This window comes from Ambystoma mexicanum, chromosome 10, assembly GCF_040938575.1.
Source record: "Ambystoma mexicanum isolate Mex_15411 chromosome 10, UKY_AmexF1_1, whole genome shotgun sequence".
Lineage (NCBI taxonomy): Eukaryota > Metazoa > Chordata > Amphibia > Caudata > Ambystomatidae > Ambystoma > Ambystoma mexicanum.
Genome location: NC_090932.1, coordinates 375,068,978 through 375,141,066, shown reverse-complemented (window position 1 = coordinate 375,141,066; position 72,089 = coordinate 375,068,978).

The following is a 72,089-nucleotide window of genomic DNA, read 5'->3' as shown; positions in this document are numbered from 1 at the left end:
GTCTATGGAGCTGAGTCACTTCTTAGATCAAAAAACTCTTGCACAAAGTTAGAGTTTTGTAAAAATCACTTGTAGGGTAACAAGCTGTTAAGCCTGTGAAAAGACGAATCAACTCTAAGGTAAGCCACTGCAAGTATCAACTGATAAAATCACAGCTTAAAACGACACTGCGGTAAGTACCCCAAGTCTAAACAGTACCTCTAGTTTGAAGAGTGTGGTCCAGCTGGATTCTGTCCTGTTGCAGTGGTGCAGACCCTGGGTTCCTGAGCCTCAGTCCTGGGAACAAGAGGGAGGACATCTGGAGGGCTTCTGAGGCAGAAATTTGGAGGTCGTCAGCACCTACGGGCTCTTTTTGAATCAGCAGCACTTCGCGGTTTCAGCGCTCGGTAAACAGCACCACCGTGGATCTCGGATACCGATTGGGCTTCCTCCACTTCTTGAGTCCTGCACTCTGGTGAGGGGACTTGAGCTCTAGTCGTCCTGCTTCTGGAGGGTCCTTAGGAGACTCCCAGAGCTTCTGGCCAGATTTCAGACGTTTCACTTGACTATGGATTTTTCAACCCCTAGGACTCGGTTCTTGCAGCAGCGAAGAAGTACAGCCAATCAGGGAAGATGGTCCAGCAGAGTTCGTCTCGGGGTTAGTTGGTCTCACTAACCCAAGGGAAAAAGAAGTTTTAGCACAGGCAGCAGGGCTTCACTGGGCAATTCAAAGGTCCAGGAGGATGCAGCAAGCTTTGTTCACATTTTCTTTGTAGGGTGTTTCTCTCAGTGGTCGACTCTGACTCTAGTCCCAAAACCCTTGCCTTTTAAGCAAGTTTCTCCCATTCATGCACAGCCTAGGCTGTTGATCACACAGCAGGGTGGCTGGGTGGCTAGACTGCCAGCCCGCCAATCAGGACTTGTTGCATTCAGGCATTCCTATAGACAAAGGACAGGGGAGTTTTGGGAACCTCCCTCACATCCTGCCTTTCCAGACACACTGGAGCCGGAGGCAGGATTCAGGACTGAAGCCCGCCAAAGGCAAAACGAACAAAGGGTTCAAACCTGGCTTGGCACGCAGAGTAAAACCCAAAAAAGACCCCGCACACAGAAAATGGCAAAAAGAGAAGACCAGGGCCATTTTGACAAAATGGTCACCCATGGGTGCTATACTGCAGCTGAGGGTTCAGCCTGCGGTAGAAAAGCACAATGGTAGGAAAATTTAACCATTGCCACCAATCATTTAAAGTAGTGAGGGTACTGTAAATAATGTTACATGAGAACGTAGGATAAGGGGCTACTAGGTAACACCCCCCAGCACTCCACATAAGATGGTGTGTGTTGGACCCACAAAGAGAAAAGGTAAGTAAAGTAAATTTCACTTTACTATTCTTGGGAACAGTAGTTCACACAAGAAAAGATATTTAAACCTTGTGAGAAATCTAAAGGATTTCTCAGTGACACTGCACGGAAGGTGCTGTATGTCACCACACAAAAAGTAGATGCCTAGGAAGTTTGTCAGACTCCAAAAACAGAGAGAACACCAAATCCAAATCAGGTACAAACACATGAGTGAGTGGGAAAAGGGTCTCACTCACTCCAGGGTTAAAATTAAAAAGTCCCAAGTCCAGCAAAAGAGGGTGTCCGGTCAAATGAATGGTCGAAAATAAAAGATCGAATGACCATTTGATCGAATGACAAATGGTCGAAAAAAAAATTAATATAGAAAAAGGGGGGTTGGCGGAGGAACCCCTCCGCAAAAAAATAAATAAATAAATAAATAAATCAAAATAAAAATAAATCGACCATTTTTTCGACCATTTGACTCTCGATCAAATGGCATTCGATCATTTGGTTTTCGACCAAATGACCGACAACCGCAAAAGAGCTGGGGATCGCTAAGGTGGGAGATTAAACACTAAAATGAACATTCTGCCTAACAGCTGTTAATAGGTTGCACTGAGCAGTCTGGCATCAGTATTGGGAGGGCAGCCATGAAAACGTGTGCCTCTCTCAATTTGACAAGGTGAATCATTGGGTTGTGAATCTGTGCTTCCTTATATGACACAGCCATTTGCACTAGCCTTAAACACGTGTGTTCCTGGACACATTTGTAAATGGGACTCTAGAAATGATAGCCACAAATGCAGGAGCATAGGAGACACAGATATTCTGGGGGTGGTGAGTACAAATGAGAGCTTGGGGAATTACTGCATCCTATCTTAACCCAAACCAAATTACTCTATTTCTGTGTGCCTTCAAGGCCTTGTGTGCTGTGTTATATGTATTGGGGTAAAAGACGGTCTGGCAAATATTGCACACATTATTGCTATTGAAATTCTCATTAAGTTATACATTGCAAAATAAACAATCACAAATGTAAACAAATATTTGTTTATAGCTGGTATTTTACCTTTTATGCATGACACCACAGTCACCACTTTAGGCCATTAATACATCATTGGGATATTAATGCCATCCTCACTGGTGCAGGAAATTAGCAGCATGCAAATGACTGCAGAGAAATTCTTACCTGCTCAATTTGAGTACAGGAATGTAACAGGAAATTGAAAGCAGGTCAATTTGCAAACTCCAAAGACCCCTTCTGTTCTCTTCTCAGTGATACCTGGACATCTGCTAGTTGGCAGTACAGCAGATGGATCACATTTTCACTGCAATGGCTGTGGGGACCGATTTCAAATCATGTGGTTTACCAGGGAAGCAGATAAGTAAAGAGAACCATGTGAGCCCTTTTGCTCTGAATCCTTTGTTCGGGAAAGTGAGGGGATAAGCCACCTTGTAGCCACCCATTCAGAAAGGTGGAGGTGATAAGTCCCCCCATCCGCTCTGGTTCCTATGCCTCTACCTCAATGTCATTTGAGAATGTCAGGAAGAAAATATAGGAACTTAAAATAGAGGGAATCTTGTTACAGATATGATCCATGCTGTATTCGGATCAAACTCTCAAAAGTGGGGGGATGTTACTTTCTGATCTATTCTCAAATGCCCTAAGCTGGAAGGAGTCCTTGAAGTCATTGTTGGGCAGTATTGCTGTGCTGATTTTTAAAAGCAATCATTATCAAAGCCAATTTGCGAATCCAGACCTATCGTCTTTGCCAATGCTTGCTTCTTTGTTGTTGAAAACCACTGAAAAGGATTTGGCTTGTGGCACCCATGAGAGCAATAGTGTGCAATAAGAACATGTGAAAAGGGATGGGTGCTGAAGAGCACTGCGGACTGGGGTCTTACCCATCGGTGCACGCTCCACCCAAGCTTGGACCCTCTATAGTGGGATCACCCTGTGGTGAGAGGCACGTTAACACTCCATGCCCTTGAACTTATTGGCCTTCTTCGGTGGGGGTAACGGTTGGGTGAAAAAGGAAATCAGATGCCATGCCATTTCAGATAATGGCCTCTTTCTGCAGGGAGGTTCCCTGCTTCTGGCCCAACCTCGGTTTCCCTGATAGAGCCTACAATGTATAATATTTTATGAAATAAAATATATGTGTGCTAGGTGTAGTTTAAGGAAGTAGTGAACTTTGGATTCGAATAGGTATACAATTAAAGTATGTGTCTCTGGCCAAACACTTCTTGCAAAGTTGGCTAACCAAATCCCTTGTTTTCCTATTCAAACTGAGTACAACAGATCTAATCAAAGAGGGAGTCTGCAATAGGGGAGGCGAATAGACGTTGGCTGCCTGCATTCTTGATTGAATACCAGTCTGGCAAGTGGGGGTGTGGTGGAGAGGTGAGGAGTGAGGAGGAGGAGAGTATAGGCTGCTCTGTTCTTGTGGTATAGGCCTTTGCAGACAATGAAAGAGTTCATAACAGGTTAGTGGAGGCAGGTAGAACTGGGGTAGAGTCATTCATATATCGGAACGAGAAGGGTGTGACTGAATCTGGCCCACCAATCCACCCTCTCATGGCAACCCAATACTGGGAAATCTCTTCAATTCACCAACATACCCGTCTACCAAGAGGCACTGATCAAGAGGAGAAAGGCCTCAATTTGTATAGGGCGTAGTCAAAGAAACCTGCTCTGTTACTGACAGTTAAAGGAGGAAGGATAAGCATTGGTGGACTGGCATATTAGAACATGCTTCATATACATCACATGAGCTGGGGAGGAGTCAATTGCATGATATGTGAGTGACATGCAGCTCAATTTACTTACCCAAAATGGCCTTGGATGGAAACTTGTCTGTGGGAATCTGTCCATATACCTTTATGTAAATCTGGTGGAAAGGTGTGTAAGATTAGAGGACACGGCCCGGTTTAGATATAGAGAGCTAGAGAGCCATGTATCTGCTGCTGCATGAAGAGTAAGCGATATAGAAAGAGCCCTAGAGCCCTGCCTAGTCATGTGTGGTAAAGAGGAGGAGTGATAAGTGAATGTGAAAATGTCTATTTGAACTATCACAGGGTTGCTTGGACATGCCAAGTTCATACATTAGGGTTCAGCACCTTTGTTTGGGCATTTTATTAAACAAGGGCAAAATTAAATATAAACAGGATCTTCCCAAGCAACAAAAATGGTCCCCACAATGTCCTCTCCAGGATTCCAGGTTATATGGCTTTTCTGGCCTTAGGATTGTTCGTACCAGTACTCGCAGTTCCAAATGGGGGTTGTCACCACTTAATTGGGCATTGTAGGCTTTAGGATGACCTGAATCCTTCTTCTGTTATAGATTAGATACATGTGTTCCAAGGTCTTGTACGACAAGCCTCACCCGGGTGCAAAGTCTTGCTAGCAGTCATGTCAGTGAGAGTAGTTGGCAGGGAGAGCTGGAGAAAAGTCCCTCAGGTTCTGGCTTGCCTGCGGTTCCTCCTTGTTCTTCTTCCCTCACTTCTCTGATCTCTAGATATCCTTCCTCACCCAGTCATGTTCCTCCTACCACCATCTGCTCCTGTCTAGGGCCAACCTGACCCACTGGAACTTTCCTTGTCTGTCTAAGGGACTATTCTCCACCTTCCCCTCTATCACTCCCTCTCTTTCTGATGGTCCCACCCTCCTCTTCTGTATCTCGTTCACCTCATACTATGGCCCCATATTTCTCTTCTCTCATTATCACCAACTTGGCTACATCACCTGAATAACCTGCTGTTACTACCAGTAAGCAATCTTCTCATATGGGTGCTAGCCCCTCCAGGCTACTACTTGTTCCCCTCCATTTTACAACTTCCACCTCCTCTGTACCACCTTCACCACCACCATTGTTAGTTGTTGTTGTCTTTGTTACTCTTGCTACCTGATGTTGCTAACATCTCTGTGTCACTTCCAGTCTCTGATGTTATTGCCTCATCCTCTCCCTGTTGTCTCACCACTTCCTCCTGCCCCCTTGATGTTACTACCTGTTCCTCACTTTCATCCCCTCATCTGTTGTTACCTCCTACTCTTTCACCCTTGGGGTTACCATCTGCTCCTGCTGTCTTCATCATACCACATACTCTTGCACTCTTGGTTTTGCCATCTACTTCAGCACCCTTTATCTCAGAACATACTTCCTAAATCAATTAGCTTTCCTCCTTACCCAGCTCTCCACTGCTGTCACCCATACAACCACCTTAATCTCTCCAGCCTCTTCTCTCTCCAACTCTCTCCAGTCTGCAGCCACCTCCAATCACAAACTTCCTCTTCCTCCAACCCAAACTGGCTGACTGGGGTCCCTGGGTTGCATAGTGCTCTTCCAGGGTTGGGCTCATTGTGAGTGGCTGCACCGGAGCTTGATAATTAGGGCACAGTTGGTATTGACTGCAGTTGATGGGTGCACATGGCCTCCTTTTGAGCCTAGCGGGCTAGACAAAACATGTGTTTGGCATTCCCTCATCTTGGATTTGTTTCTGCCCTCCAAGCCCTTTTCTTGTGATGCCTTTACAGGACCCAGGTCTTCTGTTTCACCAGCATGAGGACTACAAGCTGGGGAAACTCTTGGTAAGCTTTCTACACTCTTTACATCTACAGATGGTGTTGGCTCATGGTTGAAATGCAGCATTGCATTCTTTGCAATTCAGTGCTCATCCGAGAGACAACAGTTTGGAAACTTTCTAACATGAGCAGTTAACTCCATGGTCGGGTAACCATAAACTTGCAAAATTGGATGCGATGTAGACCTTGGAAAACTACAAACTAGCAATATTACATCTATCTCTGGTCTCCGTAGCTCGCAAAGTGTATCTTCAGAGCTCTGAAATGACTAACCCGACACAGCCTGACACTTGTGATGAATTCAATGGAGTCATCACTGATTCCGTGGTGGTGACCTCCTCCCATGGGGCCAGGGGATGGCAGCCCCTACCTAATCTTGACACCGAGGGTGGTTTTTTGAGAGAGGGTCACATGGTAGAAGACAAATAGTAGGGAGATGTTTTGGCTCCTTTGGCCAAAACGTTGTATGTCTCCCTTTCCCCTGTGGATGCGCCTCTGATACTCAACATTTTAATGGTCTATTGACATTCCCGTCAGGCCTCCACCTTCAACCCAAACACCCATACCTCACACATATCATCTTCTGCTTCTAATATGCCTTATTGTAAAAGTCTTGAGGAAAACCATTTGAGAGTTAAAAGCCCAATGACATTTATGGATTCCAACTCCCATAATTACTCAGGCACTGAGACGAGTAGGAGGATGAAAGAGTTTGTGCAGAATGACAGGTGCTTGTAATACAACATCCAGGCTTGTTGCTTTCCAAAGCCTACTTTGCGGGGGACATTTGAAGATGGTGACCACACTAACAAGGCGAGCAGTGCAGGAGAGGATGGTAAACTCCAGGCGGAGGCTCAGGAATGCTAGACACACAGAGAAGGTTACCGAGACAGAAGGAGGGATACCGCATATGAGCAGGAAAAGCTGTGGAGGCATGAGGAGCGGGGCATAAACTCCTGGGTATCGGGACCCTTGTGGAAGCAGTGTTCATCAGACCAGACACACAAAGGAGGCCAGCGTTTGACCGCAGAGCCACAGGAAATGCTGGAGAGACCTCTGCTGACTCCGGGGTTGAAAGCGAAGGAAGCAGCTGCTCCACAAAGGCACAGGCAGAGTGAGAGACGCTGGAAGAGACCAGTGAGTCTACCCATAGCAGCTTGTGACCCCAGGGCATTCCAACAAGCGCACCAGCCTGCATTTGATAAATATGAGATAACCCATGGCCTACCTTCCTGCATTCCCACACGTGTCCCGACGAAAACGGTACCTCACGTGTGTGGGTGCACCTACACGGGCTCCAAGGGGAAAGCCTAAAACACGGCTAATCCCAAGTGTTTTCCAACAACTGAATTTCATGATTTTTTCAGAAGGGCACACCATACAGATATGGGCCTAGGGTGTCCAAGCCACCAAGGAAAACAGGGTGCCACCTGCATTTCTGAAAAGAGGACACCTGTGGGAATCCACAGAGGCCTGACTTGCACAAATCGGCCCAGAATTGATTACCCAGAAAGCCCGGCAAAGTCCGAAATGTGATGAAAAAAAACCAATTTCCACACATTTCACTCGGCTCACCCACCGAAACACGCCGCCAACAACACATGGCCTACCTTCCCGTGTTCCCACACGTGTCCCGACTAAAACGGTACCTCACATGTTTGGGTGCGCCTACCTGGGCACCAAGGGGAAAGCCTAAAACATGGCTAACCCTAAGTCATTTCCGACAGCTGAATTTCACGATTTTTTCAGAAGGGCACAGCATACAGATATGGGCTTAGGGTGTCCAAGCCACCAAGGAAAACAGGGAACCCCATGCATTTCCGAAAAGAGGACACCGGTGGGAATCCGCAGATGTCTGACTTGTGCAAATCGGACCAGATTTTATTACCCATAAAGTCCGGCAAAGTCCGAATTGTGGCAAAAAAACTCAAATTTCTGCACATTTCACTCGGCTCGCCCACCGAAACACGCCGCCAACAACACATGGCCTATGTTCCCACGTTCCCACACATGTCCCACTGAAAACAGTACCTCATATGTATGGGAGCACCTACCCGGGCACCAAGGGGAAAGCCTAAAACACGGCTAACCCCAAGTCTTTTCCGACAGCTGAATTTCACAATTTTTTCAGAAGGGCACACCAAACAGATATGGGCCTAGGGTGTCCAAGCAACCAAGGAAAACAGGGAACCCCATGCATTTCCGAAAAGAGGACACCCGTGGGAATCCTCAGAGATCTGACTTGCGCAAATCGGCCCGAATGTATTACTCAGAAAGCCCGGCAAAGTACGAATTGTGTCAAAAAAACCCCAATTTCCGCACATTTCACTCGGCTCGCCCACCGAAACACACCGCCAACAACACATGGTCTACCTTCCTGCATTCCCACACGTGTCCCAACAAAAACGGTACCTCACGTGTGTGGGTGCACCTACCCGGGCTCCAAGGGGAAATCCTAAAACACGGCTAACCCCAATCTTTTCCAACAGCTGAATTTCATGATTTTTTTAGAAAGGCACACCATGAAGATATGGGCCTAGGGTGTCGAAGCCACCAAGGAAAACAGGGAGCCCTATCCATTTCAGAAAAGAGGACACCTGTGGGAATCCGCAGAGGTCTGACTTACACAAATCGGCCCAGAATGTATTACCCAGAAAGCCCAGCAAAGTCTGAAATGTGGCAAAGAAAAACCAATGTCCACACATTTCACTCGGCTCACCCACTGAAACACGCCGACAACAACACATTGCCTACCTTCTCACATTCCCACACGTGTCCTGACGAAAACAGTACCTCATATGTGTGGGTGCACCTACCTGGGAGCCAAGGGGAAAGCCTAAAACACGGCTAACCCCAAGTCTTTTCTGACAGCTGAATTTCACGTTTTCTTCAGACGGGCACACCAAACAGATATGGGCTTAGGGTGCCCAAGCTACCAAGGAAAACAGAGTACCACATGCATTTCTGAAAAGAGAACACCTTTGGGAATCCGCAGAGGTCTGACTTGCGCAAATCGGTCCAGAATTGATTACCCAGAAAGCCTGGCAAATTCCGAAAAGTGATGAAAAAACCCAATTTCCGCACATTTCACTCGGCTCACCCACCGAAACACGCCGCCAACAACACATGGCCTACCTTCCCGCGTTCCCACACATGGCCGACGAAAACGGTACCTCACATGTGTGGGTGCATCTACCTGGGTGTCAAGGAGAAAGCCTAAAACACGGCTAACCCCAAGTCTTTTCCAACAGCTGAATTTCATGATTTTTTCAGAAGGGCACACCATACAGATATGGGCCTAGGGTGTCCAAGCCACCAAGGAAAACAGGGAACCCCATGCATTTCCGAAAGGAGGACAACTGTGGGAAACCACAGAGGTCTGGCTTGCGCAAATCGACCCAGAATTTATTACCCTGAAAGCCCGGCAAAGTCCAAAATGTGGGGAGAAAACACCAATTTCTGCACATTTAACTCGGCTCACCTACTGAAACATGCTGCCAACAACACTTGGCCTACCTTCTCACGTTCCCACATGAGTCCCGACGAAAGCGGTACCTCAAATGTGTGGGAGCACCTACCCGGACGCCAAGGGGAAAGCCTAAAACACGGCTAACCCCAAGTGTTTTCCAACAGCTGAATTTCATGATTTTTTCAGAAGGGCACACCATACAGATATGGGCCTAGGGTGTCCAAGCCACCAAGGAAAACAGGGTGCCACCTGCATTTCTGAAAAGAGGACACCTGTGGGAATCCGCAGAGGCCTGACTTGCACAAATCGGCCCAGAATTGATTACCCAGAAAGCCCGGCAAAGTCCGAAATGTGATGAAAAAAAACCAATTTCCACACATTTCACTCGGCTCACCCACCGAAACACGCCGCCAACAACACATGGCCTACCTTCCCGTGTTCCCACACGTGTCCCGACTAAAACGGTACCTCACATGTTTGGGTGCGCCTACCTGGGCACCAAGGGGAAAGCCTAAAACATGGCTAACCCTAAGTCATTTCCGACAGCTGAATTTCACGATTTTTTCAGAAGGGCACAGCATACAGATATGGGCTTAGGGTGTCCAAGCCACCAAGGAAAACAGGGAACCCCATGCATTTCCGAAAAGAGGACACCGGTGGGAATCCGCAGATGTCTGACTTGTGCAAATCGGACCAGATTTTATTACCCATAAAGTCCGGCAAAGTCCGAATTGTGGCAAAAAAACTCAAATTTCTGCACATTTCACTCGGCTCGCCCACCGAAACACGCCGCCAACAACACATGGCCTATGTTCCCACGTTCCCACACATGTCCCACTGAAAACAGTACCTCATATGTATGGGAGCACCTACCCGGGCACCAAGGGGAAAGCCTAAAACACGGCTAACCCCAAGTCTTTTCCGACAGCTGAATTTCACAATTTTTTCAGAAGGGCACACCAAACAGATATGGGCCTAGGGTGTCCAAGCAACCAAGGAAAACAGGGAACCCCATGCATTTCCGAAAAGAGGACACCCGTGGGAATCCTCAGAGATCTGACTTGCGCAAATCGGCCCGAATGTATTACTCAGAAAGCCCGGCAAAGTACGAATTGTGTCAAAAAAACCCCAATTTCCGCACATTTCACTCGGCTCGCCCACCGAAACACACCGCCAACAACACATGGTCTACCTTCCTGCATTCCCACACGTGTCCCAACAAAAACGGTACCTCACGTGTGTGGGTGCACCTACCCGGGCTCCAAGGGGAAATCCTAAAACACGGCTAACCCCAATCTTTTCCAACAGCTGAATTTCATGATTTTTTTAGAAAGGCACACCATGAAGATATGGGCCTAGGGTGTCGAAGCCACCAAGGAAAACAGGGAGCCCTATCCATTTCAGAAAAGAGGACACCTGTGGGAATCCGCAGAGGTCTGACTTACACAAATCGGCCCAGAATGTATTACCCAGAAAGCCCAGCAAAGTCTGAAATGTGGCAAAGAAAAACCAATGTCCACACATTTCACTCGGCTCACCCACTGAAACACGCCGACAACAACACATTGCCTACCTTCTCACATTCCCACACGTGTCCTGACGAAAACAGTACCTCATATGTGTGGGTGCACCTACCTGGGAGCCAAGGGGAAAGCCTAAAACACGGCTAACCCCAAGTCTTTTCTGACAGCTGAATTTCACGTTTTCTTCAGACGGGCACACCAAACAGATATGGGCTTAGGGTGCCCAAGCTACCAAGGAAAACAGAGTACCACATGCATTTCTGAAAAGAGAACACCTTTGGGAATCCGCAGAGGTCTGACTTGCGCAAATCGGTCCAGAATTGATTACCCAGAAAGCCTGGCAAATTCCGAAAAGTGATGAAAAAACCCAATTTCCGCACATTTCACTCGGCTCACCCACCGAAACACGCCGCCAACAACACATGGCCTACCTTCCCGCGTTCCCACACATGGCCGACGAAAACGGTACCTCACATGTGTGGGTGCATCTACCTGGGTGTCAAGGAGAAAGCCTAAAACACGGCTAACCCCAAGTCTTTTCCAACAGCTGAATTTCATGATTTTTTCAGAAGGGCACACCATACAGATATGGGCCTAGGGTGTCCAAGCCACCAAGGAAAACAGGGAACCCCATGCATTTCCGAAAGGAGGACAACTGTGGGAAACCACAGAGGTCTGGCTTGCGCAAATCGACCCAGAATTTATTACCCTGAAAGCCCGGCAAAGTCCAAAATGTGGGGAGAAAACACCAATTTCTGCACATTTAACTCGGCTCACCTACTGAAACATGCTGCCAACAACACTTGGCCTACCTTCTCACGTTCCCACATGAGTCCCGACGAAAGCGGTACCTCAAATGTGTGGGAGCACCTACCCGGACGCCAAGGGGAAAGCCTAAAACACGGCTAACCCCAAGTGTTTTCCAACAGCTGAATTTCATGATTTTTTCAGAAGGGCACACCATACAGATATGGGCATAGGGTGTCCAAGCCACCAAGGAAAACAGAGTGCCACATGCATTTCTGAAAAGAGGACACCTGTGGGAATCCGCAGAGGTCTGACTTGTGCAAATCGGCCCAGAATTGATTACCCAGAAAGCCCGGCAAATTCCAAAATGTGATGAAAAAAAACCAATTTCCGCACATTTCACTCGGCTCACCCACCGAAACACGCCGCCAACAACACATGGCCTACCTTCCCGCGTTCCCACACGTGTCCCGACTAAAACGGTACCTCACATGTTTGGGTGCGCCTACCTGGGCGCCAAGGGGAAAGCCTAAAACATGGGTAACCCTAAGTCATTTCCGACAGCTGAATTTCACGACTTTTTCAGAAGGGCACACCATACAGATATGGGCTTAGGGTGTCCAAGCCACCAAGGAAAACAGGGAACCCCATGCATTTCCGAAAAGAGGACACCCGTGGGAATCCGCAGATGTCTGACTTGTGCAAATTGGACCAGAATTTATTACCCAGAAAGCCTGGCAAAGTCCGAATTGTGGCAAAGAAACTCCAATTTCCGCACATTTGACTCGGCTCGCCCACCGAAACACGCCGCCAACAACACATGGCCTACGTACCCACATTCCCACACATGTCCCGCCAAAAACAGTACCTCATATGTGTGGGAGCACCTACCCGGGCACCAAGGGGAAAGCCTAAAACATGGCAAACCCCAAGTCTTTTCCGACAGCTGAATTTCACAATTTTTACAGAAGGGCACACCAAACAGATATGGGCCTAGGGTGTCCAAGCCACCAAGGAAAACAGGGAACCCCATGCATTTCCGAAAAGAAGACACCCGTGGGAATCCGTAGAGGTCTGACTTGTGCAAATCGGCCCAGAATTTATTACCCAGAAAGCCCGGCAAAGTCTGAAATGTGAAGTGCAGACATGCATTGGAGAAGCCATCCGGAATACCCACTAGGGGTGTACACACAAGTAGGACTGCAGGCTGGCCACAGATATGACGAAAGCCCAATGCCCCTGTGTGAGATGCTGTCACACCGAGCCATCCTTGCGAGCCCATGGAAAGGGGAAGCAGGAGTAGCATATGTGTCAGGACCCAAACAAAACACATACACGAGACAAGCCTGAATGGGCCCTGCTGGAACACACCTTGGATGCCTTCAAATGCCACAAAGCACCACACTGACACATGAATGCACAATATAAAAAAAATAAAATTACTTCCAGGAAACAGAAAAAAGAAAAAATAATCAAAAATGGCCACATATGACCCAGAGGTTTGGGGGGGCACCCAGGAGGGGGGGGGCTACAGGGTGCACCTCAACACCCACATGTGTAGATGTTGAGATAAAAAAAAACTCACTGGGCTCAGCACCTGCACGGCCCGACCTATGTGCGAGATAGTTTGTCGTCCTCACCCTCTGGATGGAAATCAGAAGGTGGACGCGGCACAGTTGCCTCACCACGCCTATTCGCGCCTTGACCCTCCGCGTCAGCAAGCATATGGGTCTGGTAAGCCAGGTCCTGCATTGCAATGACACGTAGGTCTGCATGCATTACCTCACGTGTCACACGTGCTTCCTCCTGCAAGGACTCACGTGTAAGACGGAGTTCAGCCTGTTTGACCTCACATGACATGCGGAGTACCTCCCGGCTTGCATGGAGTTCAGCTGAGATAGTTCTTTCAAGCTGCTCCATCCTGTCTTCTGCCCGCCTACTGTCGTCCATCATGAGAGCACCCAGAGTAGATCGGAGGGTTTGGTGTTCGACCCTCAGGGCCTCACGGTGTGCCTCTGCCTGAGCAGAAATAGCTTGACGTAGAGCCACTATTTCAACCCCGCACGCCCTGTCAGAGGCCACCATACCCAGACTGAGTGAGCGGCACTTGGACCACATAGCCTGCTGCTGGAGCTGCACTTGCCTTTCAGGGGGGAGGATGGAACGGGCCACATTTTCCATACCTTGAGCCATCATTTCAACTGCTCCCACCTGTTCATGTGCTATGGCAATAACGGCATGCTCCCACTCAGTTGACACTGGTAGCGCACGGCCACCGCGTTGCCAGGCACGACACCTGCCGGGCCCAAGGAGCCGTGGTCCTTGCTGGGTTGGTGCCGCCCACGGCTGCAGGACTGCATCCCTCCGTCGACCTGATACCCCAGGAACATGGCCAACTGGTGTGGAGTGTGACCCTGCAACCCGTAACCATCAGAGGGGGACATTCCAACCCTGTCTGGCCCTTTACTGCAGGTGTCATGTACAGAAGTTCATCCAACACAGGATCACTAACCGGCGACGACACGTCATGATGCAGATCCGGCTCAACATAGTGGTCAGAGGATACATCAGAGCCTGACTCTGAGTCTGCTCTGGACATGATGGCCTGGAGAACCAGTGGGTTCTTGTGGGCTACCACCCCACGACCACCACTGGTGCCTGGATGCTCATGTGAACTGACCACCGTGTCTGGGATGACATCTTCATCCTCTGCCTCCAGTGCTTCATCACCTGCAATATAAACAAAAGAAACAAGAACACGCATGTCAGTAGCACATATCACACACATACAGATCACAACATTGACAGCCAACACATGAAGCAGACATGTCACACGCAACTCAAAGCCCAACATGCATCCAGTGGCATTGCAATGAAAGGGTATCCCGAAAGTAGAAAAGGATGTGTGCAAAATGTGAAGCCAACACATGTTTTGCATGTTGCCCCTCACATGCATCACACACAACCTCTAGCAGGCACATATCCAAGGCAGAAATAAGAGATGGCAACAAAGAGATGGCACATAGCATAAGCATGTGGGAACACACAAATAGCCAATGCTGGCAATCACACCAAACACACCATGACACATTTAACATGCATGTTCACGTGCAGAACTCAACAACCATTGACTATGCAGAGTACATGTGTCACAGGAGGCACCTATGTTACTGCTATTTGATACAGTGCAAGGAGGGACATGGGTACATACATGGCAGGTCACTATCACACAGCAGCATTGTGTTGGCATGTTGAAGGGCTGAACTTGGCACAGGAGTGGATGTGTGCGGTGCAGTGCATGTGTACCCTTCAACATCCAATATCAACACGTACGTAGTGATGTCAATCTCCAAACGTGACGGCAGTGTAAGGGCAATTGCAGCCATCATGTGCAAATGGCATGCACCATGTAGCATGGATACCGTGAAACACCCATCCTCTGGGCAATAGCAGGGAGGCACTGCATGGCAATGAAAGGTTCACCACAGAACTGTGCATTGGCAGACAGTGTTGGTATGTGTCTATTGCATGTTGTCAGTCAAATGTCACTACAGCCAATGAGAAGTGGACATGATGCAGGACAGATGAGGAACCATCAGTAGTACACCCATGCATGCAGAAGACACAACGGCCCTCATTCCGAGTTAGGACTACACCATGGAGTAAATAGCTCCATGGTTGGCAACCATGGAGCTATTTACTCCATGGAATACCGGCATGGTGAATGGAGTAATTTCCGGTCCATTCCAAGGTTGGATGGACCGGTAATTCCCCATTCACCATAGCCCTTCCCCATCCCCATTTCTGCCCCCATAGGGCTCAATGGGAATGGGGAAGGAGGTAATTACGGCACCGTAAATTACGGTGCCGTAATTTACTCCAAGGTCACTTTGCGGGTCCCGTAATTTACTCCTGCTAAAAGCAGGAGGTAAAGAGGGACCCGCAAAGGGAACTCGGAATACGGAGGTAAGGGATTACCGCCATCGGTGCCCTTACAGGCGCCGGTAATCCCTTACCTCCAACCTCGGAATGACCCCCAACACCAGTTGAAAAGAGGCAGTGGGCCTGTAACAAGGGGAGCCATGTGCATGACACAGATGTGGACACCCTAAAGTCGTCCGTGATGACACAGTGAGCATGAAATGGCTGTCCAAATAACATGACTCTTGGATCATCCTGGAGACATACTACAATGAGCAGGCAGTCAAGGACACCTAGGGGCATACATGGAATGCACATGGAACATGAATGTGCACACATGTGCATGGGGAGCCACTGCCATCAGCACGGTCAGAGTGAGACACACTGCACCAAGGACAAAGGATGTATATGACATGATATGACATCTCATCAAGATTGACCTCGTACAAAAGTGGCTCAGAGCGCAACCAAGAAAAGTGAGGGGAACAAGGGAGAAAAGGAAATGAAAACAACGATCATACTGGGCACAGTGACATTGAGAATACGCAAGTGCATGAAGAAGGGATAAAGGACTGAAGACCCTGGAAGGGGATGAAGTGGAACGTGCCAACCAGAGGAGACAAAAGAATGAAAATGAAGTCCAATGATAAAATAGGCATTCAAAAGGTGGTAGTGAAGCCAGCAAGTGCAAGATCATTTGGATAGGGCAAATCTGATGAGTGCAGAAGAAGTGTGGGGGACTGTATGGGTACACGTACAGGACCCATTGCAATGGGAGGCTTGGTGGCAGTGCAGCAGGTAGGCAGGGTGAGCAGGTACCTGGGCCTGAAGGACAGAGGGTGTCCAGTTGCACAGTGCCAAGAGAGGAAACTGTTCAGCTGAGGAGAAGAGGGGCTAATGCAGGAGCAAATAGGAAGGTCTTGAGGTGCTTCCAGAAGCAGAGATGTTTCTCCTTAAGTTTCAACATGGCAGGTAGGCTGTTCCAAAGGGAGGTCCCAGCCGTAGACACAGATCTGCCCCCAGCTTGTTTATTCGATAAACGACTGACCCGGAGGGAGTGTGAGCTAGAGGAGCAAAGGACTCCAGAGGGGGGGTATTGGCAGAGGGATAGTTGAAAGTGTTTTGGACCCAGGCCCCAGAAATCCTTGTGCACAATGCAGAGGGTCTAAAGTTTCAACCTTGCATCCACTGGTAGCCAATGAAGGGATTTCAGAGCTGGAAAGATACGATCCCAGGGCTTGAGGCCAAGGACAAGTTTTGCAGTCCTGTACTGGATTAGTGGTAGAGGGCGGAGTGTGGAGGCAGGTAGAATTTTGAAAGAGCCTGTCACAGTAGTCCAACCTTGAGACAACCAGAGCTTGAGAGACTGTGAGCTTGTATGTGAACGAGAGGAAAGGCACAGTACCCCTGAGGAGGTTAAGCAAGAAGTTAATATATCTCAAGAAACGTCAGAAATGTGTGGAGTCAAAGGTGACCCCGAGGTTGTTGGGCTTGCAGGTGGGGGTAGGAGGAGGCCCAAGGGGGGCCGGCCAGAGAGTGAGGGGAAAGGATGGTGAAGGTGTACTGATGAGGAGGATGTCAGTCTTGCTGGCATTTAGACAGAGATCGTAGGCAGTAAACCAATTTCAAATGTCAATGTGGCAATCATAAATGAGGGAGGGAGAAGAGGTGGCCAATGGCAGCCTGGAAATGAGTTGAGTGTCATCAGCATAGCACTGGAAGTTGTAGCAGAAAATGAAAATGCAGTAGGTGAGAGCTGGTCTGGAAGGTCTGGCTTGGGTCTGACTCACTGCCGGGGTGGTGTTGGCTGCATCTGCCCTTGCCGTTACCACCACCAGGCTGCTTGGGGCAGCAGATGTCATAACTGCCCCAGATACGTGTGCCCCAGTCACAGCTACACTGGACACACATGACCCGCACCTCCGGACAAGATGGAAACCATCCAGGGAGTCCTCATCACGCAATGCAACATGCGCTGCCCGACCCCGAGCCCGGGTGGTGGTCCCCACAGCTGCACCTGCAGCTACCACCACCGGTGGGCCTGTGACAGCAGATGAAAGTTGCTGTTGGGTCATATGGGCCACAGGTTGTGATGCAACAGCTGCATCACCAGGAGCCACAGGGGGTGGTGGCATGTCTGCACCAGGAGCCCCAGTGGGGCAACCCTGCCTCTTCCCCCTCTGTAGCCACCCTGGCCACCCTGGCCACCCTGGACTCCCTGCACCCCCTGGTCCCCACGCCCACGTGCCCGACCATGCACACCCCTGGGAGGATGCCCAGCTTTGGCCCCCTTACGCTTTGGTGGCCTCCCAACCATGGCACAGATGGTAAATAGCCGATGGGAGGTGTACTCAACAATTATCCTGGGCAATTGGGTTGAAGGCGGCAGGGTACTGGATGGAATAGGTACCCCTGTGCTCCTGCAAGGCTGTCCGCGACCCCTGGGGAAAAATGACGGGTCATGCAATGCTCAGGCCCCCTCCCCCCAAAAAGAAAATGTAAAAAAAATTTGAAAACAAAAATTATTATTGAAAAATAGTACAATTTCAAAAGAAAAACGTGCACGCCACCCCAGTAGCCCACATGCATGGATATTACCTCCAGCAGAACAGTGTGGCACACAGGGACACAAAAAACACATACGCATGGAACACACGAGCTACTATGACCTCGAAAATGGTACGCGATGCACAGGGGGAACCACAGTGGGAAAAATAGTGTGCGCGACTCCCGCCTGCCTTGCGTGGAAAGGAAAAAGAAAAACACACGCGCTTGTGTGCATAGGCAACACCCCACCAAAAGAAGAGGTACGAACTTCAAATGCTGTGAAATTATCGTGTGTGAATCCAGAAGAGTAAGCAGACGCGTCGGTCTCCACGAACAGCACGTACAGTGGACTGCTTCCCCGCTGGACCTTTAACCCGTGCTGAAGGCAAGGCCGGTGCACATAACGTCACTGGCGCGCTTAAGTGCTAAGGCCCTTTCCTCGAATTACACGCATTCCCACGGATGTGCTGTTTTTGCAAGTGCAGATTCACTATGCACCTGTATGAGGGAAACGCCTGCGTGCATCACGTCACTTACGCACTTACATGCTAAGGCCCTTTCCTCTAATTACACGCTGGCATGCTGTTTTTTCACGTGCCAGTTCACTCTGCATCAAGCTGGTCACGCGACAACACAGGAAAGACCAGGTTCCTGCCCAGAAGGCCATTTTCCTGCACCCCAAAGCCCCCAGGAGCCTCCTACGAGCCATCTGCTGCTGCCTGCCTGCCTGCCTGCTGTCAACAATGTCCTGCCATTTGGTGCCTGCACATCATCCATCTGCAGGGGTCCAGTTGCTGTGACCCCTGCTGGAACAGAAGACTCCTGACTAGTGTTCCATCGCTCCACAGCCCAGCCCTAGGACGCAGTTGCCCATCCACACCTGCCTCGAGGGTGGCCATGTCCGACGCAACACCATCCGGCACCAGTGGCAACCCCCCAGCAGAGAGGCAGAGGGCTTCCAGCTTCACTGCCAATGAAGTTGGCATCCTGATGGAGCAAGTCCTGGGGCATTATGATGCCCTCTTCTCATCTTCGGCAAGGAAGGACAGAAGAGGATCTGGATGGACATAGTGGGTGCCATCAACGCGGAGGCGGTGGCACCCCATGACATCAAACACGTCCAGAAGCGCTGGGAGGACTACAAGTCCAGGACCATCAAGAAGGCCCGGTGCCTCTTAGACGCAGCGGATGCAGTGGGGCACCGGGGCCACCTTATCACCCAGCAGATGAGGGTCCTGGAGCACAATCGGCCAGTGCTTCATCACCAGATCCTCAGGATGCAGGCTCGTCTGGAGTCGTGCAGTATGTGCCCATACATTCCTGTTTAAAACAGTGCATGTTGCAGTGTGGTGGTAGTTAGCTACTTGGCTGTATGTGTGACATGGGTCATGTATGGATGTGTGTGTGCAGGGACATGATGGTGCTGCATGTGAGTCCAGTCAGGCATGACCCACATGGATGGTGTGTTACAATGCATCATGTGGAGCAGCATGCGGAATGCACACATGTATGCATGCATGTGTCTGTACTTGGACATGTTTGGGGTGTGAGAGATGGGTGCTGCTGTCATGGTGTACATGCCCGTGTGTCTGAGTAGTGTGTGAGTGACTGCTAAATGCAATGGATGCATGACACATGTCCGTGACGATGTGTTGATTCACTGATACAGCCTAGTCATCCTTGTATCCACTGTGTTTGGGGGTATACAGGGCCAGATGTATGACCCTCCGGTGATGTGTGTGCATGTGATTAGCATGTCCCATGATGCATGTGAGTTTCAGCCCACCATTGGATGTTTCTACTGTGCCTTGGACATGGATGCAAATGTTTGTTGCATGTGCCATGCCTGTTCCTGCATGAGTGTTGCCTGCACTGACCCATGTGTTGTGGAGGGACATGATGGAAATGACATTTGACAATGCCACTCATGTGCTATTGCTTTGTGTCTAGGGGACTATTGAACAGTACCCTGATGCTTGTGTTCAATGTCTCCTTTTACACAGTGGCGAGTAAAGAAGAGGGCGTAGACGGCGCTGTGGAGGAAAGCGGCAGGGATGCCTCCACCGGCCGGCCACGTAAGGCCCAGTCACCCTCCCAGGTAATTCTATCATCCGGGAGCAAGGGGAGTGGTGCCGCGTCTGCCACTATGCAGGTGATCCCCCACAGGGGCTGGCGATGGCAGAAGATGGTGTGTAGCCATCCAGGTTGGTGGTGTGTACGGAGGAGGAGGAGGCTGCTTCAGAGCCGCACATGGGGCCTGGCGGGGGTGGTTCCACTGGTGCAAGTGGTGCAGTCCAGGGGCAGGAGGCAGCACCGGTCGCCACGGAGGGGCCTGTGCATGTCACTGTCCCTGACACTGTGACTGCATCACAATGCTCCAGCAGGGATGCCCCGTCCCAGGCCCATCCACAGGTAGGGGGAGGTCCACGTCATCTGGCACTCCTCTACCTGCGGATGTGGGGACCTGTGACAGGATTGAGTCCGTCCTGATTGGTGTTGCGCTGCGCACACGTGACATTCGTGATGACGTGCGTGCTTCCTGGAGTGACCACGCACATCATCACAAACAGATGTGTGCCAACGTGGCCTAGATGGGAGGGCTCATGGTCGGGGGTTTCCTCCATGTGTCGCTCTGTCTTGTGGCCCTCACCTCCTCTATGCAGACTATATGCCAGTCGTTCTCCGTGCCGTCTTCCAGCCCAGATGCCACCAGGGCCCCCTGTGGACCTGCCCCAACCAACGCAGCCAGGCTGGTGGAGATCCCATCCCTGCCACAGTCAGGAGTCAGAGCTCCAGCACAGGTGGTCAACCCAGCAACTGGATCCCTGGCAACGGATGATTTGCAGGCACATACAAGCAGGGCACTTGCACGACGGCCCCGGGTGTTGCCATCTACCCAGAGGCAGTGGTGGTGGTGGCGGCAGAAAGGCAGCAGCAGGCTTGGCGTAGGAGGCATGAGGCCTCAGGGCCCTCTACAACATCGGGGCAGGCATCGGCCGGTGGTCAGGAGGGCCCAGGATTGGGAGTGTCTTCCGTGTGGCAGTGGTTGGGCCAGCGAATAGATGCAGAGCGGCGGCGGGCGGAGAGGGCACGGCTCACAATGGTCAGGGCAGAGAACTCCATGCACCAGGCTTTGAAACAGGCTGAGTGCCTCGAGGCAACTCGCAGGGAGTTGGAGGAGTCCATGGCTGCATCCCTGCGAGACCTCGAGGCCAGTGAACAGCCTTGCCTCGGAACATCGACATGGAGTTCAATGATGCCCTGACCCGGGACATCAATAAGTGAGCCGTCGGACTAGCCCGCCGCCTTTGTATATAGTTATTTAGGTTTAGGTTTCATTTGGTTTGCATTATGATTTGGAGTCCACGGACTTTGCTCCACTTTTTGTATATAGTTGTATTTTAGATAGGGTTTTAGGTAGGTTTCCTGTTGTTTTGGGATAATGGACCCTTCAGACTTTCGTTTACAATTTTTTCCAGACATGTACATGTTTTCTTTTTCAGATGTTCACATGGATTAATGTTTTTTTATGCTTTTCAACATATGATTTTTTTTCTATGGACTTTGGGTATGGACCACTTATATTTTTTCATGTTTTGGATTTGTTTTTTCCTTGGATTTGACTTTCTTTTTCTTATTGCACTAATTATTTCTTCATTTGCACGTGTGGTTTTCATTTTGTCATTTGTTTTTACTTTTTAATACATTTCATAATTCAACATTATTGGTGTGGTGTACTAGGATTTATTTTGTGCATGTCACCATGAGCATTGGCTAAGTAATGTGTTGCCACTGTGTGGCTCTGTAGGACATTTGTTGATGGGCATGCTGTTTCTTTTCAGACTATGATGGAATGTGGCATTTACTAGGAAGTGGGTGCAGTGGATCGTTGGGTGTTTGTACTGGGGGGTGGGGGTGTGGGATTTGGGTTGGCATTAGGGCCATGGGTCTGTATAGTTATGACGTGGTGTTTAGGGGGACATGAGTCAGGGCCTGCTGGCAGGTGCCTGTCAATTTGTTGGGGGCATGAGTCGGGGCCTGCTGGCAGGTGCCCATCAATGGGGGTGGGATGGGGGGACATGAGTCATGGCCTGCTGGCAGGTGCCCATCAATGGGGTGGGGGTGGGGGGACATGAGCTGGAGCCCACACCGTGCTGCAGGAGCAGCACCACCTACACCCTGCCATGCATAGCAGGTAAGTCCAAGGGTCCCCACCATCCATTTGCCCATTTCACAGGCATTATCTGTGCACAAAGCGCGTTTGGATTTAAAGCGGAATTTTCCTGCACGTGTCGTCTAGAAGCTTTACCAACCCATACAATTTGAATAAGAAGCAGTTACGAAATAAAAAATCATCTAATCCTACACAGAGCCATTAAGAACCACAAACCTTTCCAAGATGGTCGCCGCCCTCGTTTTACAACAAGTCCTTCTTCTGCCTGCCTAGAAGCCCACCCCAATTTGCTGATTGGCTTCACTGCGGCACAAGAAGCCAATCGTAAATCGCTGGAAGGCGAAGCCGGCCCTGAAACGAAGGCACGAAACTAAGGCAACTACCTGTCTGAGCCTTGGCTACAGTAGAAGCCTGCCTGTGGAGCTGGAGAGCACACCGTGCTGCAGGAGCAGCACCACCTACACCCTGCCATGCATAGCAGGTAAGGGCAAGGGTCCCCACCATTCATTTGTCCATTTCACGGGCATTATCTGCGCACCGGGCGTGTTTGGATTTAAAGCAGAATTTGCCTGCACGTGTCGTCTAGAAGGCAAACTACCTGTCTGAGCCTGTCCTGAGCCGTACGGACCGTCGGCCAGACACGCTGCCTGAACAGCCCATCACTATGTGAGTACGCAAATTTCTCTGATTAACATTGCTAATCCTAACATTTTGCACTGATGCCTCGGCCATCCCCAATTTCACCTTTCATGTCCCCAAGGAGCCTGTGGCGCTATGCCCACCATTAAACCACTGGCTCACCTGAGGCTCTCTCCACGCCACTCACTGTACTGCTTGTAATGTGCCTAACGCTCTAGCCTGATAAAATGCCTGTGGTTGTTAATGCCTGTAAACTGCCTGTCATGCCGTGTTAACAGTACTATGTCCATTAATCAATGATCTGCTTTTACTGTGGAACTGTATACAGGCAAATAATGGGCATGTCATTTGCCCTACCGGTATATCTATACATAATCGCCTACATTTATCACTGCAGCCTATACCATGATACTCAAACCAAGTATACTATAAAGTGACCTATCTCCCACCCCTAACATTGTACTTAGCTATCTGATTACTGCACCTTAGCCTATATTGTGATTTTCAAATTTAAGTGAACCCTCACTGTTGAATCTAGCCACCTGCATATTGCATTGTTAGCCTACACTGTGATTTTCGAATTTAGGTGAACCCCCACTGTTGAATCTAGCCACCTGCATTTTTAGCCTATACTGTGATTTTCGAATTTAGGTGAACCCCTACTGTTGAACCCAGCCACTTGCATATTGCATTGTTAGCCTACACTGTGATTTTCGAAGTTAGGTGAACACCCACTGTTGAAACTAGCCTCCTGCTAACTGCATTATTAGCCTATACTGTGATTTTCGATTTCATGTGAACCCCCACTGCTGAAACTAGCGACCTACATATTGCATTGTTAGCCTATACTATGATCTTCAAATTTAGACGAATCCCCCTCTGCTGAAACCGCACCTACCTATCTGTACATTGCATTCTTAGCTTCTACTGAGACAGTTCAACCTAGGTGATCCCCTACTGCTGAAACTGCTTCCAGCCATCAGTATATAACAGCCCTTTAACGACACCTACGCTCTAACGCTACTGATAACGCTAGCAAAGTACCTGCTGCCTACAACTACCCTGCCTAACATGAGTGAAAAAATAAATACCTAGACTCTCATACTCGTGATTGGTCTCCTCGCAATCATGGCCTCTGCTACCTATAGCACAAGCCAACCCATAGACAGAAACATGAGACTTAGGTCAGGATTACCCTGCATTTATGAACCCAAAAGAAATAAAATAAGTAACACCACTGGACTCCTCTCCACCCATGACCACCTGGCCAAGCGAGCACAAGTAACTGTAAACAGACACCCCAAACACTTTACCTGCCCACTCTTACACAAAGAAGCATTGGAGCCAAAATAGACACACAATTAAACCTTCTCACAATCCCAATCCTAAGAGTACCTTGACGTTAACCGGGTCACTCATCAATGCTAGATCCATGGTAGCCCATGCCACCGAAATCGCGGACATCCTAAAGAACGATAGTCTGGACCTACCCGCCATGACAGAGACCTGGCTCCACGAGGCAGCAGGACCCACCCTGATGATAGCCATACCTGACAGCCACCAGATCCTCAGAGTAGATAGACCCAACGCCAAAGGCGGCGGCCTAGCCCTCATCTCCAAAACTGCCCTGCCCATTAGGCTCGCCACCTCTCCTCCGTGCTCATCCTGTGAAATACTCACAGCTAAACTGCTTTTATCCAATAACCGCACGTTGGCCATCCATTTGATTTACAGGCCCCCAGGACCACTAGGAATTTTCGAAGACGACCTCACTAGCCTCATAGCGAATAACGCTCCAAACTATTCCCAAACCCTGCTGATGGGCGATAATAATTTTGGTTTTAACGGCCCAGACAACAAACATGCCAACTCAATAGCAGCCCTACCTAATGATCACGGGCTAACCCGAAAAGTTCTCTCCTCTACCCACATCAAAGGTAGAACCCTCAACTGGGTATCAGATCTCAACTGTAACATTGCCATCACCTACATTGTCCCACAACTTTGGACGGACCATTATTTAATAAACCTTACCTCCACAATTGATCTCCTCAGCCTTAAATCTATCAATATGATACCCCCCTCCCTACCAGAAGTAAAAAAAGATATTACTTCCGAAAAACTCATCCCTCTCCTCCTCCCGGCTATTAATGGCCTGGAAAATAACACCGACCCAGACACCTTGGTGGACACCTTCAACAAAGCTATGACCACTGCACTAGACACTATCACACCAACCAAACTGCGCAAAGGCAAGCAGGATGCGCACTTGAATGCCTGGTTCACACCCCAGCTCAAGGACCTAAGAAAACAGAAAAGAAAGCTTCAAGCCATCTGGCACAACTCACCTACCGAGAACAACAAAGTTAAACTAGCCAACTATCCAAACTCTGTAAGAAAGAAATCATCAACACAAAAAAAATCTATTCAACGATAGTACCACAAAAGCCAAATCAAACACCAAGGAACTCTTTTCCATCCTCAGGGAAATGGAATCCCCCCTACAACCAGCAGACACTGTCCCCAAGGACAAGATATGGTGTACTAACATACAAAATGCCCTATCTAATAAAATATCCACCCTTCAACTCAAGATAACCAAAAAAAGGACTCTCTGCCCCTCTCTGATCAACAATCACCACTGCCCACCGAGCCCAGTACTATCCCTCCCTTCAGTTTCAAAACTATCTCAATTATTGACACTGAAGAGGTCATTCTCTCCCTGAAACCCTCTAACTGCAAGGGCGACAGCTGCCCAGCGCAAATTATAAAGGATGCAGCTAGGGACTTAGCTCCTTTATCTCGAAGCTTATAAAGTCCTCCTTTAACTCAAATACATTACCCGCCAACCTGAAAGAATCTTGGGTCCTCCCCTTACTCAAAAAACAAACCCTTGATCCATCCATCCCAACCAATTACAGACCTATCACTACCGTGCCGTTCCTACTCAAAATTATTGACAGAGTAGCCTATTTACAAATTCAGGACTACCTAGAAGCCAACCACCTGCTAGGCTCTCGGCAATCAGGCTTCCAACCCCTCCATGGCACCGAAACAGCCTTGCTAGACCTCAAGACACAAATTGAGGAGTTAAAGGATAGTGGAACACAGCTTTGCTAATTCTTCTGGACTTGTCAGCAGCCTTCGACCTGGAGGATCACGCAGTTTTATGCAGCCACCCCAGGCTCGCTGCCAACTTCACTGGGGAAGCTATAGCATGTGTCCAATCCTTTCTAGCTAACCGGACTATGAGAGTTTTCTCCACCTCAACCTGCGCTGATCCCATCCAAATAACATGCGGAGTCCCACAGGGATCCTGTGTCTCACCCACTATGTATACCACTGTGTCTCACCCACTATGTATACCAATTTCACCAAGCCACTGTTTGACAAGTTGGACAGACTGGGCGTCACCTACACTAACTACACTAACTATGCAGATGACATCCATATCCTCATACCACTTTTTGGCAACTATCAAGCGGACTCGGCCTTGGTGAATAAGATATATATCCTCATTCAGGCATGGATGGCGACCCACGGCCTATGCCTGAATGACGATAAAACTGAGATACTGCTCCTCGGATCTGACAACCTAAAAAAACTATCCCCAAACTATGCATCCTTTAATATTGATAACAACATCATTAAGGTTATGCCTGTGGTAAAAACCGTAGGATTCTATCTGGACTCCTCCCTCACCCTTAAGAAGCAAGTCAGCTCCCTCGCCTCCACAACAGCATACACTTGCAAATTAATCCGCGCTGCCAGACCATTCCTCTCCAGCGCCAGCTGTGTCACCTTGGCCAACGCTCTTATCATGTCCAGACTAGATTATTGCAGTGCTCTGTACGCAGGAGCCAACAAGTATGTCACTGACAAACTTCAGCGATTGCAAAATAATGCCTTAAGAGCAGCGCTGAATGTCCCATCTAGAGATCACATCAATAAATTCAGGAAAGAGACCCATTGGCGAAATATAAAAGACAGAATCCTCCTTAAAACCATTTCTATCACATCCAAATGCCTAAACAATCTAGCACCCCCGTACTTAGCGGAAAAAATCTCTAGGAGAACTACACACCCGACCCACGAGATCTGTCAACTCATTCATGCTAGAAATCCCTAGATTTAAACTGACCACGGCTGGAGGAACTAGTTTCCCAGTCAAAGCTGTGCATTCATGGAATACACTCCCAATTGACCTTAGACGTCCCCTACCCTATGCCAGATTTAGACACAACACTCTCAATTGGCTCCGCACTAACGACCTATAACCTTTTTTTCCCCTCACTGCTGCTCTACCTTCTTGACACAATCATGTCAACTAATGCACTTAGCACTATTACTGCAACTAATAAACCGGACCCGGTAGCCCATAGCCGCAGGCACCCCCCCACCCTAAGTATAGGCAATGTTTAGCCTTGGTCCTTGACATGTACCTATGATCAGCTATATCTTGTATTATACACTGTATTATATGTTGTACTCACATGTATGTACCTGCATGAGACCGGCACTGTAACTAAGCTTCGAGAATTCTTGTACTGTTGTGCCCAGCTACCTAAGGGTTTGGCGCGCATTATCAAATCAATAAACAAATAAACAAACAAACAAACAAATGAGTCGGGGCCTGCTGGCAGGTGCCTGTCAATTGGGGGTGGGGGGACATGAGTCGGGGCCTGCTGGCAGGTGCCCGTCAATTGGGTGGGGGTCGGGGGGACATGAGTCGGGGCCTGCTGGCAGGTACCTGTCAATGAGGTGGGGGTGGGCGGGACATGAGACGGGCCTGCTGGCAGATGCCCGTCAATGCGGAGGGGGGGACATGAGTCAGGGCGTGTTGGCAGGTGCCTGTCAATTGGGGGGACATGAGTCGTGCCTTCTGGCAGGTGCCCATCAATGGGCGTCGGGTGGGGGGACTTGAGTCGGGCCTGCTGGCAGGTGCCCGTCAATGGGGGTGGGGTGGGGGGATATGAGTCAGGGCCTGCTGGCAGGTGCTTGTCAATGGGGGTGTGGTGGGGGGACATGAGTCGGGTCTTGCTGGCAGGTGCCCATCAATTGGGGTGGGGTGGGGGGACATGAGTCAGGGCCTACTGGCAGGTGCCCGTCAATGGGGGTGGGGTGGGGGGACATGAGTCGGGGTCTGCTGGCAGGTGCCCGTCAATGGGGGTGGGGTGGGGGGGACATGAGTCGGGGCCTGCTGGCAGGTGCCCCTCAAGGGGGGTGGGGGTACATGAGTCAGGGCCTGCTGGCAGTTGCCTGTCAATTGGGGGGACATGAGTCGGGGCCTGCTGGCAGGTGCCCGTCACTGGGGGGGCATGAGTTGGGGCTCCCAAGTGCATGGTGCCATGTGACCTGCCTGCAGGGCATGGGGAGGGTGGATGGGCTGCCTGCGGGTCATGGGCAGGGTGGATGGGCTGCCTGCGGGGCATGGGGAGGGGTGATGGGCTGCCTGCGGGGCATGCTCAGGGTGGATGGGCTGCCTGCGGGGCATGGGGAGGGGTGATGGGCTGCCAGCAGGGCATAGTCGGGGGTGATAGGCTACCTGCAGGGTATGGGGAGGGGTGTAGGGTGGACCCCTGTGGTGTGGTCTGGCTGCAGGGGGTGCATGTGGCTCCTCAACACACTGCTGTGTGAATCTGGGGGTACGGGAGTGAGAATTACACGCGATACCGCTTGCGCGAGCGGGGTATGCGTATTCCGAGGGGTACACAGGGAGTTTTACACGCGATTTCTCTGGCGCGAGTCGGGTACGCGTATTCTGAGGGGTGCACAGGGAGTTTTACATGCTATTTCGCTGGCGTGAGCGGGGTACGCGTATTCCGAGGGGTGCGCAGGGAGTTTTACATGAAATTTCACTGGCGCGAGCGGGGTACGCATATTCTGAGGGGTGCGCGGGGAGTTTTACATACGATTGGGTTGTTGCGTGAGGGCTGAGTGGCTTTTTTAGCGTGTTTTCGTGGTTGGGAGGTTGTATGCTGGTTCACTGGCCTTTGCGCCATGTAGGGGATTTGTGCAATGTTTTTGCCGCATGGGGCGGGGTTGGGGCCATAACTGGAGCTGCTGCAGGGTCGCTACGCCACACTGCGCCACTGCTGGTTATGGATGTTTAAATCCATGAATACGCAGTGTGTCAAAATGGGTTTTGGCACACGCGGCTGGCGCAAGCTAACGCACACTCCCTCTCTGCGCCAGCCACGTGCGCTACTTCTACATCGGAATCTATGAATTACCCCCAATGTGTTTTACGTGTCAAATAAGCACACATCATGGAAATTGAATCGACTCCCTAAAAAGTGTATTAAGTTGAGTTTGTTTTCTTTTTTGTGAGCAGTGCAGGGATTTGGCTTGGAGGTGTAGAGATGGTTCAGCTGCTTAGCTTCTCAGGCTGGCACAAATGTGACACCTGCTCCATCTCCATCAAAATGCCTCTTGGGAAAAGAGCCAACCGATAACTCACTGTGCCTTTGACTTGTGCACTGTAAATTGGTGATCCCCTTCTGAAGTATTCTTTTGTCAGCAGCGGTACATCAGGGTCCGGGGCAGTGACCTAGAAATGTTTCCTAACTCACATTGCAGCCTGTCCGAGTGCCTCTGTGGGGACTGCCTGTTATACCTTTCAGGTAAGGGCCAAATTGGCATTTCTACAACGTTCCCAAAATTGATTCACCCTGCCTATTTCTCTGGAATTTAGGACACTTTCTGTGACACAGGTCAAAAGACACATTTATTTATTTTGACATTTGTAAAGCGCACCTAATCCTGAGGCATCTGGGCGCTGGTTTTTGAAAGTACAGCAAAAGGTACATACATGCGTAGTAAGGTATAGGTTAACAGTTCTGTTCAGAGTAAAGCATATGGTTAAACATTGCTGGGGAGAGTGGATATTTCGGGCGGGATTGTGAGAGAGAATTAAGTTAGCCGCTCTTGTGTGAAAAGCCAGGTTTTCAGGTTTTTACGGAAGGACTCAAAAGAAGATTCAGATCTTAGTGAAGATGGTTGTGCGTTCCAATGTTTGGCAGCTACCACTGGGAAGCTGCTGCCCCCTGCTTACTGTAGTTTGTATCTGGGTATGGTGAGTAAATGCGAGTGGGCTGAACGTGTGTGTCTGTTGGATTGGTTTATGGAGAATTTTTTGGATCAGTACTTGGGGGCTGAGTTGGATAGACATTTGTATGTCAAGGAGAGGGTTTTGAATTGGATTTGATCGTGGACCGGCAGCAAATGGGTATTCCGTCTCACCATGGTAATGTGATTATTTTTTGGGATATTAAGGGCTGCTTTTAGAACATTGTTTTGAATCACCCGAAGGTTTTTTTTATCTTGCGACTGTTAGCACTTGCATAGAGGGATTTACAATAGTCTAATATGGATAAGATAAGAGCTCTAGCCAGCGTGATACAGCTGACTGATGACAAGGTAGTTCTATGGGCATTGATGAGCTTTGAAGTGTAAGCTGCCACAGATGCGGTGGCATTGACTTGTCTGGTTAAGGAGAGAGCTGAATCAAGGTAAATGCCCTAGGTTTTTACTTCCTTGGAGCTATTGATGGCCCATTTGCCATGAGTTTTTCCTGCTGATGGTACAGACCCCACCCAGAACCGGTAGATATGCCCCATCTCTCCATAGCTATACAATTGAAGGGCTCCTCAAAGGGTGGTCATTCAGAGTGTTTCTATGATTTTAGTTCCTAAATAGACAGATATAGAATTCATAGCACACTTGGATACCCAGGGGTCTCTTGGCTCTGAGACTAAGCAGCTATATCATACAAATGAGGGGTTAGGAAGAGAAAAGATAACTCTTTAATGATTTCCGGAAGAGACGATGGTCATTAGGCCCTGGATATCAAGATGCATAGCACTCTAGAGACGAGGCACCTCAGCTGAGAACGTTCTGCCATTCATTATTTTCCTACAACATGTACGCCTGCAAAGCAGAAAGATGGGACTAGATTTAAGAGATCTCACACGGGAATGGGGAAGAAGCTCATCAGTAAGGGGAGGAGGAACATGAAAATTTCAAGCTCTCTGTTGATGCAGAATGTAATAGATAAAAACACTCCCTTATAGGAAGCCAAAGTAATTGTTTAAGTATATGAGTCCTTTGGTACCTATGACCTATACCAGTAAGAAGGCTACACAATCTGTAAGCATTTGAATAGAAAGTCAAAGCGGTCCTGATGAAGGGCATTACCATAGTCTAAAAGAGATGAAATAATGGAAGTTATCACCTATCCCTGTACCTTAATGTGGAGGAACAGAATCACTTTCCCTTATTTCTTGAAGATGATTAAAACAGGAGCTAGTTACTAGCATTTATCTGTGGAATAGGATATAGTGCTCTGTAATATTTAAAGCACAGGTTATTTAGTGTCAGGATGGGAAGAGAGCAAGTCCATACTTGTAGGCCAGAAGTTTGCACCCCAGAGCTTCTCCTTGTCATCAAAAATTAAAACCTTGATCTTATTAGTATTTAGATGCAATCAATAACTAGCCATCCAGCAATCAACCACTGGCAGACATTTCCTAAGATGTTTAGCCAATGACATCCTTGGGGATACTGTAATCTGTTTTCACTAATTCTAAGGAAATGAGTAAGTTCATTAGAAATAGCATAAGCAGTCGGCGGCACTTGAGAGAAGGGACAAGTAAGAAGTGCGGTTGAGGCAGCAAGAATGGAACAACATAGGTTTCATACCCACAAAGCAATTTTTTTCTTTGAGATGCTTTTGATGTTTTCGCCCCAATCCCATTCGAAAGCTTTTTTTTTAAAGATGATTTTATAGAACATAATATTCTAATTTCCAATTCACTGTCCACCAGATTTGTTCAAGAAAAGATTAATTAACTATAACACATTCTTGAAGTTCAGTATTGTTTCCTTCTCTCATAATTTTACCAATTGTTCTTAAAATAGAAATCAAGTTATTATTAAAAGCTCTCACTCTATTTTATTTTGTGTCAGCAGTCATTTTATATTCCACTGGTGCAAAGTAATGCTTCACACCCACAATTGTAAATACTATAAATTCATGGTTTACACATAGGTCTACACAGCAATCTACTCATTTACAAACACAACAGCACCAACACCTATCTCCTCTTTGCTTAAAGCAGTTACCAATAATATATCTATACCATACCAAATGTTGAATCCAATATATAGTAGGGCGTATAAACCGCATACATTCAGATCATTTGCAAAATAATACGCACACACCTACAAAGCAATAAGCGAAAAGCAAAGAAAGAAATTAACATGCTGTTATAAACTTGGGACTCCTAGCAAATTTGTTAACATAATTTACTCGCAATGTGTACAATGCTGCCTTTAAAAAAGAGGACATCAGTGGGAACAAATTATTTTTAAAAAGTTAAAGTTATTATCTGTAAAAATTGAATTCTATGAACGCTGGGAATGCCAACTTTAAGGTTTCATATATAATTAGAAACTAAACCCAACATAAACACCCACAAAAAGAAACATTAAACATAACAGAAAATTAAATCCACACTATAACTAACATTAATAGAACTTGAACTCATCTTTACTTGTAATACATAATAAAGTAACATCACTGTGTAGGTATACCTTTACCATGCACACCAACCCAATAGATAGCAAACATACAATATACTCTAAAAGTAAATTACCATTTAAATGCATAGGAATAATATACACCTTAAATTAAATAACCTCAAATCCTAATACACCTACTGAAATCACTACCCCAAGACAACACATGCTTTTGCAGTCATCTCCATACAACACTGCACACCAAACAATGACAGAGATTCTCATGATTAGTACAAATAAGCACACATAAAACAACAATATCCAAACGAAAAAACACAGCACTATAACACATGTGCACATCAACATGTTCACAACAACCCAATACAAAAAGACACAGTGAGACTTCAGTAAAGCTTGTTTTACTGTTGGTTTTATTTTCTTTTATGCTTAGTTTTAATGGAGGCCTGTGGATCCCCTCTCCCACCACACCACAGAAGTTAAGCCCTCTGGGCTAATATGGGGACTGAACTCGAGGTGCACTCAGTGCTTGTTTGAAACTTCTTTTATTTGCTCACCTTTGTTTCCACAGCAGCACCAAGCTGCATCTCCATGCCGGTGTTCAGAACACCATTGTGTTTCCCTGTACCAGGCCTCCTTCCATGATGGCCGACGACGTTGCCAGCAATGCTAGTGTGCCTGGCCCTGAGCCTGCTTGCCTGTGATTGGTCTCTTCCACCTTCTTCATGACCAATAAGGCGAGTTGGCAGGCGAATGCCGGACCGCCTCCAAGGCCCACGATCTAGTCCCTTTGTGTGTCTGCCTTTCCTGCCACTCCCTGTTGTCCCTGGTGCTTAAAGGGGCTCCTCTCCCACCTCATGGCCTGGAGGCCTGTGGACCCCCTCTTCCACATCACAGAAGATAAGCCCTCTGGGCTAATATGGGGACTGGACTCAAAGCACACTGGGTGCTTGTTTGAAACTTATTTTGTTTGTTCAACATCTCCTTTAATTGAATTGGAACAAAAGATTATTTCCACCTTTGTTTCCACAGCAGCGCCCAGCTGCATCTCCACGCCAGTTTTCAGAACACCATCATGTTTCCCTACAACAGACCTCCTTCCATGATGGCTGACACCATTGCCAGCCACGCTCGTGTGCCTGGCCCTGAACCTGCTCGCTGTGATTGGTCCCTTTGACCAATCAGGTGAGACAGCAGGAGAATGCCAGCCCACCTCCAAGGCCCATCACCTAAGGCCCCTGGCTGGGCCTGCCCGGGCCTGGCTGGTCCAGATGCCCCCCCTCCTTCCTCCAGCACCACAGCACACCTTGATGAATTTCCCCTGGACTTGGGGCTGACTGTGATCCCTCGCGCCTTGTACACCTGAACTACAGCCACTCCTGCAGTCTAACTTGTGAGTAGGCATCTCACAAATTGTTTTTATCTCCAGTGACTTTATGACTGCAGCCACTTTGTTTCATGTGTTTAGTGTGCCTTGCTTAAACCTTCGAATTTGGGCATTTTTTCATCTGTAGCCACTTCGTTGGATGTGCATAATGTGCCTCCCCTGCCCCCCTCTGTCTCCCCTCCTCTTCTCATTTGCCTCTTGCACTTATTACTCTGTTCATCTTAGCCTACACTCCCCCTCTCTTTCATTCATGTATAGCTCTTGCATTATTTTAACGACCGTCAGGAACGTGCAATATTTTCTGTCTTATGTTGTAACAGTTTGTAGTCCTCCTGTCCTATGTTGTACCACTAAAACAAATTGCACTTGCCCATTCTGAATATACCAATGCCTATTAAGAATGTTATTATCTGTTTTAGTTTTTCACCCTGCGTTGGAGTGCTTTGAAACACTTGTTAAGTTTATTGGTGCTATATAAATGACCAATAAATAAATAAATAACTTTTTGTTTTATTTTTTTCCTCTACTGTATAGATTTACATTATAGGGCAGCGGTCATCGTCCAATAGTTAAGATAAAACCGATTTGCATTGAATATTTCCCAAATTCTACTGCTAACAACTTTTGTCTCAATAAACAGATTTGGATGACATTTTCCATACAGAATTTCAGGCATGGGCCCACAATATTAACATTTTGGGGAACATTTGTTAAAGTGTTCAAAAGTTTTTAAAAAAAGAAAAACAGTTTTTGGCTCCCTACCATTAATTTTCCCATAGAGAAAAATGTGCTTCTATTGTGCTTCTATTGAAACAGCTAGACAGATTTGCACCAAATAAGAGACTATTTTTTTTGGTTTTGGTGAACATCTGCCCAGTAGTTTCTTTTTTTAAAATTGGTGGAGAAGGGAGGGACAGTCCCAAAATACTTGTATATATCTCCTATGGTGCATTGCAGCACCGAGGCTTTGCAGAACTAAAAAGCCACCATCTTTAAAGCTTTTTTTGGATAAATTGCCAAACATATTATATCAATGTATAGAAAAACATTTTTTTTTGTTACATCTGATGTGTGCAAGGAAACCTAGGATGTTCAATAACATCTTCCCTCTCAGTCACATATATACATTTAATTGACAAAGCAAGTGTGCTATATTTCATAAAACATCTTCAATAGTTCTTTGTGTTTTTATTTCTTTCTTTATCAGCTTTTCAAATTAATAACAGTTTCTGACACATGTTGCAATATTTTCAGTGTTCCAGTATAGTTTCCGTTGAAGACATTGTTCATCTGCAACAGCAGAAGCTCAAGAGCTATGTCAACATAAAACACAGCATTGATATTCTTCCCAGCATGCATCATTCTGACGGAGCAGAGTATTTCTCTATATTCCTCCTGCCAACCCACCTTCTGTTTAGGGTGACTTACTCCCCAAAGTAATCCCCCTGTTTCCATTGCTCTCCTTCTTTAATCTAATCTACGCATCGCAGTCAAATTAAACCATTTTCAGCCTCTTTTTGTCCTGTCCGATTGAGCCTGTAGTAGAACCCATACCTCGTTCCAGATATTATAATCTCGGGTTTTGCCCTCAGACCTGCTCATAAAGGCGTTGATGTCCATTCTGGTGATAACCCATTTCTTGACATCCCTAATCCATCCACCGTAAATGGGTCCCTCAGCTGCTCTCCATGTCATTACGGTGCAGTGTTAAACCAGAACAAATCCCAATGATAGTTGCCTGTTTATCATTTTGTGTCTCCTGTCATTTTTTGGGGTATCAACCCCAGTATACATTGTTTTACTTCACCTGTATGGACACTTTTGTTAATACATAAAGTTCCTCTATGTTTGAGCCCAAATCACCTTCATCATGTTGCAATCCCACCATGTATGTAAATGCGTGCCCAGTTCTTTCATACAACGCCAACAAATCAAGTTTGTATCATGTGTCATTTTAGACATGATCACCGTGCGCCTGCATAGACACTTATATTGTACCCATTGAAATCGTACATTTCCAGACATCTTCCCATGCATTAGTACCCCAACTCACTCGCCATCTGCGAGTGATCCCCCAAATCATTGCTCCAATGTATTCTTTATTTTATATATACTACTACGCTTTGCTTCCGCAATGGGCCTGTTGATCTCAGTTATGCGCTTACGACCACCCACCAGTTCCTTCAATGATATATATATCTCATACATTTTAGGCTTAAATGGGAGCCCAGTCCACAGTCTCCTCAAACTTGCCATTAGTTTTGCTGATTCTAAAACAGATCTCTGGGTGTGTTCGTCTAAACTCCTGAAATGTTATTGCCCTGTCACCTCCATTTAAATCTCCCATTACTCTCCCTCCAGAGAAGCTTGCCAGTTGGCTCATGAAAATATTCTACCAGGATAACCATCAGCATCACTTGGCAGATGGGCAACAACCGCAGGAGGGTTATCAATGATGTCAGAGCCATTCTGGCCATTATGGACAGATGGAGCCTGAGCCAACATTCTGTAGCGTTGCCAAAGGCGATTAATCCTTTCCCCACATTTTGTTCATAAATCCACTCTCAGTCTGCACAGGGACGTCATTTCGCCAAAATGCCAGGGGTAGTGGAAGTGACATCACACGACCCTTGACCCCCGATGACATCACAGGATATCACCCAACCTCTGTTGGTACTCATTCACTCCAGAAGTAAAAAGCCACATGGTGCTGGCCACAGCACAGGAGCTTGCATTACCCCCCAAAAAACAAAAAAACATTGTTTTATTTTTTTCGTTTTTTTTTAAGACAGAGGTCGCAAGGGAGACCACAGAGGTCGCAAGGGAGACCTCAGAGGTCGCAGTTGCGACCTCTGGCGACCCCTAAATGACGTCCCTGAGTCTGCACTCAGTTTTATTACCAGATATTTAAAACCTTTGGGCAGAATGTACATTTGTAGATGTGCCAGTGGGTCGCCCACAGATTCAAGAATGGTATGAAGGGCGGATTTCGATCCGTTATCCAGTAATCCAGATAAGCCGTCACCGTCATATAATACGATGTCATCTGCATAAACTGACACGCAGTGCGTCACTCCACGCATATTTACGACCACTTCCCATTTTGTGTTTTGCTCGATGGTAGTGGCTCCGGCAGTAATCCTGTGGAAAGCCAAAAAAGGGTTTGTAAGAATGACTGGAGGAGGGAAAGGGGTGTTTTCACATCGGGGTACGGGTGGGGAGATAGAGGAACACATGGTTAGTTGGGCACTTTGGTGAGGGGGGGGGGATTGACCGTTTTCAGACAGGGCAATTTCACTGGAGTAATCCTGCACGTCTCCCGCGAAACATCACAGGACACAGGAAGGAAAAAGAAAAGCAGTCGGGTAAAGGGATACGAAGAGATGGTCGGAGGGGTTTACACAGCGTGGGAGGCGGGAAGACGTCAAAAAGAGAAGGAGCACACATGGAGGGTGAGGGGCGTTGCTTGGGGCAAGGCGGGGGGGCTGAGGGGGCTATAGCTCTGGGTCTTTTGGGTGTAGCCCCGTATAGAAGCTCAGGGACTACAACCAAGAGGTTATAGCTAGCCCCGAATCTCGCCAGTCCCAACATTAGCTTAGCCCCTGATCTTTTCCAGAACTAGCAAGGGATGGTGAAGACTTCTTAACTTGCTGCAGTAATCGGAAAGCTCTGTGTTACCACGGGAATGATTATTGCAGCAGCATACCTAGCAGTATAAGAATACGGGAAGTCCTTTATCTTATAGTAGTGAATTAGGCCTCAATCAGAATCTAAGCCAGTTTATCCCAGCTTGTGCTCTCATCCTCAGAATAGAGTACAACAGTTATCTCTTCTAAAGGGGTGCTGACTTACTTATGCAGAGGCGTGCCTGGAGTAGCTTTGAAAGTCTCACAACTGTAAAAAGATGGGTATAAAATAGCACCTGATAGCTGAAGAGGGCCAAAAGGTTTAGGTACCCAATATCCTAGTGGGCAGGGTTGCTGCTGTGGTATTCTCTTACACTTCGTGAAGGTACGGCCGATCTGACCCGCACCAGACCCTGAAATTATTGGTACAGGATGTGAATGCTGTGGTGTTTAGCAAGCCTGTTATCAATCTCCTCTCTCTGCGTGGGCTCCAGGGTGCTGCTCAAGGGCCTCAGTCGCTGCCCTGCATCAGAATTATGTTGTGTACATTTCTACTGAAATGTTTTTCTGATGTAAACGTCCTCCATCTATCATCCTAGAAACCTAAGGTGGGAAGGGATTGGTTAAGGGAATCAACTAGGTATATATAACATAGGGATTAGTGCATTCATTGGTTACCCTCTATCTTGTGGCTCCACCTGAGACCATCTACTGAAAAGGGTTAAGTGAAAAATGTCATCATAATGCAGTATAATCGGCCATTGCAACACTGTTAAACAAGCGTTAAAAGTGGGTAGGGATTGGTAAGCTGTGTCTTTCTCAGCCTTGACCCCTTCAAATGTTACCAGCACATGAGAAACAATATGGGCTGGTGAGAAAGGCACCAAAGTGCTACTTTTCCCAATAAGATTACCATTTCTGATTCTCTAGACCACAGGCCAGGGCGTTTAGCTTTCAACATTGCACTGCCTTGTATCTTTTGTCCCGAGAACATAGATGGGAATGAAGGTCTCAATCTGCCTGTCCCTAAATCTAATGAATAGACATTGTTCTCCAACAGCAGATCATGTGTGTAGAGACCACATTTTTTTATCATTCTGCTCAGCATTTATGAGGATTTTAGCCCCTACTAATGCAGATGTCTTTACCTTTTGTGGCCTCTAGAAACGTGTTCGAGCTACTTTCTTCTGATATGATATGATATTGATATGATATTTTATTTATATCGTGCTCATACACAGGTGTTTCAGTCTCAATATTAAGCCTTAGTTAATGGGAACCTGACCTTCCAGCATTATTTGTTTCCTTATTCAATCGGAAAGGACTGCGTCTCATGCCTGGGAACTGTTACTGTATTTTCGCGAGTGCCGGTCTAAACCTTTCTTTCCACAGTAACCAAGGCAAGGCAGGTGCAACTATTGTCTGGGCTGTTCAGAATCGACTTTTTTACTAACTCAGCAAACCAGATCCCCTTGCAGCTCTGAGGCTTCTCGATGTCTCCCATTCACCCAAAACAGGCTGTGCCATCCATCTTGTTTTACATGGCCACTCGGTTCAGTCGCATTCAGCATTGGGCAAGCTTTATGTATTCTTATCCATTTTGCGTTTCAGTATACATAGGAAACATGTGCTTGTAGCCTATTGGATGCAAGTATATTCTTCACGTCTAAGTGCCGGTTGTATATCTTAATGGTGGATGAATATGTGCTTCGTATCTAATGCACCTTTGTGTGTCAGTGTTCAGCAGTGACGTCATTTGCTGTCGCTCTCTTAATCACAAGATGTTCATGCCCTCCATGGCTTGCAGATTCAGCTCTTCTGTGACTCCCCCGGCATAGGGTCGGTAGGGTTGTCTCAGTGAGTACCGTCTTTCACATCTGCGGTATGGGATGGGGAGGAGTCAGATGCTATAAGTGATGTGCTTCTTCCATTTCTGTAGCATTGAGACAGGGGAGGGTCCAACGTGATGAATAACACGTCCATCTGCCTCTCTTCACTTCACCTGCCACTTGGGTGCAATTGACATTTAGTTCAAAGTTTGGGACATTTCCCACACTCTGATTTCCCTCCACTTTTAATTCAGTGTTACACTCTCCCCCAACAGGAGAATACTCATCCATGGGGGTCTCACTACATGTGGTATCCAGTTTCAGCTGCTTCACACTACTGTGGGGCTGGGGAAATGAGTTTCCAATCAAATCATTTTAAGCTTAACTCCTTCCACCACAGATATTTGATGCCTGTAGTTGCCCATGTATGAAACATTCAGTTTTTACTTTGCAATTCTCAAATCACTGGTTCATGGAGGAGGAGGATGGGCAATCTTGGTGGCATTTACAGGCCATAAAGTTTGCAAAGCCATACCCGTTCCAGACTATAATTTTCATCCCCGTGGGGAAGAACATAATTTACTCTATCACGCATACAAGTAAAATGTGCAGAACCTGCTAGAAAATAGTAAAGCACCGTTCCTGCTATACAACGATAGATCCCTTTAGGGTAATCAGGTTATAAGACTGGGAGACAGAACACTGGTGGAGAAGTTGGATTAAGGCAGGGACTCTTGTGCTAAATGATGTGTGGGTCAATATTGGCTCACTTTCATTTGAATTTGTTTGGTACCTTTATAAGCTGGGACTAAGGGAAGAAAATAGATATCGCAAATTAGTCTCCTTACTGGATTAACTGTCTGCTACAGGTGGGGGCGAGTTCTCTACTAACTTGGACCTTTGTAGAGTAATTAGTGAAAGAATGCCGCCAGCTTCTACCTTATATAAGCAACTATGTGGGATACATCCTTCTTTGGTGACTTCACAAATTGTAGGGCACTATAGAGATCTGAGTTGCCATATAAAATAAATGACATGATTTTGAAAAGAGAATGACATTTGATAACCATGAGCAAATGAGATGTGGGCCTGAGGCTAATACAACAGAATTTGGTGTTCCATAATTACTGGTGCAACTGATGGCCCCAGAATCACAAGAATACTTAAAGGTGGTGCAAGGGTTTTTATTAAAGTGTTGTGGGGCCCTAGGGACATGCCTCAAAGCCGTCTTGAAGCAACCCTACTACCTTAACCCAGGTTAGTGCTACTGAATAGTAACCCCTACTCTGTAGGGGCTTGCTTGTGCTAAGGATGAGATTATTGACCTTGTCACACACCTTCACCCTTTCACCCAAGTCCTCTTCCTCTTCCCCGTCTCCTTGCAGCCTGACTGCGTGAGGTTATTGAGTTAAGAAATCTATGTTGTTAGCATTAGCCCGGATGGCTGTTTTACTGAGACGGAAAAAGCTGTAGGGACGAGAACCATTTTATGACACAAGGATTTGCGTCCTTATACTGAGCCATCCACACCAGGGGAGCATGGTAGGTCACAAGTCTGAACTTTCTGCCGATTAGGCAGTATCTAAGTGGTAGACAGCCCACCTTATAGTGAGGGCTTCCAGTCCAATTATCAGATAATTGATCCCACAATGTTGAAGTTTCCGACTTATGTAGCACTCAGTACATACTCTTTTCCACTACAAAAACCCATCAATGGACTGAAGGGTGACTTCTATGCCATCCCTTCTTTCCCCAAAGAAATTTGTTATAATGGAAATTCTCCCCGGCCTGTGCTAAGGGTCTGGTGGCCACCTTCGTAACGTGAGGACGCAAGATTTCCTTAAGCTTTCTGAGAAGATCTGTGTTGGCAGTGAAGAGGCTGAGCCGTAGGTATAGGCAGCGGTTTATGGACACACGCAGAGTGCAGCGGGCACTCTTCACATCCGGGAAACCATCGCTGCATTTCAAACAGGGAGTTCCAGAGCTCTATACAAGTTCTGTAATTAGATTATAACAACATAACATATCTTCCCCTTCATGAGAAGAACAAGGGAAGAAAACCGTGGAAAAAAGGAGAAGATAGAGGCAGGGAACAACAGGGTGGAGGAACCAAGCTATGAAAACAGCAGAACAGGCAACAATAAAAGATGCAGTGCATTAAAAAAATAAACAAAATGCAGGGACGTCATTAAGGGGTCGCCAGAGGTCGCAACTGCGAACTCGGAGACCTCTCTTGTGACCTCTAGGGTCTCCCTTGCGACCTCTAAAAAAAATATAAACAAAAAAATATATACTTTTTTTGTAATGCAAGCTCCTGGGCTGTTGGCAGCCGCACCATATGGCTCTTTACTTCTGGTGTGGCTGGCTTTCTTGTTCAGGCTTCTTAAAAAAAGAAGAAAAATAAGAACAGAAGTGCCACAAGTCTAACACTTTCAGCACTGACCCTAAATAAAAAAGAATAGGAATACCAAATAATGTGTCTTTCTGGAATTCTATACAATAATTGCTAGACTCATTAAAGGTTTATTTCAGGCACACTTCAAATGGTGAGTCACTGATTAAGTCTGTTCTTATACGCCTCAACTCAACCTTTCATCCTTCTAAATGAGTACCAACACAGGTTGGGTGGTATTGTATGTTCATTTGTTCTATATAAAGCGCTTAAGTGTAAGTGCTATATAATAACATATCATTATCATTTGGCCATGTATGTCTGCTTGAATTCACAGTAATTTGGTAATATGGGCCTATACACACTCATCTTAATGATGGATATGGCAATCCATTCTTGTATGAAATGTACATCACATTATAGTGATATTGTAATCATATTTTTCGTAGTGTGCCATGCTATGTGATGCCACTTTCTGTTTTGTCAACGGGTGAAAGGTCGTGTTCCATCGCTACACGCGATATCACTTCAGGGTGGAGTCAAATGACATCACTTCCTGTGATGTCATCCGGGGTCAAGGGTCGTGTGATATCACTTCCGCTACCCCTGGCATTTTGGTGAATTGACGTCCTTGAAAAAATGCACGGCAATGTTGAAAGCAAAAAGACAGTATAGGAAGAGCAAAAAACAGTGTAAGCCGTGTTACTCACACACCCATTTTCTGACTTACTGTGGCCCCTTGAACAGGACCAGCAACCCTTTAAGAAGACCTCTCTGCTGTCCCACTCTCAGCAGCGCTATTACCACCACCAGTGCTTCCAGCACTACCAGCACTTCTACCAACCACACCCAAGTCAACGCTACCATCAGATACGCTTGATTCACCCCTGAACATAGTCAGTCTTTCTTTTGACCACACCCCTACCCCTTCTAAGACCACCACTCAAGAGGATCTCAGCAGTGAGGGATACACTGCTGAGACCCTCTTGAGACCTAGGAATTTGCTTTCCAAGAAGTTAAAGCCATATTTGGGGTTTTCAATCAGCAACAGCCCATTCCTAGTCCTTCACCCTATGACCCTCATCAAACACCCTCTTATAATGCCTCTGAGCCTCTTCCAAAACCCTCATAACTTCCTCCCGGTCCACTGCCACTGAGCAAGCCAGGCCCATCCACCCTGGACACTACTTAGTGCCAGGTTGGCGACCCTTCAAAGAGACAAAAGGAGACACCTTTGTTACCGAGTGAGGTGTGGTACAGTAACTCCACACCATCTGCGGCAAAACACCATTCACCAACACAAACCTGAGCTCATTGACAACTGAATGCCTTCCTTAAGGGACCTATTCACGTGTTCGACAAGACCATTGTCCCTGGGGTGATACAGAGCGGTGCGCATATGCCCAGTGGAATACCACAACAGGAACTTTCTCATGGCCTCGGAGCATAATTGAACACCATTATTAATGACAAGTACTGTGGGAAAACCATCCTGAAAAAATACTTCTTTGAAAAATTTGAACAGTTCCACAGTGGTGACGTCTCTCACGGCCTTCCATTCTATCCATTCTATCCATTTGGACCATAACAAATATGAATTTGAAACCCTCACCTAGACCCTGAAAGGGGGACCCATAACATCAATGGCAACTTTCTGCCATGGCTGATCAGGAACTCAGACGGGGAGTAGCGGTGTCTCCCGCACCATTTTGCTCTTGTCACAAGCCAAACATTCACCACAATTCCCAAATACTCTCTCAATGCAACCATCCATCATTAGCCACCAGTTGCTCTGACGCAACAACCTCTTAGTGCCATTCGCACCCAAGTGCCCTTGATGGGCAATTTCCACCAGCTTTCCTCTGATACCATCGGGGGGAATCAGCTTGATCCCTCTCCTGAGCTTTCCCCACAACAAGGACAGCTCATCCTTTACTTCAAAGAAAGGCTCAATCCTCTTCCCCCACACTTTTCTACTGGGCATACCTACCACAGTCCATTCCTCCACCATCCTAAGAACTTCATCTTCGGCACCCCAGAGTTTCACTCGCTCATGGCACACTGCTCGGCACTAGCCACAACCATCTCTTCTGATGACCCGCCTGGTTACTCACTGTTGGCATCCCCCACCAGGAGGTGAGATAAGCAATCAGCCACCACATTTCTCACTCCTGGAATATAGCAAACTTGGAAGTCATAATGTTATAAACCCTACAAACATTTAGGTGATCCATTTGACCAACTTCCACCCAACAATATCTAAACAAGGGGTCTGTGATCGGTCCTTACAATAGAATGCTGACCCCACAAAAGGCCTGGAGCGAACGCCACCACGTGATCCTCCTTCCCACTATCACATTGTGTCAGCGACGCCTCTAAATCACAAGAAACTGGTGTCTACAGTTGGATATGTCTTATTCCCACTATCGAATATCCCTAAGGAGGGAGCATTCTAGCATTCCTGTGACCATAGAAACGTGACCCCTTTCTTGAGCAATGACCTCAGGGGTGAAATAACAGCAACATTTTGAAAAAAACGTATAATAGAATTCCGTCATCCCTAAGAATGATCTCAATTGATCCTTGTCCCTTGGCTATGGGGCACGGCTGATCGCCTCCACCAAGCTATGTTTGGGAGGCCACCCCAGTGCTGCAAACCTATGGCCAAAGCACTCCACACTGCACAACCCAATCCTACTCTTACTGCATTGCACGGTCAACCAGGCCTCACTCAACCTTCCCAACACATTTCTCAACACCCTGTCATGCTGCTCAAGAGAATCTGCATATATTAGTACATCATCCTGAAAGATAACATTCTTAACACCTTCCAACAACTTGTGCATGATGTGCTGGAATACAGCCGCTGCCGAGGACAAGCCAAACAGCATCCTACAGAATTTGAAAGTTCCCACATCTTGATGCTCCATTGACAGCGGCACTTGAGGGTATGCGGCCGAACAGTCAATAACTGTGAATACTTTTGATTCTCCAAGCACAGCCAAAACTTCTGAAATAATTGGCAAAGGGTGTTGCTCAACCAAGATGTTTCTGTTAAAATTGCTCAAGTCGACACACAAACAAAGTATGCCATTGCTCTTTGTCCCTAGCACCACAGGGGACAACCAATCTGTGCCCTCAACCCTCTTGATTATTCCTTTCTGTAGCAATGAGTCGAGTTAACTATGCAGCTGATCCTTTAAGTGGTGATGAACACTTTCCTTTGCTCAACTATTGGTTGCAGTGGTCAAGCAGTCAAGGTCAAATCTCAGGAGGGCAGTGAGGAAGATGTATATATATGCGCTCACAGTATTACTAATAAAGAAAAGTTCACAAAGATATATTGTGAAAGCATACTTTATATCATGTTAAAGATAGAAGGTACTGCTTTCAGTAATGTGTGTTCAGAAAGTTTTGAGGGTTGTTCCTTACTCATTAAACACAAGGTTAGTGTTTCTTGTGGGGACAGTACAGGCTAAATGATGTTGACCCAAAGATGGCCAGGCAGACTCAGATGTGAATCTACAAGCTTCAGTTCCACCAGTGGCAGGAGTTTCTGGAGTTGGAGTGCCAGTAGAATCACTGGTGGGCAATCATCACAATAAGGTAAAGTACAGTCCTTTTCAGTTCAGTGGATCCTCAACTCTGCTGCCGGTGACCGGTACAGCACAGGAAGCCCTAACAGGGATGTGCATGGATTCATATTCGTTCCAGAGATTGGGAGCACCACACCAATCAGACCAGGTGTCATACAAGATGTATGTTGCCAGAGAGGCACCTGTCCTGTGTCTCTGCAGAATCAACAATGGTTTACGTTTTGTAACTGCAGGCTATCAGTTACTGTGCATGGCAGTCCATGTTCTCTCACGTCTTTGTCAACATTGTAGTGCACACAGTGGCCAGGTTGAGCAAGGATTCTGAAGAGCTGTAGCTTAGCTTGCTCTCTTGGATACCACCACAGGCCTTAGGCTCTGTTGGTTGATAATCCTCAGTGCCCACTGCTTCTGCCCCATGTGTCTGGTCCATAAAGGGATTGGGCAACAGGTTATTCTGGGAACAGGGAAGCATTTGAGACTTGGCTGGTCATGTAAGGTGAACATAAGAGAGGACTTTGTCAAGTCATCTTTCTAGTCCATACAATCCAGTGGCTGCAGATGGCAGGCAGAGATTCAGACTGAACCTTTCCTGTATGGGTGCTGGCATCAGCAGAGCTTCCTCACAATTACCCTTCTGTGCTTCAGGACCCATCCCCAAGGTTGACAAAGCAAGCAATGATGGAGATTAAATGAGTGGGATTCACAGCTGCCAAAACAAGATTGTGTTTGTTCAAACTTTTGGTAGCCAACCAATCAATGAGCTGGCACATTCATTTTGCTACCTTCCTCCGGACATACTTTCAGAACTTGAATCCCAGATACAGTTTACAAACTTGTATGTATTTGTGGCAACTGTAGGCCTAGTTTCCATTGCAGGCAATATTCATGACCATATACGGCAACATCTGATCTGTATTCTGCTCACACTCTCATAAGAAACAACATCTGGCTGTAGTCTTTGGTTCTTTGGGAAATTCAAAGAAAACCTCACACTTGCCTTACTTTTACTGATCTTTTCTGCACAGCATTCCAAATATGTATAGCAAGAGAGAGAATGAGAGAGAGAGAGAGAGAGAGAGAGAGAGGGAGAAAGAGAGACAGAGAGAGAGAGAGAGAGAGAGAGAATGGTGTTTCACAAGCAGCAACAGCAGGTGACACGAAGATGCTTGGGAACGGCGGGCGATGTGTGAGTCAGTGTAGCTTGTAAGCAGTTTAATGTGGGGAAATAGGGCTCATAGCTGTTCCTTGACTTATGATTTTCTGAGGAGGCCCAATTCAGGGTCTCCAGGGGCACAATCTGTGCTTCCACTCCAGGAAGTTGGTTGGCACCTACAGGGCATCCTTCACCTTCAGTGGGCAGGAGCCTGTTTCCAGTGCATCCTACAGTGAGGCAGGCCCTGGTCCACAGGTGTTCACACTGTCGGATGATTGTGGAATGGACTGCACTACCAACAGAGGTTCAGTGAATTATTCTTGTTATTCAACAGTCCAAACAAGAATTGAGGAATGATCGAATGCCCCCTCTTCTATCAAAGGACAAATGACACAGGGGATAGGCCCAAATCAACCCTTCTGTAATGGGTCCAATCTAGGTTGCTGTGGCAAGTGCTCTTTGCCTTATGACTTCACACCCAGGGTACCCTACCTGCAAGAAATGGAGGGGGCAGGAAAAGTAAATGAGCCCACACAGAAACTAAGATGTTGGGACCTTTCCCTCAGCCCATGTCTCCTCTCTGGCTAATATAACTTCACCCACTTTCCTTCACTTCTGACTTAAAAGGGACTGCCGTGGCCAGCATCCGGGTGTGCCACGGTTAGGTCAGTGCTGCCTTTAAAGGACTGGTTTCCATGTGATCACTTGGGGGAGAGTTGCTATGCACTGGGGAAGGTATTGCCCTTCCAGCAGGAGAATCAAAGAGGCAGCATCCTGGCTATTGTTCAACATGGCTGTAGTGGATAGTCAGACCAGACACTTATAAATATCAGTCCTGTCATGGCTGGGCCCTGCTCACAGAGCTGACATAAGTGGATATCAAATGGCTGTGGCTGTATAGCTATATAACTGTGTGATCTTAGCAGTCACCAGTCCACAAACAGCCATGGCTTATGCATACCTATACATGTGCCACCAGACTGGCTAAGACATATCACTATTATAATTTTTTATCAGAGGTGCAGAAGATTCAAAAGCAACCTCTTCCTGTATTAACTGTGTGTTCCAGCAACTGTCAGGAATGCAAATGTGACCTTTGAAACTGTTCTTCCCCATTGCAGTGCTGGGGCTGCGGGCGCCTGTAGACTGTCTCAGCAAAGACACATATTTGAACTATAATTTTGGCATGGACCATTTTGTAACTTTGTAAAACTTGAGGTAAACCAGACTCGGATCCCTTCTCACTTTGTCTTAGAGAGGCTCACTGATGAGGCCCGACTAGGTCGAAATACGTGTCAGGGGTTGCTGGTGGTACTTTTATTCAGAGGAGATTTGCCTGGCATTTCGTTACTGGACTGCCCTTGTGGGTGGGACAAAGACTGATATGGAAATAGATATTTCTCCTCTGTGAGGGGTGCAGTGAGCTAAAACGTGGTTGTGGATCCTCCTGAGTGGAAGAAATTCCATAGAACAGGCTATTTGATCCATGTTCGTTCTCAGTAGAGGGGCTCCCACACTCCTTTGTAACTTTGTAAAACTTGGGGTGATCCAGACGTGGACCCCTTGCTCACTGTGTCTTAGAGAGGCTCAGCTTCACCTCACTGATTAGGCCTGACTAGGCCGAAACACATTTCTGGGGTTGCTGATGGTACTCTTGTTCATAGGAGATTTACCTAGCATTTCGGTTTTCCTACGTGAAGGGTGCAGTGAGCTAAAATTTGGTTGTAGACCCTCCTGAGTGGACGAAATTCCATAGAACAGGGTATTTGACTCATGTTCATTCGCAGCAAAGGGGCTCCCAACCTCCTTTGTAACTTAATGAATGAGGGGTCTGATTAGTAGATTACCCTTTTATAAAAAGAATTTCCTGCATCATTTTAGCATTTAAAATATTTTAAAAATCTCAGGCTTTTTTTTTACTCGCCAGATGGTCTTCTGTCACATAACCATGTACACATATATATGCAGAGACCCCACTGGATATATTACCATTTCGAACTCCAAACACACCTCTCCCTCTTTCTCTCTCTCTTCCCCTGCCCCCCTACCCCTATTTCTGTCTCATCTAGCAGAAATTAAAAATGCCAGTCTGTAAAGTCTGACCAGCAAGAAGATACTTCAGTAGCAAGTTAATTTAGGATACCAGGGACTAGATTATCTAACATTTGCAGTTGTGCCAAAAAGTGAGCAAGTGCAAACAGGTTTTTCCCCCTCTCGATTATGTAAACACGTTTGCACTAGGGAAAAAATGAATCCGACGGGCTCAACTGAAAAGTGGTGGTGTGTTAAAATAAGGGTAAAAACGAGGTGTAAAAGACTTACAACCATTTTTACACATGTTAATGCTCCAGGGCATTTTAAAAATCGTCTGTGGGTGAAGTGGGAAATACGGTTGCATCCCCTCATTCCTGCTCTGCCTCTGAAAGCATCTTGTTTGACACGTGCATGTCATTTTCATGCATGCATAAAATAAATGGATTTCTTTGGAATCCACCTGCATTTAGCACCTGCCAAAAGCAGGCAGATTCTATAGGAATCTATAATAAAGGTCACCTTCACAGCATAATTTGCAGGTGACATTTACATCTTTCTCAAAATGGAGAATGCAAAGGAAGAATGTTTCTAATGTAAGCATTTGTTCCACACTGGCCAGGTGGTTAGTGTCTTGCACGAGCTGTTGAGTGTTACTCTATTATGACTATTCGATGCCTTCAGCACCACGTTCAGCATATAGGTTTACTTCCTAAACCTAGGCGGACAAACCATCCTTAGGACTTTCTGTGCCCACCTAGTGGTAGCTGTCATTGAGTAAACAAGGCCAACTTTTAGGACTGGAGCTGGGTAAAGAAGAATACAGCTACTCTAAAGCGATGTCCTCACATGGGCAGTACGAAAAAACACTTCATACTTCACTAAATTTGAGAAAAGAATTTGGCGTAGGTTACTGAAGAGTAATTAATATGTAGCAGGCCTCTGGCAGCATTCCTTATACATGATTCATGAGGTTAGTGTTTGCTGCGGTGCCGGCACAGTTTACTTGATTTTGATCCAGAAGCAATGCCAGAGCTCAAATATTTTCTAGCCCTCCCGTGACAGTGCGGGTGGGCACCACTGCTGCCACCGCCCATAGCTGCTCCCCACAGTGTCTGCATATTTGGGGTTACACTACAGCTCGCACAGGCTCATTGTGGTTGATGGTGCACTATCGCCACTTCATTATGAAAGTGAGTCTGAGACAATAAGTGCATAGCATCGGCTCTTTTGATGAATACAGTGAAAGGCTTTGTGAGCAGTGATGAGAGAGAGAGAGAGAGAGAGAGAGAGAGAGAGAGAGAGAGAGAGAGAGAGAGAGAGAGAGAGAGAGAGAGAGAGAGAGAGAGAGAGAGAGAGAGAGAGAGAGAGAGAGAGAGAGAGAGAGAGAGAGAGAGAGAGAGAGAGAGAGAGAGAGAGAGAGAGAGAGAGAGAGAGAGAGAGAGAGAGAGAGAGAGAGAGAGAGAGAGAGAGAGAGAGAGAGAGAGAGAGAGAGAGAGAGAGAGAGAGAGAGAGAGAGAGAGAGAGAGAGAGAGAGAGAGGTTTTTTTTTTACACTGAAAGTAAGAATGAAAACGTGCAGTGGGGCGGTGTTTTGTTATTAATAAAGATATAGAATTAATTACTGAAGTTTAACCAGACAGTTTGCTATACAGTTTAAGAAGAAACAATTAAAGTTTAACACAAACAACATTGTTGGGGTTAATTGTTAGAGTAGGTTCTCAGCAGTTGAGACAGAGCAAACTGGACCAAGTTCCACATATTGCATCAACCAGCCGTCATTAGATGTGTGCGAGTCAGAGAGATCGATAGTTATTGACACTGACTTTGGACATGTGATCCGGATGCCTCCTCCCAACATGGTGGTTATTTTAACAGAGAACTTGTTTTTGACTGGATAATGTTTGAACTATGGATTCTCTCATTATTAAAGGATACTTAAATTAATTGAAAAACATTTCACTGATAAGTAAGTAATACAATTCTTGCCCTTAGCTCCTATCTTAGTAAGTACACCCCCAGAGTTCCGTTTGCTGTCCTGGAATATAGCGGGGTCAAGCGGGAAGTTAGAAAGGAGAGATATTGCTTAGTTTCTCCAATAAAATGAAGTGATCCTTTTACAGGAAACTTGGGCATTGGAGACTCCGAAACTGGATGGCTTTGTTTCTTTTGGGATCCCTAGTAAGAAAAAATCAAGGTGAAGATTTTATGGGGGCTTGTCTATTTTGATTAAGATCTCACTTGAATACAGGGTTAAGGTGGTCAAAACATGTATGGACTTCCTTAAGGTGATCTGCCTTTCGACCACGAGGGGTGACCCGATCTGTATTATTAATTTTTATATTAGTCTGCATAAAGCAGAGGCTGATACACTATCCAGCGTTAAGGGGTTTATTGAGGATCTGTTGTCTTCGGATAGGAGTAGAAATTAATTGTATATTTGGGGAGGTGATTTTAACCAAAAAATGGGAATGGGCATGGATCGGGATTTACAAGACCCTTTAGAGGACTTGTCTGTGAATATTCCTGCCCCTATTCTGTGGGACGTAAGGGTCTGTAATAAGGGTCTCCAATTGTGCTCATGGTTGACGGAATGGGGGTTACGCTTGGTTAATGGCCGCTTGGCCCCAGATATCCCAGGCCAGGTGACCTTTAACAACCATTTGTGCTCTTCGATAATTGATTATTTCTGCATCTCTGTGAGGCTTTGGGATCGGGCATTGAGCTTTCAAGTGATTCCGGATGTGAACAGTGACCACCACCCCTTTCGTCTTTGTTTTAAGGGAATGCTGGGGGTGGCGGCTCATACTGACTCTGTATTATGTCCAGTTAGGGAGGTGATTCCAGGTGCAACAAGAATTAAATGGGGTACAATAACGGAGGAGAATTTGCATAAAAATATCTTCTCGAGGAATGTAGCTTTATTACTTGGTATATTGGAGGATACTTCTTCGTCAGGGTGAATAGTGGACCAATTCATTGAACTAACTGGAGCCCTTTCGAAAATATTCCTGCTGGTACATAAAGGGAAGGGCCCAGTGTCATGCAAGGGTTGGTTTGATGAGGAATGTAGAAGCGCAAAGAGAGCATTATTATTGACTTTAAAGGCCCGACCTCTTGTAGAAGAGAGATTGCCCAGGCCAGAGCACATTACCAAGTAGAACTAAAGAGAAGGAAATTAGAAATTGAAGGGGCATCCTGGGAGGGCTTTCTGGACGCTGCTAAATGCAATGACCAGAATGCCTCTGGGAGTATGTGAAGGAGGGTCCAGGGGGCGGCTTGATCAATGAGGCAAGTGGTACCCATGTGGAGGAAGCAGCTTGGCTGGAACACTTTGGGAATCTATTCAAGGGGGAGAATATGGAGGGATGTGTAGGGCTAAGTCCCTCCTGTTTAAAGGTTGGGCTGGATGATGTAGCTAAAGCTATAAGTCAGCAAGCCCATAATCAGGCACCTGGCCCTGATGTGATACCATCGGACCTCTTTCAGGATCACCTGGATTTGTGGGAACCTCTTTTGACGGTGGTGTTTAATGCCTGCATGGAATCAGGGAGATATCCCCCATCCTGGAAAAGGGCTATTGTCTTCCCTATATTCAGAAGGGGGACCATGCAAGCCCAAGTGGCTATAGGCCAATATCATTACTAGACACCTCTTTTAAGATCTTTGCGAGAGTGTTATTAGGCCATATTGAAGCCTGGAGGAAGGAACAGGAGGTTCTTTCTGACATCCAGTTTGGCATCCGCCCGGGAGTAGGTACTATGGGGCAGAGCCTTAATTTGTATCTTCTAGTGGCCAACTCACTCTTTTGTAAGGGAGAGGTGTATATTTAGCATTTATGGACCTGAGCATGGCATTTGACAAGGTCAACAGGTCAAAGTTTTGGGCAGTGCTCAGGTCCAGGAGCTGTCCTGGGGTCATATTGAATGTTTTGATGGCAATCCACAGCGATAATGAGGCCTGTGTGCGTAGTGGTCCGGGTGGTCATTGCACAGCGTGTTTTAGGGTTGGCTGTGGAGTGAGGCAAAACAAAGCCTTAATTTGTTTTTGCCTCTATATTAATGGCCTCTTGAAGGATTTGTTGACTATATTGGCAGATTCTTTGGTACTGGGGGGTCGGGCATTTCCTGTGCTAGCATATGTGGATGACACCATATTGCTAGCCAGGACACAGAGAGCTTTACAGACCCTGATTAATGTGTATGCAGCCTTTATGAGCAATTTAGGGTTAAAAATTAACTCTAAAAAATCGGCTGTAATGGCCTGTGTGGGCAGAAAATGGTCTGCTGCCATGCGACCCATGATTTGTGCTGGAGATGTTATCCCCGGGCTGTGGTCTTTGATTACCTGGGGATCAGATTTTCAGAAGCCCTTACAGGGAAGGCACACCTAACAAAACAGTCGGCTAAAATGAGTCAACAAATAGGGGTCATTTTTCATTTTATGTCCCGTTGTGAGGGTCAACCGCTTGATGTGGTATCTAAGATATATGCTGCACAATCAAAGGCAGTCACACTTCATGGGGCCCCATTGTGGAGTTTCCAGAAGGCTGATGAGTTAAAAGTTAAGGAGAATATATTTCTGAGGAGATTATTGGGACTCCCTAACTCTTCAGCGTGCACTGCTATTCATAGAGAATTGGGCATGAAATTTTGGGAGGATCAGTTGGCATAGGCCTCCGGCTATGGGCGAATGTACATGCCTCCCTTTGTCACTTCATCATTAGTTCTGTTTTGAGGAGGACAGTGTGGCAACAAATTCCTTGGCTGGATTATATAGCTAAGCCTTTGGAGAGGCCAGCCTAAGTATTCTTTTTCCTCCAGCTGCTCTTCTATCTAAACCAGAGGTGAATCGGTACAAACTTGTTCTGGGTGAAGCGTTTGCTAACCAGAGAACACTTTTGGAGTATGAACATAATCCTGCCAAACTGCATGTAACGATTAGCCGGACCTTTGTGATTCAACCCTTTTTAATCTGGGGAGCCCATAAAAAATATTGTTGGTTAATCACTCGGGCAAGGTTGGATTGTCTCCTCTTGCGAGGGAACACTGTGAACTGGAAAGGCTATCCAGATTCCGCTGCATGCTCAGTGTGTGGGTATAGCATTGAAAATCTACCACATCTGTTAATATTTTGCCCGGGGTACACTGGATCCGGAGAGCGACATTAATTCCAGTTTTTAGGGACTCTAAGATTCACCATTACAGAGAGGCTATTTCATTTCTGTTAAGTGCAGATTCTGTTTTGGTTGCATGGGCATTACTCAACTTTCTGGAAAGAGTAATGTATTTTAGAAAGGGGATACTAAGGATTCAGGGTGAGGACTGCTGTTGAATCCTCTGTGGAGCGGTATTGAATAGGGCATATTGTTCTTAGATATGTTTTAAAATTGCTTCGGTATCGGCAGTATATATTGTATTTTTATATGTTTCTTTTTACTTTGTGACTGTTTTAAAAAATAAAATGCACAATTGGTTTTTGTGGATGCTCTTAAATGTTGGGTTTTATCATTGTATGTATTATGATGGTTTTATGTGTTTTATGGATTTTTGGAATCCGAAATAAACTTCTTGACTGACTGACCGACAATTCTTTCTTTCGAATCGATAAATAAATCCATAAAAGATACAACATATAGAACAGGCCAACAAACAATCAATTAAGATTAACTTTCATACTTAAAATCATAGTTCATTAATCAATTTATGTATTAAGGAAAAATATGAATGTCAAAAAAGGCGCACTGCAATAGTTGCATAACTATTTTTCCCAACCTTAAAATGGTTAAAACTTCAGAGATTACATATGTGATACTTTTTAGCATAGTTTACAATATAAACAATTGTTACAGTGTTTTCCCTGCTATCATAAAATATTGAATATTTAAAATCGACTCAACTGGTTCCATCATAATTAATTTGAACATATGTCCAATCTTAATACCCTTTCTCGTATTCGCAAAATATTTCCTACATAAAGTGATACGTTCCAGGCTATAGCAGGCGAGGATGCATTCAACAAATAATACAATGCTGGCCTACACTGGGAAAAACCTCTTCGTAAAAAGAGTGGTAACAATTAATTTTTCTTCTGGCTCCTGTAAACTGGACAGAAAAATATAACGTGTGCTATGTCCTCTAGCCCAGCATCATACATAGGACGTTTAGCTTCAAATTCCCAGCCCGATCTCCGACTTCGACCATCACCCAGCTCAAAGGACCCAAATCGTACCCTTGTGATTGGTGCTCTTTGGTACTTCCAATTCTACCAAACAAGATATTCCTTTATATTATTAGACAATGTTCTCATCAGTTCTCTGTTTGCCGGTTTAATTAGCTCTTTCATCTCTCTAGTGTCATTTGCTCAATCTATTTGTCTCTTTACGCAGAGGCGACACCTGCCCTTTTCTAGTATTTGCACTGGTGCATTCAGTATATTACCTGCATTCACTTTCCCCAGCAGTTTATGAACATTTTCTATTCACCCAATTTTGTTAGTACCCTTTTTCTCATTAGATCCTTTAGCAGTTTCTGTGTGAACACCGCCTTTTGATTTGACCATACACGTAACCATAATCTGCACGGCTCCCGTACCAATTGGTCTTCTAAAAAATCCCAGCCTATTTCTTTGTGGGAAGCAAAATTTGGCGCGGACATAGGTAAGCCCAGCAGTGATTTCACAAATCTATTTCCCTCTTTTTGCAACATGCCCAGGTCTCCGTATCCCCAAATTGCAGCACCATAGTTGATTGCCCTTATAATGCGGGAATTATAGACTTTTTCCACAATACAAAGCGGTTGCTGCTTATGCTGCTTCATAAATCAGTGAATACCGCCAACAAATTGTTTCATCACATGGACCTATTTTTGTACATGTGCTTGCCCATTAACTTCTCATTGAACCGCACCCTGAGGTAGTCAAATTGGGACACTCTTGGAATAGCCAATCCATTGCACCATATTTTTGGGAACTTGAATGCTCTTTTCTTTCCTACACATACCGTTACTGCTGATATGGTGGTGTTAACATGCAGGTCCAAATTTTTCATATATGTGGCACATTTATTTTCCGAGGTCTGCAATGCTCTTGGGCTCTGTGCAATCAGGATGGTATTTTCTGCAGAAATTAGCGCTGGAAATAGTGTATTGCCTATTTGTGGTACATCAGCATTACATTCCAATAAAAACTTGAACAATTTATTAATGTACAGGGAGAATAACGTGGGTGCCAAGAAACACCCCTGTCTTACCCCCAATTCAATAGAAAACCAAGCTGTACAAGGACCTTCATTATCTGAGTGAATGCATGCCTCATTATCCTTATGTAGGGCTTCCAAAATGTTCATTATGATGACCGGACAGTCATAGGACCCGTGGACCTCCCACAATTTTTTCCAATTTACTTTATCGAAGGCAGTGCTCACGTCCATGAAGGCCAGGTATCCTGGTTCTTGTTCTATATGCATGGAGTGGGCAATTATCAATTACAAATGTAAGCATTGTTCCATTCTCCTAAGTTTTGGCCTAAAGCCCAGTTAGATTGGCAATAGAATTTTGTTTACTGTGACCCACTCTTCTAATTTAGATAGCAAACACGTCCTAAACATTTTAACGCTAGCGTTCAGAAGAGATATGGGCTGATGTGACTGTGGAGATTTTCTACAACCTTTTTCATAAATAGGGACAATTATTGCTCTTCGCCATTCCCTTGGTATCAGTTTCGTATTCATTATGGCATTTAACAATATTGCTAGAACCACACTCCTTATGTCATCATTGTCTTGGTAGAACTCAGCCTGAATGCCATCACTACCAGGGGCATGCCTTCTTTTGGCAATTTGAATTACTTTTTGTCACCTCTGCAAGTGATAGGAAAACTTGACCTTTAACCCTAACCACACTTCTCCGATTTACCAAGAGGGCTGGTATTACATTATTTTCCAGACCCTCTCCTTTATAGACCTTGCTGGAGGTCTATAACCTTGCTGAAGGTCTATAACTGATATTGTTTTTTAACTGACAGATTTTTTGTCAATTAAAGAATTCCAACTACTATGGGGCTCATTACAATACCGGCGGTAGCCGTGTTGGTATAACAGGCACGGCTGCTGCCAATATCATTTTTTTCCCGGCGGTCGCAAATGGGCAATTACCAATTACAATTACACACCCAGTAATTGCCGACTTGCGGGCGCCGCAAAAAAATGCTCCCCATTCCCATTTGAGCCCCATAGGGCTCAATGGGAATGAGGAGGTCGAATGCACCAGCACCATTCAGAATGGTGCGAGTGCATCCGACATGCTCTGCTCGCAGGTGCCGGTACACCCGCCAGGTCAAACTTGACGAGCGTGAAGGCACTCGCGAGCAGAACTCGTAGTTTACCGGTCCGGTAACAACGGTACCAGCAAACCTTTAATGAGGCCTTATGTCTATTTAATATCAGAAAGCTATGTTTATTACTGAAACAAATCCTGGCATATGACTGCGATGCCTGGTCCTAACTTATTATTTTGGCCCAGTGCACAAATTCATTTTGTAAACCTTTCTCTGTAAATACAGTTTATCTTCAAAAATGATGTGCACCTTGAGTAAAACATTACATTCTTGTGGACCAATTAGGAACACGAGTCTGCAAGAATCGCCAGTATGGCGCTGTCCATTTTGGCCCAGTGAAATCCATTTTACTTGCATTTGCTGCTGCCCATCGCATCTGGCTGCCTCCATGCTCCGAGCAGCCTGTGGCGAGTGCCTTCTCCCTGACTCTCCCTTATGGTGTCGAAAGCGAGAAAGGACTCCTCATACACAGCAGCCAAGCATCTGTTGCTGTGCAGCCATTACCAAGTGGCTTTTCATTTCTCCTTCAACAAAGCTGCGCCTCAGCCTAGCACTGGCCGCGTAGCTGGGTGCTAATGACAATATTGCCTGGCAACTCGGGCCAATATTGATCATTAAGAGCCCTTACTCTTCCTTGGGCACCATCTCTTTGCTTTTTAGGAGTCCATAAATCGGGCTTCTGGCCTCTTAACCATCAGTATTGCTTGGGGCTCTAAGATAATTAATCATGATTATTGGTTATGTGATTCATAATCTGATGAATATACATTTGAATGGGCGTACAATAATTATATCTCACACTGACATGTTGGTTACTGAAGACATTGTACGTTTTAAATGCCTTGCGGCTAACATATGACAGTGTATAAAACTATAAACAAAAGAGAAATGAACACGGGATAAAATGTAATAAAAGGTGCATGTAAAATTTCCAAAGATCGCATCAACCAAAAAAAAATAATTAAATGCAATAACTTATGCATTCTGAAATATATGTGTTAAAATTGTTCTATAAAAATGATAAAACAGGATATAGCCGTAATAGAAACAGCCACCAAGGTAAACTGTATAATCATCATAGCTGATCGAACTTCAGAATGATGTATGTAATACAGGTATTAAGAAAACACACATTATAAAAATTTGAAAGTAACAAATAGCCACCAAAAATACATCATAACTCTATGCAGTGGTCTTCAAACTTTTTTGGGCTGCACCCCCCTGAGCAAAATTTGGGCAGGCCGGCCCCTGAAAAAAATGACAAATGGACAGTATGTACAAATGGCTATGAACTATTGAGCGCCGTAAACTTACCCTACTCCCAGTGTAGTCCCTGGGATCCCCCACCTGCTCCGACCAGAGTCACTGGGCTCCCGCATCCCACTTCTACCCAGTCCCTGTGCTCTCCCCACCCCATCACAGACCCTGGGCTCTCCCCACCTTAATCCCACCACTATCTCATGGCTCCTGCCCATCCTGCTCCCACCACGGTCCCTGGGCTCCTCCCACCTTGTTCCCAACACAGTCCGAGGGCCAGTGCCGGCTGGTGAATTTTTTAAGTGCAGGGCATACATATTTCCCCCAAAAATGCCATAGCGATCGAGCGCATTGAGGGAGCTGGAACCAATCAAAGAGGATTCGTGGGGTTCCCCCCCTGAATTTTTTTAAAGTAATGGGGTCAAATGTATTGTACAGCATACTTATTAAAAAAAATTGGTAAAAAGCCAAACAGTTTGGAATTGGCGCTGGGGGATCAGAGGGCAGGCATTGTATTTTTTACTTGACATCTATGATAGATGTCCAGTAAAAAAGAAACCATCCCTGTCTCCTGGGCCCCACAGTGCCTAACACAACCAACATGATTATGTGTGTATGCAAGGCACTCCGGGGCCCCGGGGGAAAGCATGGTATTTTTGACTGGAAATCTATGATAGATATCCGGTAAAAGAAATAGCATCCCTGTCCCCTGGGCTCCACAGTGCCTCAGAAGGAGAACTGATTTTGGCAGGTGGGTAGGGGGATTGTGCAACAAAGGCATGGCTCAGTGAGCATGTGTGGCTGGGGAACTGAATTGAACTGTCAAGTGTTTACCTTTGACAGTTCAGCAAGCCCAGGAGCACTCCCTCAGCTGGAAAAAGCAGCTGAGGGAGTGTTCAGTGTTTCACTGGGCTGGCTCCTTTGCTCCTCCATAATGGGTGAGGGGGCCACTGGGTGAACACCCCCTCGCCTTTTATGGATGAGCTGCCAGGCTCGGATTGGCCTATAGGGCAATAGGGCAATGCCACTTTTTTGGCCAATGTTGGCCAGTTTGATGAGTTACTTCACTATGCAGCTAGTAGTTTGGACCATTGTTGCTGAAGAAATATTCTTTAAATATCACAATTTGCTTACATTTTAACAAAATATTGTGCAAAGTACAAATGTCTACCTGAGATGTGCCATTTGAATTTTGTTTGATTGGTTGTTTAGACTATGGAGTAATAGCCAACACTTGAACTAATCACTATACAGAAACATTAAGTTGTGGTTTAACTATATGGTTACAAATTTATTGGATGAATATGTTGAACTGTTTCTTTTCCTTAAAACCCTTTTGATTGAAAAAATATTTATTGATGACATCATCAATGCATAAAGTTTTAATTTATAAAAACAAATGAGTATTTGGTTGTCATTACAACACTAGGGTGTGCAGGGGACGGGAGTGCTCCACAAGTTTGTGGACACCTGCTGTTTTTCACATTGTTAGATACAACCCAGTGTCAGGGTTGATGTTCTCCCCTGTACCCCACTAATTATCTTAAGTCATTTATTGCATTAAAAATAGGAGTGCTCTAGGCCTATTAGTTTTTTACATTTTAACAAAAAACACCCCCTTAGGTATTATTCAAACAATCTGTGACTAAAGGAATGAATATCCATTTGCAACTGCGGAACACTTTTTTATTGGTGCCCGAGACAGTGTTATGCTCCAGTCTGACCATGTGAGCTGCCCCAGCCCATTTCCTCCAATCTAAAAAAAGAAAAATATATATATATATATCTTTTTTTTACATTGCATGCTGGGCTCTCGCACCCACCCCACCCCCCTGGGGTTGTGGCTGGGGGCGCGCCCCACAGTTTGAAGACCTATGCTCTATGGCAATGCATATTTTGAAAATAAGCAAGTGGCAAATAGTCACAAAAAAGCATAATAACTCCATGGCAATGCATATTTTGAAAAAATATATGCACAACCTATAATCATCATAGCTGATCAAACTAAAAGTTGATGTCTATGACATAGGTATTTTTTAAAAAACATGCCCTCCAACAAAAGAGAGAGACCTGGAAAAGTGGGGGCATATGTCCAGGTACTGCCACATCATATTGATGGTCAATTTTAAACATTCCAGTTAATGAGGAAATGAACTGTAATGTGTAGACTTGCCCATTAATATGAGATTGGAATGGCTGGAAATAAATAAAACGTATATGTTTTGTATTCATCTTATAGACCATTATGCAGCGACTAGTAGAAAATAAATATTCATCAATCATTGCAGCCGGGAGGTGGGAGCCAGCCCATTCAAACAACACCCACAATGATGGCCCCTGTCTGCTCCCTGTCCGCTACCAGAACACTTACCGAGGTATTTATTGTCACCCCGTCACTTGAACTACCATGATGCTGCTACCTCAATTCACTAAGTAATCTGGACTTCCATAACACACCTCCATAACTATGGGGTAATTCCCTTCTCTGGACACGCTTACCCTCTTTTGACACTGTTTCCTTCTCTGCTTGTTCCCCATGTTTGCACTTCTCATTGCACTGCGTGTTTGCACCCACTGCTGGCTTTAGAATCTGGTTGCCATTGAAATGTGGCTGTGTTTTCATGCAGTTCTCTGGTTTCAAAGTTGGCTGTGTTTTCATGCATTTAGCTTGTTTCAAATTTGGCTGTGTTTTCACGCATTTAGCTTGTTTCAAATCTGGTTGTGTTTTCATGCAAACTTGTTGTGGCATTAAGTGCTTGCCCCCATGCTGTATGCTTGTGATGTGTGCCTACACTCCCCTTCCTGCTTCTTCTTCTTCTCCTTCACCATCCTCACCGTTTCACAGTCCTCTCTTCCTCTCCCTATCTTTTCCCCCTCCCCTTTCCTTACTCTTTGCACTTACTCTATCCGAAATGTCATCAGGCCTAGTACGATAGTTGCTTGACTGTCTCATCTCCTATCGCCCCCCTTATCTTTGTCATAGCTCTTACTCTATCTGAAATGTCATTTGACCTAGTACGATAGAAACTTGTTTGTTTTTCTCCCCCCTTCCTCCTTGTTCCTTCCCCCTCCAGCGTTACCTGAAATGTCGTCAGGCCAAGTACGATAGTACCTTGTTTTGTTCCTCTCCTCCTCCCTCCTCCCCTGTGCCCCACACCTCTTGTCAACTCTCCAGCTCTATCAGACATGTCGTCAGTCCTAGCACAATAGTTGCTGGTCTGTCAATCTCCTACCCCTCGCCGTCCCCTCCTAATCTTTGTCATAGCTCTTCCTCTATCTGAAATGTCACCAGGCCTAGTATGATAGTTATTGTTCACATTCTTATTTTCTCAAGCCTTGTAAGTTTGTCATTGTATTTTCCCATGCTTCCTCCCTTGCCTTGATGTGCTTTGAAACACATTGTGTATAGGTGCCATACAAATAAACTATCAATATCAAAATGATCAATATCAATACGAATCCTACTCCTGCAAGGTTGTAAAGACTCATCTTTAATTCAGTGCTGCTCCAGTGATAACGATTTTTCACTTGTCCCTGCCACGATTATTTGCAACATCACGAAGAGACTGCAGAATGATCAATTTTAGCATGACCAACAGGCTAGTAATGTAACAGGTGCCATGCTTCAGTGTCTCTGTGAAAGAAATCACATGAATTAGGTATCACATGACACCCAGTATGTGTACTTGTAGCATGGTAAAATTGTATTTTCCTTTCATGTTCAATAGAAGATGCAGGGGACGATGGTCAGACATATAATGAGGTGGTCCACCAGTAAGTTTCTGAATAAGAAGGGGGTTCTGCAGTTAGGGCATGTAACTCAATTTTGCTTTTTGAGACGTGCCATGTCCGTCTCTGATAATGTAATCTACCTGAGCCTTTGACACTACCAACATAGGTCTTTAGGTGCAATGGGACTTTGCCATCTACATGTGTCAAAACATAGAGTACTCTTATTAAATATATGTTGATAGTGATGCATGCATCCCTACATCTACATTTATTTTCACCTACAGGCTACGTGTGCCGAGTGGCTCTCAGGTAGAGAAGAGACTTCTCCTAAGCCTTCGTATTAGGGATAGTCCTTCTCTTCTGAAATGTGGAAGACATGCCCGATTAAACTGATGTATAAATATATCTAAAGATTGGCAACAGTAGAGTGGATATGGCAGACTCAGGAAGGAAGTCTTGCCAAGACATAATCAGGTCAGTGCCAAAACCAGAGTGGTTATGTTGAGGTCTCGTTCATTTGGGGTTATACTTGAACCCATTTTTTGGTTCGTTGACAGGAACCAGTGCATCTAGAGGTGTACCATCGAAGCAGCATGCTTTTCTGTGCTCTTGCTGGATCTTGCCTGTGCAGGTAAAAATACACATTTAAAGTGATTTAAAACAGATATTTATAGTGTTTAGGGCATAATGAGGGAACGTTTACTTGACAGTAATTTCAATGTATTGTCCACAGGCAAATAACTGAGAATACGCCACATGTTCTACTCCAAGAATAGTTTTCCTATTACTCATACATTGGAAGATTCAAATTGGTGGCAGTGCCCCTGAAGAATGTTCTTAACCGCAAGAACAGAAACATGTTGGGATTATAGGGAGCAGCTGGATATGATCCATGCATACTGCTCAATTACTCAGCGATTAATTGAATGGATTTGGTTACATTCAGGGACATTGTCATTGGATGAGGTGATGGGTATTGACGTGGAGTTTCTACCACGTTAGTGTCTTATGATGTATAGTGTGGCGTTTATATAAAAAGGAAAATATTGTGAACAGTGCAAAAAGAATAAAGATATTTCTGGATACATATATTATTTTTTAGACTTATGTACTATTTTTTGTTATTTCATTACTGTATACTAACCTCATTTTTGTCACCCATGCGTGAGGGGATTGTTTTGTGTGTATATGATTTTTTAATACATACATTGTGAAAATGAGTCAGTAACGAATAGTCACAAAGAAACTTAATATCTGCATGGCAATGCATATCTTGAAAATAAATATATACAATCAAAAATATAGAATATATTCCTACTAGTCAACATTGTAAAGTGGCCATAAGTAATCCAACTCTAAGTTGATGTCTGTAAAACAAGTATCAGAAAATCACATATCATACAAACGAGCAGCTAACAAGTTGTCACAAAGGAACTAGCCCTATGGTAATGTACATTTTAGAAATTGGCCTACTCAACACGAAATACCATATAATCACATATTCCTACCAATCAACATTGTGGTTGTAAGGACACAAATCTAGGAATATGTATTACATTGTACAAACAATTTAGAAAGTGCAGATAAATCTTGCAATACATCCTAGTATATATTGTCTGTTTATAACATTGTAAGCTAAAATCCTTATCCATACCCTTTGGGTATATGGTGACAAGAAGATCTATCTAGTACATTTTCCTTTGCAAAAGCATTGTTAGTTTTTCACCTCACAGATTTTCAGACAACATCCAGGACAATAAATCTGGTTTGAGAAATATTATGCCTCTTCTCCATGAAGTGCCTGAGTACAGGTGACTTCAGATTGTTTGTCCGCAAAACAGAATTATGCTCAGTCTATCTCCCACGCACAGGTTTTGAGGTTTAACCTATATACAGCAACACACAGGGGTATTTGATAGCATATACCAATCCTGAAGTGTTACAAGTTGCACTCCCTCTTAGAGTCATTTTTATTTCCCGTGCGGGGATGTTAAATAGAAGTGCCCTCTAATATATTATGACAATGAGTGCAACTAAGGCAAGGGCACGTAACATTCTTTCAATGTTAAAGTGTCCTCTGAGTGTCCATAACTGATTTCACTTATCAATTGGTCTCTGAAGTCCCCCCCCCACTCCTGTACGGCATCATTGGCAGTATCAGAAACTATTTCTGTAGCTGAGGTTCCAAGAGTAGAAGCTTCCAGTTCTTCTTAATTATTCTTGAAATATGCATGCTCTGTCTCAAATATTCTGAAATGTATAGCAAGGGAATGTCTAAACTTTTGGGGATTATGAAAAGTAATGTCTCTTTCTCCACAACAGACACTTTGGTTTGTGCTGACAATACCACATCTTCTGGATATCCTCTGTATCTAAACTTAGTCACACGTTTATAACACTCTGAATCGTAAATCACAGTATCGATTATTATACTTTTCAAATGTAAAAGTTGTCTATATGGTAAGCTCTTAATCTTCCAACCCAGATGAAAGCAAACATAATATAAGAAATTATTTACATCAGTTGGTTTCCCGGAAAACCGTAGTACTCAACCCATCTGTCCCCAACTTTATCACCACATCCAGGAAATGGAGAATAGGGTCACCTACTTCCAGAGTGATTTAATACGTGGGTGAACCCCATACAGATATACAAAAAAAGGTTCCAATTCTGATCTAGTTCCAACCAATATGCCAAAGATGCCATCTATATATCTCTTCCACAGAAAGATCTTCTGAGACCATTCTGCAATGTCAAGAATGTGTCCCATTTCAAAATAATGCATCAACAAATGTGCATAGGATTGGGACATAGCAGAGCCCATTGATGTGCCTGACGCCTGTGGATAGTACACCCAATTATAATGGAAGTAGTTGCTAAACAGGATGATTTGGAGTTCTTCTATGGTGAATTGTTTGCTGGCTTGAAAAAATTCTGCTCGTAAAATAGCCCATCCAACAGCTTTAATACCTTCATTATGAGGTATGGACGTGTTCAAATGTTGCACGTCCATTAGAAATAGAATGCTATCGTTAGAGAGATGGTGTACTTCTCTTAAGTTATTTAGGAAATGGGTTGTGTCTCTTAGATAGGTACTTGTGTTCTGTACCACTGATTGTACAAAATAGATCACAAGGGGATCACATATGCTTTCCATCCCTGGAACTATGTGTCTAAATGGTGGTATGGTACTATGCTTATGGATCTTCGATAAGACATAGAAGACAGGAGTTATTAGGAATGTATTGGTGAGAAAATCCTTATTCTTTGGAGTAATCCATTAATTAAGTTCCGTTCGATCCAACACATCCTTAATTATGACTAATCCCTTGTAATGGGTCATTATCCAATAATACGTAGTTGTCTACAACTTGTAAGAGAGTTAAGCAACTGTTATCGTAACGGTTCATGTCCATGATAACAATTGTGCCCCTTTTATCAGCCGGCTTGATGGTTAATTTCAGTTCCTTAGCTAGGTTCTCAAAAGCTGCCAATTGATTCACTTTGATATTAATAGTTGTTTTCTTATGAACGTTAATGTGTCTCATATGGTTGAGTACTTGTGTCTCAAACATATTTAAGGCTGTATTGTTAAAGGTGGGGTTAAACAAGCTCTTTGGACATATTTCTAAGACATTAAATGATGCCTGCTCACTCTCTATCAGAGGTTGTATATATAGGAGAACATCTGGAGCCTCATTTTACATAGTAGTTTGTATAGATTGATCCTCTCAGAAGAGAAAGTGGTGTTGGAGATCGGCACAAAAGATAAACCCTTGTTTAACAATATCAATTGTTGATGATCTAACCATTTGCTAGAAATATTGACCACTAAACTATCTCTATTCAATGTTTCACATTCAACCTGAGTTGTGTTTTCCCCTCTTGTGGTCTTTTTCTTTGATCTAAAAAAAAAACAGGTACACTGGAGAGAGAGGGAATTGCAGGAGTGATAATTGGGGTGGGTTGTGGGACACTAGACTCCAGATTCTCAAATGGTACTATAGCCTGTGACGTGTTTCTTGAGGGTGGTAGACCGCTTTCCAAACTACCATTGCTACTGATATCGCTATTGTTGTTCTGTCTGTTCAATATGTCACCCTTTCTTTGATCTCAGTTGCTAGATCTTTCTGAATAGAATTCCTGGCAACTATAAACAATGTCATTCATGTAGTCCAAAGTGTCATGCCTACATTTACGTATGTTCCTTTGCTCAGTACCCCTTTGCATGGCCTCAAGTTTATGATTAAAACCATCTAAGATCTCCTGAATTTCTGTCTCAGGTTTAATCTATTCAATTGTGTCTTCAACTCAAATTCAATCAATCTTAAAGATTTGGATAGTTTTTCAGTTGTTAGTAATATTATATCCATAGAACACTTAATTAGTATCTGCTCCCATTTTTAAATAAAGTCAACCATATCCTTACACAGGGTGGGTCGCAGGTACATGTGTAATCCCCTTGGTCATTTTCTAGATGTATAGTACTCTACTAATGTGGATGCATTAAGCATCTGGGAGGATATTAACCTTCTCAACAGTTTTTCAAGTTTTGAAATCAGTTTAGTAGGGTTATCATCTGAAACAGATGTTTCATCAATGTGACTAATCAATGATAAAAATCAGCTTGCTTCCTCAGAAGAGAAAGCTAATGTAGGTGCATGCTTGTCATCCAATTCATGTATTGTAGAAACAGACCTACTCCAGAGTGTGGTGCACTAGATGCAGTGCTACATTGAAAAACAGAAAACAATACAAAAGAGGCAGTAGTCCAGTGCACACCCCAACTCACAAAACTTATAATCAATAGTAGTTAAACGGTTTTTGAAAGCTTGTGTGCAGGGGAGGTTCAGCTGCTCAGACACCAAAGGCTGCTAATTTAGACAAGAAACAGTATCCAAAAGAGCCGGATACCCCTGTCACCGGAACACCTATGTACTGGAAAGACCAGTCAAAGACTGTAGAATCTTATAATTAAATATAAAAAATCCAAAGAAAATGTTCAATAAGCATTATAGTTTTTCATTTCTTCTTTTAATCTAGTAATGTTGACCCACAGTGTTCCAGGATCGAATCCCTTCATCAGGAGTACAGTTCAACGCATTGTTAAACAATGCATATAAGACAAACAGTTAGTATTCCACTAAAGGTATTTACCAGCTTTCAAAAATCTACAATGTAGTTGATAAACAATTTTATCCTACAATGAATCTACTTAAAGCAAGTAATATCATCTATTGATCAAAAATGATCACATGAAGAAATAATACATTTAATCCAAACAATTCTCCATATATTTTAAACGTATTCATGCGAAGTCTGGAAGTTAAATCCAATGTTCCAAAAGTATAAACTCTGCAGAAAAAGTAGGAAAACGTTACCTAATTTCAATAACGAGACCAATCTGTGCACAAAAAGAAAGAGTGGGTAAACCAACTGACCAAAGTGCCCAATCTAAACCAACAAAATGATCACCACAAGTGAAATATATCTAGAAGAAAAACTAAGATCCAGTTCCAACCACGTATATCATGAATCCAGGCTCCAACTACTGGAATCCAAATCAAAAAAGGGTCTAAGTATACCAAAACTAAATCCAATATTCATGAATTCTATGTCACAATTGTGCCACTGGAGCACCAATTGGCACCCACTGTGGAATATTTGGGACTCATTAATCACCATAATCCTCCCCGGACAATGACTATTCATATTTTTGTCGTCACTTTCCATTTGCAAGACTTTAGAACTTCCTTATTGTTAGGAAAGATTTCGTAATTGTAGGGAATTTTCCTTCCATGTGGCAACCCCTAAACTTTTCGCTATTGTTTTTAACCTTGTTCTTGACTTTGCCAGAGAAGTACAGCCTTCGGCCGCACTTCTCTGGGCTTTCGCTCCTTTCTTACGGGGAAACTGACATGCCCTTAAGACAGTCAGTACCGGGGAACGTGGTTTCCCGTAGTTTCTTTTATCGTGTCGCAGCTTTAGTGCAACACGACACAAGAGGGCACTGTAAGCTAAGTTACAGCTCTCTTGGGTCTCTAGCCTTCTACAGGCCCTAGATACTCTTTTAGGATGGTATTTGATCGGTGCAAGTCATTCAGGGACTGGAATGGTGGCAGCGATCGTTTTGTTTATTTTGAGCTCCTTTTGGCGTTCTGAGCACGTTTTTGCACTGAACCCAAAATGGTGGCCTGGCTCCCAAAATGGCCAGGCCGCGAGGCTCCTTTGTCCTGTCCACTGTCCGTCTTGCTCCCTTCACCTTCCCCAGGTCCGGCGACCCGGGGCCTTCCTTATTTGGGCATGTACTTTCCCGCGAAACGTGGTTGCTTTCGCGGGCTTCTACATGTCGTTTGTGTGCCTCCAGGGTGTGGGCTGGGATGTCTGGTCCCAATACACATCCTGGGTGCCAGAGAGTCTAGGGTGGTGTGAATGCCTGGGACCACCGTGGTCCGTGATTGGTCCACGTATGGTATGTGTTTTGATGAGCGGATCTCCCATTGGCTCCCCTCCGTTTTGGCGCGAAGGGAACCGTGGATAAGAGGGGGCTGGAAACACCACTACCATGTCGATCTCCTGAGTTCTCACGAACGAAGGAATACAGGAGCCAAGTATCCTGCAACTACGAGGCTGGACCGAGGAATCGCTGGTGACCCGCTGAAGGAATCCTCCTTTGCACTGCTGTCGTCCGGAGAGCCCCTGTCCTCCTTTGATCGAACCAGAAGGCCTGTACTGGTGCTTCGACCTTTGGAATAGCAGGAACAGCTATTCCCGGCATCTTCAACCATCTCCTGCCAAGTAAGCCTTCGGAAGCGTCTCTGGGCCATCCAGTTGACTGACCAGCTTACCAAGGAGTTTGGCTCTGCAACCGCCGCCAGGTTGTGTTGTATTGCGAGTCCTTGTCCCTCTCCCACGCTTCGTACGCTTGGCGTCCCCAGGTCTGAAGGGAGGAGGGTTCATTTGGCTCGAATACACACGGCCGCTCCGTTGTCCTGTGCGGCAACAAAACTGTGCCGGTTTCGTCGATTGGGACGTCTTTTTGCTCTACACGACTACAAAGCGTTCCCTGCTCTTCTGAACCTGCCAGCTGCTGAAACTATCGTGGAGAAGCCTGAGTCTGCTTGCTTCGGGGACCGGTGAGTAGTATATCTAGGATCTGGTCGCCCTCCTGCAGTATCCCATTGCTTTTCCCTGCTGTGTAAGAACAGCACCCTTTTGCCGCGCTCGCGCTCTGCTTCTGCCCGCTGTGGAGGCTGCGCTTGAGCTGCGGAACCTGTTCTTCTTCTGCTGTGCACTAACGTGAACCGCCTGACTTCCTCCAAAGAGCTTCCCCTTGTGCCCGTCGGCACCGGCGTGGCAGGTACTTTGAGCACAAGGCTCCACTCTTCGCAGGGCTCGGACTTCCATCTAGTTAGGTGCCTATGAAGGCGAACTGAGTCGAAAGCATTATCGCACTGCCTGTTTTCCTTCCCTGGCAGGTGGACTACATATTTCGTGCTTTAAACGCTTGCGACTGTGTATTTGTATATATATTGTGTTGATATGGTATGTGTTGGTTTAATATTGTGATATTGTGATTTTCTCGCTACGGTCATTGTTTTAAAGGCCTTAAAATAAATGTGTATCTATTTTTGATATAACAACTGTTTGAAGTAGTTTGTTAGCGCTCTTGCTTTGTGTGCTCATTGCGGGCCTTCAGTCACCCTCACCCCTCTTGAGACCTAGTCTTGACCGCCGCGATCGCTACCTTAATTGGTCTGGCTTGTCCAGAGGTTACCCTGTTCCAAGTAATTAGGTTGGCCTTCTGAACGTCTGCGCCACCAGGACAGAGTTCAGAAATCCGTCTTAACAAATTGGTGTACAGCGGTGGGATACGACTGAAGGTATCCAGTGTTGCGCTCGAACTAAGGCATTTCAGGTTATTCCAAACAGTACACGTAGTGAATTGTTGTAATATAACTTTAAAAAGGCCATAGTCCTATCAAACAGTATGGAAACAAATACGTTGTTAACTTTAAATGCTTCCAAATCAGAAACGCTGAAAAAGATGTGTGCGGAGAGAGGTGTTTCCTCTCAAGGCACTAAATTGGAAATGATCCAGAGAATCGTGGCGTGGCAGGAAGCGCAGCTTGACGCTATAACTTCCGAGGACAGTGCAGAAGGTGGTGGGGCTGCTCTCACTGGCAGAACCGACGGTTCTGCCGCTGCACTGATCCATCGCGACCACGAGGACAGGGAGGATGTAATGTCTAATGTTTCCTCTGCCAGTGCTGATGGGGAGGCTATGCTTGAATTCAAGAAGCAAGAGCTGCGGTTTAGGCAGCAGGAGCTTGAATTCAGCATAGCCAAACTAAAAATCGAACAGGCAGAAAAACAAAAAGACAGGGATCACCAGTTGGAACTGGCCAAGCTTCAGGTTGCAAATGGATCCAAGGGTCCTGGACATGGGTCTGGGGCCTCCTCTCATCCACGGTTTCCAAAAGATCTGCTCAGTGTGTATGAAGAGAGGAATGACATTATGGACTGGCTGAATGCGTTTGAGTATGCATGCGAGGTCCAGGAAGTTGACAATGCTGATAAGATTGCGTGGTTGCTCAGTAGACTGCCCCATTCTGGCTGTAGTGCCATTATGGAAATGTCGAAGGCTGAGCGGGCTGATTTCGCAATGTTAAAGCAGACTCTCATTTTAAAGTTTGGGAAGACTCCGGCCCAATATTTAAAGCGTTTTCGAGAGTATAAGAAAAAGGAAGGTGGTACTTGGGTATCTTATGTCGCTGAATCTTTGAAAAACTTAACTGGCTGGGTCGAAGGCTATAAGGTTTCTACCTTCGACGGCATGATAAACCTTGTCATGCTGGAACACATTTTTGCTTCTTCTTCCCCGGAGCTTAAGCAGCATTTGGCCGATTCGAAGGAGATAGATCCTAAGAAGCTGGCCATTGCAGCAGACTTATGGGTGTCACATCGAGTGTCCCATAAGGACAAAACTCATCCTGGTAAGCAGGAGGAGGGGAAAAAGTCCAAAGATATGGAGGGTGGGGAATCTGCTAAATCTTCTTCCCAAAAGGGCCACAAAAAGAAAAACAAGGGTAAGACACAAGAGAACTCACAGGGTAGTGGAGGTGCGCCTCCGAAACAGAACTCTGGTTACAATAAGCCTCCCTACGTAAACAGACCCACTGGGGCTTGTTTTTCTTGTGGAGCAACTGACCATGTGAAGGGGGATCCCCGTTGTAAGGTTAGACCTTTGGGGGTCCACTCCGCTAATCTGGCCTTCTCCTCCTACGAGGAAGAAGAGATTACAGGAGCATCCTTCTCCTCGGACTCATTTCCCAGCGGAATAGAGGCCGAGGTAGTTTTAGTGTCCCTGGGTTCCTGGGAGCCTAAAGTCGCAGAGGCGTATGCTAGGATTCCGGATAATACCAAGCACTACTTTAAAGACAGTGGCCCTCATTACGACCCTGGCGGATTTTTTCCGCCATCGGCGGACTTTTCCGCCATGGCGCAAAGTCCCTTTACGCCATGGCGGATGGCGGACTTACCGCCCCATTCCGAGGTCGGCGGGGCGGTAAGTCCCCATTGACCCATTTACCCTTCCCCATTCCCATTTCGGCCCCATAGGGCTCAATGGGAGTGGGGAAGGTGTTAATTACGCCACCGTACACTACGGTGGCGTAATTAACACCGAGGTCCCATAGCGCCATGGATTTTTACGCCCGCAAAAAGCGGGCGGAAAAATGACCATGGCGCTATGGGAACTCGTAGTTGGCGGTAAGGGGTCGGCGCAGCTAACGCTGGCGCAAACCCCTTAGCGCCAGGGTCCTAATGAGGGCCAGTGTGCTGATCAATGGAGTGGATACTCCAGCTCTTAGGGATAGTGGGTGCAGTCGAACTGTAGTGGATTCTACCTTGGTAGACTCAGAGGAAGTTGCCAGAGCTACTCTGATGCCCACTAAGTTGGCTGACGGCCCCCTCCGTATGTTTCCCGTGATCCCTGTTAATCTAACTTTAAATGGTACAGCTGTCAGGATTCCAGTGAGCATTCAGAGAAACGTCCCGGGAAAGGTCTTATTAGGTAATGATCTCAGAGCTTTAGGGCTCGTAGGAGACACTGCCGAACGACCCTACACACGGTCTCAAGCACGGGCAGCATTGGCCAAGTCCAATACGCCGCCCCAGCCGAAGGGGCAACCCAAGGCGAAAGGAGTCTACAAGTCAAGACGGGGGAAAGAGAATATTCCCCCGAGCTCGCCTACCACTGCGGTGGAGGAAGTTGGTCAATCGCCCGAGC